General features: G+C 40.6%; 1 protein-coding gene across 2 annotated transcripts; it reads left to right on the forward strand.

Moving 5' to 3' along the window:
- Positions 1-818: 818 nt before the first annotated feature.
- Positions 819-54,673, forward strand: LOC121312983 (KAT8 regulatory NSL complex subunit 1-like). Of its 2 annotated transcripts, none has more exons than XM_041245043.1 (14): positions 819-3,028; positions 38,174-38,315; positions 38,638-38,772; positions 39,177-39,277; positions 41,224-41,401; positions 42,152-42,314; positions 42,748-43,014; positions 43,593-43,739; positions 45,149-45,303; positions 48,903-49,024; positions 49,588-49,669; positions 52,874-52,986; positions 53,281-53,500; positions 53,891-54,673. In XM_041245043.1, exons 1-14 carry the CDS (start codon positions 990-992, stop codon positions 54,431-54,433), a joined length of 4,407 nt encoding a protein of 1,468 aa, XP_041100977.1. In that variant the 5' UTR covers positions 819-989; the 3' UTR covers positions 54,434-54,673. The 2 variants fall into 2 exon arrangements, with proteins under 2 accessions (XP_041100977.1, XP_041100978.1); XM_041245044.1 differs by having other exon boundaries at positions 48,906-49,024.
- Positions 54,674-72,089: the final 17,416 nt, after the last annotated feature.

Raw genomic sequence — 72,089 nt, forward strand, 5'->3', positions numbered from 1 at the left:
AAACCCCACCCTGAACTTTGAGAAGTGGTCACGTGTTCTGGGAGGGAGGGTTCTTATCGTCTGTCCTGCCATGTGAGGAGATGCCACGGATGAGAACTAAAGTTTGTACTGAGGCATTCCGACCTACATTCACACGAAATGCATTTACAGTAAAGAATGGAAATAAAACTCCTATTATTATTATTATTATTATTATTATTATTATTATTAATATTATTATTATTATATTCTGTATCAATTGCATAGTAGTTTGATCCTGGTTTTGCTATGAGTAATAAGACACATCGGAGTCATTATCGCCATCCCTGTCATTAGACTTTCTTTTTCTTTCTTTTTTCTTATGATTTTTTTTTTTTGTATACCCCAATATAAACAAATATAAAAAGCGGACAGATATATTAGGTCTGTCATGCATAAGGAAAAGACTGGATTCACCCTTACAAATGAATATTGGAGTATTGTTAACGCGGTAGTATACACTAACACTGCGTTATACTGTTTTATAACTGCAGTAGTGGTATTGCAGTGTTTTATGTGGGGTGCAACGAAGAAAAACAGAATAATTAAGAAATTGCAAATAAAAGCAAGAATATGTCGATGATTTAGAAATATTGTTCTCTGCAAATAATAAATGGTAAAATACCCTTTATTTGTAATAATAACACCCACTTAAAAAAAATTGCAGCATAAAGAAAAATGAGGGCGCCGTTGATCTCTGCAAGTTGTAGCCAAGAAAGAGCGCTTGCCGCAGCGGCGTCTGCGCAGTGCGTGTGGTTGTGTTTGTCGATTGGGAGGAGACAGAAAGAGCGCGGAGGAGGAGAGAGAGAGTGAGAGAAACATTAAGCGCAAAGAGAATTGATGGAGAAACCGGATTTGAGGAGCGGCTGGTGATACAGGATCTGCCTCCCCGGGACACCGAGATATATGCGCCGGAATTCTCTCCACGCGTTCCCCTCATCTCTTGGTCATGCCACCAAGCAGATTGGACTATGTATTTTTATTTCACCTGGCCTAAGATGAATGCCAGTGCAGCGGGCGGAGGTGGATCCGGGGTCCTGCCAAGCAGCAGCTGTTGCAACAAACGGGGGAGCAGCGCTCCAGTGGTGAATGGGAGCAGAGCCTCTGCTGCTCTTGCGGCGGCCACTGCTATTACTCCAGGCCAGGGCTCTGCAGATTCTACTGACAGCGTTAGGCCTCAAATCTGCGAGTCTGATAATGATATTACTATCGGCAACAACAAAGGCAATAAAATTACTGCTCTAGAGGAGTGCAGTATTGGGGCTGGTGGGACCAGCAGTGCTCATGTGCCTGTAGAAGTGAATTGCTACTCGGCTGTAAATGGGGAAGAAATGAAGGCGGCAGACAGTTATATGAATGATCATACAAATAATAACTACGGTGATCGTAAAAGTGGGGACGGACAATATATTTTTGTGACAACGCCAGCTGTCAGGACGACAGGGACTTCTCTGGCTGCTAGCACAAGCTGCACAAGCAGTAACGGGGACCCGGACTCCTCCCTTGTTCTTCCCAGCTGTGCTGGAGACGGAACTGGGCAGAGCGAAGCAGCGACAGCCACTTGGGATCGTACACTAAATAAGGCTTGTTTCTTAGCCAGGCACAATCGCCAGGGCAGCTGGTTGGAGGTGAAACGGCCGTGTTTTCCAAGCAGCAACAGCAGCAGGGCAACACACTGCAGCAAAGCCCACATAAGGTCCGAGGAATCGGATTTTAAAGAGCCGACAGCCCCAGCCGCGGTTCACAGCAGTGTCTTCTCCTTTCCCGGTCTCGTCAACGGCAGTAAAGATCCCCAGACAACGTTTGGCAAGATCGACAGGATCGTTGGTGTTTCATATTGCGGGAAAGAAGATCACTCAGATAGGATTGCTATGCCTCTGTATCATAATGCTGACGAAAACAGCAGTGTAAGTAGTCGTTCAAGGCGGGAGCCAAAATCTGCCAAAGGGCGGGTAAGGTTGTACAAGGTGCGCACTTTTGTTGCCTCTTCTGCAGCAGCTAATAATGGCAGTAATAATAACAGCACTAGTAGCGGTAGTATTAATGGTTTTAGTGGTGATTTGACACACAAACGCCTCAGCAGTGATGATGGTGATAGTATTAAACTAGACGAAGGCAGCACAACGTCATTTACCATTGGTAACAGTAGCACTACTGCTGGCACCCAGGTCTCTGCAGCTAAGGAGTGCAGAAGGCTTGACTCTCAAGTAAATCAGCAAGGGGACCTGCTGATGTCACATCCAGGTCCTAAAGCCAGATGGGCTGATGGCAAAACTTGCTTTGTGAAAAAAAAAGAGGGATACTTGACAAATAGAAATTACAGTAATAGTAACCTTCTCCAAAAGGACCCCCTGGGGTCGAAGGGAAACACTACCATCAACAACAGTGTCAGCGTGGAGCTGATGAAGAGCACTAATGGCTTCAGGACGGCACTAGATTTGACCCTCTGTGGTGCTGGGGCTGACTGTGTGGATGGTGTTGAGGGGGCTTGTATTTCAGAGGTGCCCAGCCAGGGGGAGCTAGAGGCTGGGGCCAGGGAGGCAGTGAGGAGGCAGGCGGAGATGGAGGCGCGAGCCCTGAGGATCTGCAAGAGGCTGCAGGTAGTCCAGGCCAAGCAGGTAGAGAGGCACGCAGTGCAGCAACTGAAGGGGCTGGTGGAGAGCGTGCTGAGAGGAGACCGCACACTGCCAGGAGGGGTAGCTAGTGTGCAGTCCCAGGACACGCTATACAGAACCAGTCCTCTCCTGTGCAATGCCTTACAAGCTGGACCCAGTCACTTTGGGAAGCATCCCTTCCTGCCCCGCACCCCCTCCCCACTCTCCCTGCCACTCCTCCCTGCCCAGCTGGGCTCTGGGGAGATGTCTCGGCTGGGGTGCAGCTTGGCGGCTGCCCTCAGGAGCACAGAGACGGCCCTTGATTCGGACGCCACGGCCAGTAGCTCCGGAGGGGAGAGTGACGTGGAGGAGAGAGAGCTAGGCGCTGCTCGGCCTGCACACAGACACCGACCGCTGTGAGTAACCAACTAGCTGGGGGCCTAAACACTCTGCTGGTGTGGGTGGGTGGAAGGAAATGTGTAATTGCATAACAGTTTACACTGGTTAGAACATGTGTAGTGTAGATGAGATGAAAAACAACCCCTTTTTCTTACTTGCAGTCAATGGACCCACTTAAAGCAAGTTTATAATGTATATTTCAAATAAAATAACTAAATTAAATATCCCGACTCCAAATTGGATGATTTACTCTGCACAATTCTTTGGAAATGAGGCACCAGATATTTTAGGACATAGAAAAGGCCATTAGCCACACAGCTCAGCCAGCTGCCCTCATTGTCCCAACTTCCACTCATGCCCCCTTTTAAATAAACCCTCTTTTGTGTGCAAATCAGGAAGTCTTGAGTTGGTAGCCTTCAAGTTTCCATCAGTTTCTAGCAGTAATGTTTTACACACTGTAGCCCAGTATGAACAGTTAGCCTGCACCAACATTATATCCCAAGTGACCTGAAGTGTGTATAATGCACAATTGCCCTAAACCTCATTAAACTTAATGCTGATGTCCAGGAAGTGGAGCACTCCACTTACTGTCTGTTTCCATCATACCCCCATACCAGGTGTGGCTACTGACAGAAGATGTGTTAATCCAGTTAGTGTAATTAGCCTGTCCTGTGTTAAGAAAACAATGTAGGACACAGCTTCCTGACTGGATGCATATAACATTCCACCTTCCTATTGTGAAAACACTTGTGATTAACAGTGTCTACCTCATTGTGTCATACTTGCTGGGGTCACCTTTACATAATGACTCCTTGTTTTTACTTTTATCAAATTGTAATGAACATTATTATATGCATTTGTTACCACAAAGTTTTCACAGAATCTCTGCACATTTGTAGCAAGAAGTTACTGAATCTACCATGCAGATTACACTACAGTACTCATTTGAATGTGCTATTTGTCCTTCGGTCTGGTTACTGTGACTGTATTTATTGTTTTTTAAGTACTCTATACAAATAAGCAGTGTGTTCTTTTCAGGGGTGCCGTTGCTCCCTAACGCTGGATAGAACGAATCAAAACGACATGCTGAACAATCATTAGAAGAAAACAATAAAAAATGGTTTTCTACAAAAAATATGGAAAGTAACAGCTACAGTGTTCACATGTGTAATTGTTTTTTAGTCTTAGCTTTTAAGTTCTCGATTGCTAGCTCCATGTATCCTTGTATATATTAATAGTCCATAATGACCCAACATAGTTTGTACTTAAGTTAAACAGTTATTTGGATTTCAACAGACACAGCAAATATGAAAGCTGAGGTGCTGATCAAGCTGTTTTATGTGCAAAATAATTATTGCACAATCTTGCAGGTCTTGTAACTAGGATTTGATTAATTACAGACTACAATCTATTCAAATACCATGCTAAGAGTAAGACTTTGGTGTTCTTGTAGACTCATCATTGACCAGCCAGGCTGTGTGGCAAAGCAAAAGCCAAACAGAATGCATGGTTTTATGTTGCAGTCAAAATCTAGCTTGGGAAAGTTAACCTGAGTCACTTTTTGAAGCTCAGCAGCAGACGCCAGGACTTCATCTAGTCGTCTCTTAAAGAATGACGCAGGAGTAACAACTTGGCTTGGTAACCCATTCAATACACTCACCACTCTCCTGTATATCCTACCCTCTGCCCTAAAAACACATTTAGAAACTGATAGCCCTTTTACACTGACACACCCAAGCCTGTGACCCTCACCGGTCGGGTGCTTTTACCCTGGCAATATACCTGACCTGAGCTGACCCCGTACTGTGAAACTCCGGCCCAATAACATATCTGAACCTGGCTCGGGGCTGAAGCAGGCTGTGGGCGGGGTTATTGATTTTCAACATGATGCTGGTGCATCGTGACTGTTACATCTGTAACCTTATTGCTTTTGCCTTTATATTATACGTTTAAGTTTCTTTCTTCAGTGTATACTGTCGTTTTGAAGTTGCCTTTTCACAGATTAACAACAGTAAAACTAAAGTAGTATGGATTTGTACAGGTTTTTTTTTGTCGATTTCATTAAATGTGAATCTCCATACATTAACAGTTTGTAATTATTGAAAAAAAATTACCTTTTTTGCCATATGCCTCCTATTCTCTGTGACTCGGCACGTTTATTACGTGTGACATCATTTGGTCTGGTTGGCTCAGCTCAGCTCTTCAGTGTAAAAGTAACTCAAGGTACCTGAGCCATAATAGGCTGGCTGGGCTCGGCACATGCTCGACTCGTGTAAAAGGGGCATGAGTGAGAAAGACTTGTAACAATAGGGAGGGGACACTTCTTTACACAGACAGCTGTGAGAGTATTGGATGGGTTACTAATACAAGTTGTTACGAGGTATTAAACCTAATCCTTTAATAGGTGATGAGAGGAAGAGCATTGGTAGGCCAAATAGCCTCTTATGGCTGGTAACTTTTCTTATGCTCTTACAATATGAATCACTTCCAAACCTGGTTCAACCCGGCGGCACACAGACCTGAGCCTGGTTTGCAATGGAAACAATCAGGGTTTAAATCAAGTGGAGATTTGGTCCAGAGGGAAGAATGCCCCCCTACTGACCCCCCAACACTACTCGGTACACTGCAGCATTGCATATTTGTTGCAGATGCTTCAGTTTAGTTTACTGCTAAATGTTTAAAGTCAGACATATCATCTACATGGGGGGGGGGGGGTTGTTTTTGTGATTATGGTGATGGTTATTGTGGTTGTGATTGTTGTTATGGTTATTGTGATGATGGTGGTGGTGGTGGTGGTGGTTGTTGTAATGGTTGTGATGATGGTGGTGGTGGTTGTGATGGCGGCTGTTGTGGTGGTGGTTGTGATGGTTGTTGTGATGGTGGTGGTGGTTGTTGTAATGGTTGTTGTGTTTGTGATGGTGGTGGTGGTGGTTATCGTGCTGGTGGTCGTGGTGGTTGTTGTAATGGTTGTTGTGGTGGTTGTGATGGTGGTGGTGGTGTGGTGGTGTTATCGTTGTGTGGTCGTGGTGGTTGTTGTAATGGTTGTTGTGATGGTGGTGGTGGTTGTTGTAGTGGTTGTTGTGGTGGTGGTGGTGGTGGTGGTTGTGTTGTTGTGATGGTGGTGGTTGTTGTTGTGGTTGTGATGGTGGTGGTGGTTGTTGTAATGGTTGTTGTGGTGGTGGTGGTGGTTGTTGTAATGGTTGTGGTGGTGGTGGTGGTTGTTGTAATGGTTGTGGTGGTGGTTTGTTGTAATGGTTGTTGTGATGGTCGTGGTGGTTGTTGTAATGGTTGTTGTGATGGTCGTGGTGGTTGTTGTAATGGTTGTTGTGATGGTGGTGGTGGTTGTTGTGGTGGTGGTGGTTGTGTATGGTCGTGGTGGTTGTTGTGGTGGTTGTTGTGATGGTCGTGGTGGTTGTTGTAATGGTTGTTGTGATGGTCGTGTGGTTGTTGTAATGGTTGTTGTGGTTGTTGTAATGGTGGTCGTGTGGTGTTGTGATGGTCGTGGTGGTTGTTGTGATGGTGGTGGTGGTTGTGGTGGTTGTTGTGATGGTGGTGGTGGTTGTTGTATGGTGGTTGTTGTGGTGGTGGTGGTGAATGGTTGTGGTGGTGATGGTGGTTGTTGTGTCATGGTGGTTGTTGTAATGGTCGTGGTGGTTGTTGTAATGGTCGTGATGGTCGTGGTGGTTGTTGTAATGGTTGTGGTGGTTGTTGTAATGGTTGTGGTGGTGGTGGTTATTGTGATGGTTGTGGTTGTGATGGTGGTCATTGTGATCATGGTGGTTGTTGTAATGGTCGTGGTGGTTGTTGTGATGGTCGTGGTGGTTGTTGTAATGGTGTGATGGTCGTGGTGGTTGTTGTAATGGTTGTTGTGATGGTCGTGGTGGTTGTTGTGATGGTCATGGTGGTTGTGGTGGTTGTTGTGATGGTGGTGGTGGTTGTAATGGTCGTGATGGTCGTGGTGGTTGTTGTAATGGTTGTTGTGGTGGTTGTTGTGATGGTCGTGGTGGTTGTTGTAATGGTTGTTGTGGTGGTTGTTGTGATGGTCGTGGTGGTTGTTGTAATGGTCGTGGTGGTTGTTGTAATGGTTGTTGTGGTGGTTGTGATGGTCGTGGTGGTTGTTGTAATGGTCGTGGTGGTTGTTGTAATGGTTATTGTGGTGGTGGTTATTGTGATGGTTGTGGTTGTGATGGTGGTCATTGTGATGATGGTGGCTGTTGTGATGGTTGTTGTTACTGTTTTAGCAGCAGTTTAACTACACAATTTCAGAATGTTTGTTTTACTTTTCGATTGAGTGAGTTGGTCTCTAAATTTCGTTTTAGAATTGTTTAATAAGTGTCTAACTGTAAATGGTACACTACTTGTAACCTTAGCCCTATTGGGAAACATCCCACCCAAGTTACCTCACCCTGCTGTCCTTTAATAGCTTGATCAAATAATCCAAGCTGGTACAACCAAGCAGACATAAACTAGGTGTCAGCTTTTAACTGGGGTTTGGCTTCAGAGGATGGTCAAAGGAGTAGCCTTCTCTGCCTGGTACCACTCAATCAGTGCCAGTCTGTGCAGCAGCCGTGTCTACACAAGGCCTGCCTTGTCAGCAGGAGCTACAGTTTGTTCCGACATACAGTGCAGTAATGAAAAGGAAAATTAAATGCCATGACTGGGACGACAAGGGAGGTGCTGTCTGTGTGGCTAACACACCAGACTGGTTTTCAGTAGGATAATATGGTACTTCCCACTCTGCAAAGGGGGGGGGGGGGGGGGGGGTTCCTCAAGGTGTAAAACCTGTTTGTTTCCAGCACAGCTCATCACTGTATGACCCTGTGTGCGTAGGACCTCTGTAATTATCTATGTAGGCACCGTATTGTTAAGAGTATGTGTATAGTATGTATGCAAGAATGTTGTTGATTTTTATGTAGCAGGGGAGCATGATTAAAATATTGGGGGTTCTGAACATTGAAGACAGCTTCTGTGTGCATTTTTTCCTAGCTTATGAAAATAGTACTATAAGTACCCAAGTGTTTTTCCCCCACTCCCGACTTATCTGTTCCTGTTACGTATACATTTCGTTTTATGTTACCAGGAGATAACTCTGTGGTGTTTTATCTACCATGTAACTCTGATAGTGCAGCAAGTGTATCTTTTTCATGTTACGGGTGCAGTTAGACAAAACATGGCACTTGTGTAAGCTACAGTGGATCAAGCTTCTATATACAGTGGAACTTAAAACATCTACAGTATTAATTTAAAGAGGGTCTTAATTTGGGGTCATCCCCAAATCAGTACATTTTATCTCTCATTTGTATCACATTTGAAGTTAACTTTTTAACTTTTTCACATTAGTAGCATTCTCTTGGAAATTTAAAAGCGACTTTGACAGGTTTAATATAAAGCCCTCTTGGTCACTGACAGGATACCACTCCTGCGAATCAAAAGATTAGCAGTGAAAAATTCCAACTTTACTGGAAACCATTCTCATTTTTTAAAATGTTTTTTTTTAATTGCTTTCATATGTTGTCATTGATACCAGGCCTTGGTTTTGCTTTGGGGGTGCAAAGGTCATATCCATAACCGGCCACAGTGCCTGTCAAAATATATGTCTATTCTCAGCAATCCTCAGTGCCCAGCAAGGCCTGTACACACCAAATTAGGAAATGTTTGGATCCAAACTAAAACATGGTTACATGATTTGCGTGGTTAAGTAGCACCAGCGGGGAAAAAAATTACACCACAAACACTACGCTTTCAAGCACATGGATTTCTACTAGGGGTGCTAGATTCTGTTTAATGTAATAAACGTTTAAACTTTTAAAAATATATAGTTTAAACGCTGTGTAAGGGGGGGCATGGGGCGGGGGTAATATTTTCTTGGTGCGTGCGTTCGGTTTTGCTTGCAGTGTCATGATGGCTGGTGTTGTTGACGAGCCTGTCACTAAAAAGCAAGTAATGAATGCAAGTCATCTAGTTAGGATTAGAATTATAATTTAGGATTTCACTGACATTTTGCGGTCCTGTGTAAACATCTATAAAAGCCTAAAAATAGTAGTATTTGCTGCTTTACTAAAACAGTGTTGTCATTTGTCAAAAGGCAAACATCCCCCAACAGTTGCTGCTGACATCTCTGTCTGGTGTGGATTTGCTCATACATTGAGATTGCATGTCTGCATCCACTGAATTGGTTGGAAGTGTAAGGCAAAGCTTTGCCAAGTTATATAGTTGTGGACATTAATTAACTACTGAAACAGTCCCTAAACTCGGTTACCCAAAGGTATCTGGCATTCTTTAAGAGTCAATATATGCAGCATGTTCATTGTCATGTTATTTGTCCCATCCTGGAATTTATTTTATCAGTACCAAGTCAAGACAAGGAAAACGTGCCTATTTGGGTCTAAAATTCTAACTGCGTTTAAAAGGTAAAGCAGGTTGTTTGAACCAAGGTATCTGTGCTTGATTGTACCTGTAGTGCTGATTTAACTTGGGTGCAACCGACACGGGAATACTTTGTCTGCTCTGACTTTCCAGTATTTTTTCTGAAAGCTGTTTACGTTCTGTTGAGCAGCCTCTAGTAGCCTTTTGTTTAATGTGTGATTCTTAAGTTTTATAACGATTGATTGTATTTTCTTTGTCACAAGATGTGGAAAACAATTAACTGCATCTGCATGTACAGTTTTTTGGGAAATGTCTCATCATGATCCTCAGCCGAAATATATTTTGCTTGTTTAGCTTTGTCTTCCATTTTTGTCATTTTACGTCAAATGCTGAAAATTAGATTTCAGCAACCTAAATCAAAACAATGCAGCACTGACTTTGTCCCGCCTGCTAGTGCACAGTACAGGTCGCAGAAAAGCCAGTACAGACCCAGGCTGCTTAAAACATCGTTGGCATTTGAACAGTAAACTACACAGTTAACTGCTTTGGAGTATTTTGTTTTTGCCCAAGTGCAATGCCCACATGAAGGCGAAGGAATAAAACAAGCCTATTTATAGAAGAAAGAAACGTAGTTTGCGTTGCTTGCGTTGTCCAGTAGTTCACAATGTTTCTTTCCACCCCTCACCAACTGAGTGTCGCGATTTTTCACTCTTGTAATGTGGTCACCCTAATTGTAGCAGCCCATACAATTGATACCTTTTAATCCATTTGTGTATCTCAATCACAACTTATAAATGCGTTCATTGTAAAATTGGTTTAATTTACGTTTTTTTTTCTTCTATTAAACAACAGGCTTTTAAATCGTGAGTCTTACGTTCATTTAAATGCTGAAGTGGCTCATCTTTATTAATTTAAATAGTTACTCGTCATAACGACTGTGATAGTGTGTCCAGCAAAACGCTTTATTTTTCATTATAGCTTTAATAAAGATTAGTTGCTTATTAACATGTTGCAGTCTCTTTTGTACGTGAAAAATGAAGGCTTGACCAATTGCTCATTAACTTGTTTGACAGAAAAAAATAACTAAGTTAAATATATTACTAAATTAAGCTGTATATATAAATAAATTTATAAAACAGTGAAGCAATATGACAAAAATAATAGCATTGGCGGTACAATGATGGTCTGTTTTGATTACAGGCCAGGGCGAGCATTAATTGCATTATTACAGAAATGTTATGCAGTCTAATTAACTGCATTAGAGTGACACAGGAATGAAACTTCAGTCCTGTCCCATCCTGCCCTGTTCTATCCCATCACATGTAAGAGTCATCATTTCCAATCCTGTCCCATCCTGTAATGTCCAATTTTTTCTTCGTCCTGTCCTGTAACTTTTTTTTTTTTTTTTTTTTTTAATTCCTGTCCCATCCTGTCCTGACCCATCCTGTGATGTACAGAGATCAACTATTATTTGGAGGTACAGATATTTTTGGATTCATGTATAAAATGAGTGTTTATAGGGTTTTGCATTAAACACTACCGGTATACTACTAGTAATTTGTTTTTAGTTTTAGTTTTTTCAGAAAAAAATACAGTGCAAGCACAGGGTCTTTATAAACACAATATGTGGTATAGTGATGTAATATAAAAACAACTGTTTAGAGTTTTGTGCTGCAGTTTCAGTTTCTAAACCGGTTACTAAGCAACCCAGCACAGAGATTTTAGTATGTCAGTGAAATACAGTATTACGAATCATTAATTCATAAAAAAATAAACAAAAAACAACAACAAATAAAAAACATGGCCTTGAAATAATATTTCATAAATTTTCAGGGAGTATCCATCATTGATTTATTAAAAATCGTAGTACTATACCCTTCAAGGTAGCACCATAACAGAACCTCCAAAACAGTAGCTGCTACAGCCAAATCGTAGCCGTTGGCATCTCTGCATTATGATTTGGGGTAATACTCATAAAAAACGAAAATGCACCTCCTTAATATACTGTACATATGTATATATAGAGAGATATGTTAAATACATGCCAGTAGCAATCCACAACGTTCAGTTATTCTGTATGTATCAGTATTGTTAACTAAATATTTAAAGTATCAACCTATGTTAAACAAGGATTTTTTTTATTAACCATTCCATGTTACCAGGCTTCTGTATTTACATATATTCGTAGTGTCTGATTTTTTCAAATATTGGTCATTTTATGTTCAATAACTTTGTAGTAATAAAACTTTTGAACTTAAAAAATAATAATAATAATAATAATAATAATAATAATAATAATAATAATAATAATAATTTACGTAAACAATATGACTGACTTGTGCGAAACAGACCATTCATTTTAAATTAAAATGCAAGTGGAAAGCAAATGCATACTTTGGAAAATGATAAACATAAGTACATTTAATCAGTTTTGAAAGTTAAGCCCTTCCAGTAAACCTCTCATTCCACATGCAGATGAGCCCTGTTTCTAAAGCCCAGGCACAGGAAGGCTTATTTCTAGGTCATTGACTCATCATCAGCACTGCTGGGTATGACCAGGGGGCTTTTTTGACAGTGAGAGATGCCAGCCCCTTCCTGCATTGACTGTGTTTGGTACTAATGCACTGCTGTATTTAGCATGCAGTTTTTCCTCTGTTTCATTACCAGTGCTGGGTCCGTAATTTTCATCTCCTTAAAGTTTTTAACTTGGCAATAGATTCCCTCACTTAGCTACAGGTATAAGTGTCTTGCATTTCAGAGTGTGAAAATGTAATTTATTTTGGGTCTAAATTTGGGAGTGGTGTTAGATAAACATATGGAATATATAGAACTATAGAGAATATTTAGGTTGTTTCCTCCTGTTGATTTTTCTCCAATGTATTTTCTGAAGTACTAGTACCTTCGTATTCATTTGCTGGTATTTTAAAATAACATGTGAGCTTTGGTGTTTTGTTTAACATATCTTCCTAATTACATTGTAGTTGTTGTGCTTTCTGCTTTTTAGCGCCGCTGTCATACTTTCTAGGTGCTGCTCTGTCAGACATTTTTAGTGGTTGTGATCTGCGTCATGTTCGCACCATGGCACAACTGATAAAAGTGGTATGTAACTGGTTAGCAGGTGAAGTCATGTGATCAGGCAGTTATTGGTCCTTCAATGCCATAGCGCTTGGTAAACCAGCCCTGTTGTTCCGATCCATACATTCACATGCTGCTTATGTATTTTAGATGTTTTATTCTAAATTATATATATTTTTGGGGGCTGCTCAAAATTTGAGAGCCTGGGCTGCAGCCCCTAAAGTCCCTGCGTAAAACTGGCCCTGTTCATACCAAGTATAAAACACTTATTCTTCATTCAACTAACTATTTGGTGAGATACAGCTACTGTGGCTCTCAAAAGTATTCACCCCCTTGGACTTTTCCACATTTTATTGTGTTACAACATGGAATCAAAATGGATTTAATTAGGAGTTTTTGCCACTGATCAACACAAAAAAAGTCCATGATGTCAAAGTGAAAAATAAAATCTACAAATTGTTCTAAATTAATTACAAAACAGGAAATAATTGTATTTGTATAAGTATTCACCCCCTTGAGTCGATCTTTGGTAGAGGCACTTTTGGCAGCAATTATAGCCATGAGTCTATTTGGATACGTCTCTACCAGCTTTGCACATCTGGACACTGCAATTTTTGCCCATTCTTCTTTGCAAAATTGCTCAAGCTCCGTCAAGTTGGATGGGGACCTTTGGTGAACAGCAATTTTCAGCTCTTTCCACATATTCTCAATTGGATTGAGGTTCGGGCTTTGTCTTTTTATTTTTAAGCCACTCCAGTGTGGCTTTGGCTGTATGTTTGAGGTCATTGTCTTGCTGGAAGATGAATCTTCTCTCAAGTCTCTTGCAGATTTCAGCAGGTTTTCCTCCAGGATTTCTCTACACCTTGCTGCATCCATTTTCCCCTCTATCTTCACAAGCTTTCCAGGCCCTGACACAGAGAAGCATCCCCTTAGCATGATGCTGCCACTACCATGCTTCACGGTAGGGATGGTGTTCTCAGGATGAAATGCGGTGTTAGGCTTGTGCCAAACATGGCGCTTAGCTTTGAGGCCTAAAAGCTCTATTTTGGTCTCATCAGACCATAGAATCTTCTTCCACTTGGTCTCAGAGTCTCTGGAAAACTCTTGATTTGATGTTTTTTCAACAATGGCTTTCATTTTGTCACTCTCCCATGAAGGCCTGTTTTGTGAAGCACCCGGGCTGTTGTTGCAGTATGCACAGTGTCTCCCAGCTCAGCCGTGGAAGACTGTAACTCATTTAGAGTTGCCATAGGCCTCTTGGTGGCCTCCCTGACTAGTGCCCTTCTCGCCCGGATACTCGGTTTTTGAGGACGGCCTGTTCCAAACAGATTTGTCATATTCTCTCCATTTCTTAATAGTGGACTTTACTGTGCTCCGGGGGATATTCAATGCCTTGGAAATGTTCTTATATCCTACCCCTTATTGGTGCTTTTGAAGAACCTTATTCCAGATTTGCTTTGAATGTTCCTTCGTCTTCATGATGTAGTTTTTGTTAGGAAATGTACTAACCAATTGTGGGACCTCCCAGAGACAAGTGTATTTAACCTGAAATCATGTGAAACACCTTAATTGCAGACAGGTGGACTCCATTCAACTAATTATGTGACTTCTAAAGACAATTAGTTGCACAAGAGCTTATTTAGGTGTGTCATAGCAAAGGGGGTGAATACTTATGCAATCAATTATTTTCTGTTTTATATTTGTAACTAATTAAGAACAATTTATAGATTTTATTTTTCACTTTGACATTATGGACTTTTTTTGTGTTGATCAATGGCAAAAACTCCTAATTAAATCCATTTTGATTCCATGTTGTAACACAGTAAAATGTGGAAAAGTCCAAGGGGGTGAATAAATTTGAGAGCAACTGTATATGTATGTGGTGCTTTTGTTTTTGTATTTTATCTATCTATCTATCTATCTATCTATCTATCTATATATATTGTAAACGATCCTCGCACTCACGGAGTTCGTTGCCCCTTTAAGATAGACCCAGGACACAAAAAATTGATCTTTTACGGCGCTGACGCGCACTTTTTAATAAACACAGAAATGAAAACAAAACAAATGCCTAGCTCCCTCTTGGAGCTCTGACTAAACATAGACTGGTTCCTCACTAAACCACAGGACGGCTAAGCCGTTTACCTGACAAACACCAAAACGGGCTTCTCTCAGCACTCTCTTCAATACGACTGGACACACACGCAGTCGGGCTCTTCACTCAGCAGCCCCGATCAGTCTGGCTGCCTCTTTTAAATACCCTGCACCTGTCTCTAATTTATAATTACGATCAGGTGCCGAGGATTAACTAAATCATTAAAACAATTACAATTAAACCCCATAACACCCAAATGTGCATTCTCACAAGGTTTTTTAACAGGGAAGGATTTTAACCCCCTCCCTGCTACCTTACAATATATATATATATATATATATATATATATATATATATATATATATATATATATATATATATATATATATATATATATATATATATATACACACACACATACACACACACACACACACACACACACACACACACACACACACCTCTATACCGATATGATATACCATGTAAAGAAAATAGCACAATTCATTGATACACCCCTAATATTAAATGAGTTGATTCTATTCTGTAACCTGATGTAACTTGCTGTTTTGAATGATGTTTCCTCCGAAGATTTAAGATCCAGAATCTGCGAGTTGAATTTTGGCAGAGCACAAAAAAAAAACGTGAGAAACATGACTGCAGGCTTGTGCAGAGAAGGTGCAAGTGTACTATAAACACAGGTATCACATGGGATATTTTTTCCTGGAGTGTACAGCAAGAATGACTTGAAACAGCTGGGCAAAGCCAGCTGGAATCGGACTCTGTAAAAAAAAAAAAAAAAAAAAAAAAAAAAAGTGCAGCACAGTGTCTTATCTTGTAATAATAACAAAAGCAAAATGTGTCAAAATAAACACAGGAACAGGAAACCTCTTTTGTGACAGCCTCAATAATATACCTCTTTTTCTCAGCCCATTTTAATTTAGTGCCTGAAGATCTCCCTATGTAAACACCATTTTAACTGAGTTTCTTTGGTCGTAACTGAGAGGGATTCCGAGTTTATGTAACAGTTTAGTTTGTGAGTTTCTGCAATAATGGCTTACCATTTGTCATTCTTATAATTTGTGGTTTACCACTATTGTTTCTCGCTGATTGTGTAAACTGGTTTAACTCTTTGAAGCCTGGATATGATGGTAGAATCTGATGATTCAGAGTGTTTGTCAGCAGGACAGAATATAAGGTTATATTTCACTGCAGGGCTTTGATTCACAATTCTCAAGAGCCAGGAATGGGTCACTTCAAACAAAACCTTCCGGTAATTCAGGAAGTGGTATTTCAAAGATGATGTCCTCCTGCACAGAGGGTGTGTCAGTGAGGTTTTGATTACATTAAAATTATGGCACCTGTAGTACGACAGCGACCATAAATATTGATTTAATTTAGGCTTTTGTGATGCAGTTATAACAAGGGTTTAGCGTTGGTAGCTACTGTTGCCCATACCAAAAGACCCAGAGGTCAGTAATTAGAATACGGCAGCTTTGTTTCTGCAGTTTTTAATACATGTCATAATTAGTCATTAACCACATCCATTTTTTGGGCCAGACCTGGTTGGGGCATGGTCAGTGCCTGTTCTGGGCAGTCCAAAATCCTCCTGTTGTAAAGTTCACAGAACAGGATTGAGATAATCAGCACTTTCTCTTCCCTGTTCACACATACAATACATCTTAAATGCAGTTCAGTACGTTAAAAACAAACATGTATAACACTTGCATTTGCCAACAATGGCAGTGATTTTAGAATCTCTAGAAGCATGTTTCAGTAGTATGGGATGAGATAGGAAACAAAGTGCTGGCCTCATTTTAGGCACAACAACCCTTACGAATCTCCAGAATGAAGTGCATACCCTGAATATCATTGGTAAAAGTACATTTATGGATAAGAAAATCTACACTTTGAGACTGTCACTTGAGGGGAAGCTCCCACACTCCATACCCGCTCCACATTGTACTGTTGCCCCTCATGTTTCCCATACTTAGCAGGTAACTTCAGTGAAGTAATCAAATGAACTCTCTCAACATTGACACATTTTCCTGAAGACACAGTTATTGTTAAACAGGTCTTGCTCAGTACTGTTCTGACTCATTACCTTATTGTATTTGGGGGTAATGTCTCCTTCTCTTTCTCAAAAGGTTGACATTTCTATTTTGTCAAGCGGTCATAACAGGTTTCTGATGCTGTGAAGAGTGGAGCACAATTTTTGTTCTGGTTTCTGTTAAATTATAAAAACAGAGAAGAGGCTCAAGTTGATCCACAAGACAGTGCCAGGTGTGTTGTAGTTTTAAACTGATGACTGATGATGTAGATTGAAGAGACGAACATGTATCATCTCTACAATAGTGTATTAAAGCTGTCAAGAGCTCTAATTAATTAATGGGCAGGCTGTATTCCAGATCACATTGTTGTGAACGGTTGTAGACTAGTGATTGTTTTTGCTACTCTCATGCCAACCCCCTCCCATTAAATCCTTATTTTGGTAAAATAATATTAAAATAAAATGGTCTGTCTGTTAAATCAAACTCTAGCAGTGCTTTGTGAAGGACCTGTTCAGAAGAAATGATATGCTGGTTTCATTTTGAGATAAATATGTTTTTCAATATGATCTATTCACACTGTCAACAAGAGAGAAGTAGAGTCTAATTGCTGTTATCTGACAGATTGATAGATTGATTTATTTATTTTTTTGGTTGGTTGGGGGGTTGTGTACAACACGTGCCCCCAGCGCTCTGAAAATAAGATGATGCTGTTTCAGCAGCTTATATTATCATGATAAAAATAAGGACCAAATACGTTAAAATTCTTGTGTACTGGCATTGAATCTGTTTAGCTATAGTTTTCAAGTTAGTCTTTCTGAAGTATCGTTTATGTAGAGGACATATGGGGCTCTCTGCATGAGATCCTAACAGCCCTCCACCACACTGTTATCACCATTTCCTCCCACACATGACGCTAACATTGTGTAGATGCCTGTATGAAGTCACAGATCTTCACTGGGGATTCCGAAGGGAGCATGTCATTGGCTCTGCGCTCCTGTGGGTTAGAGGAGTAAAAACAGAAGGGACTGTTTCTCCTCATCATGCTACAGCGAACCCTGCTGGACAGGCGCCCAGTCAAGCTCCAGAGGCTGGTGACTCGCTGACATCTGCTCTCGAATTCATGGGCGCAAAAGAAGCTGGTCTGGGATCGGAGGACACCAACTGAACCTTCGGTTCTCCTGAGTGTGGGGGAATTTCTGTGGTGAGAGGAAAAAATAATTGGACATTCCAAATTTGGGAGAAAAAAGGGTATAAAATAATTGAGCACACTAAATTTATTATTTTTTTAATAAATATAATGCACATTTTGAAACATTTGGAGTCGAAATCTGCACAAAGATAGCTGTTAAAGGCTGATGCTTGAAAATAATTTTAAATCGCAGCTACTCAATCGAATCAGCTACCTTAACCTATGCACTTGGCTGTCATTGGACATTCTGCATGACTAATTCAGGAAAACGGTAATGATCAGACAGGTGACCGGTAGTCCTTACTTGAGTAGAAATTATTTCACATTAGTTTTTTTTTGGAGAATGTACAAGGGTTTTTGGACAAGAAGACTTCCTCAAACCATGCTTTTGAGGGGACACAGTAAAAAAAAAGTTTGAATATATATGAACTAATTACTATATGTATAATAATGCTTATTGTTAGATGGTGTTTTTGGATAAAAAAAAGAATTTAAGTGATCATCGTTTTTGTTTTTGCTTTTGCTTTGCTGTCAACCTGTTTTTCTGTTATGTGGACTGTAATAAGTGAGCACTAAATTGTGAGTGTTTTGTTTTTTTGTTTTTTTTTAATTATTATTCTACAAAAGCATCTGTTCCACATTTTTTTGTGAACAGTGTAAGGGTAGCTTAGCCAGAGGTAGATGTGTAACTCAGGCAGGAAGAAAGCAGCAGCATTGTTTGGATAAAGAATGTGTAAGTGAAGCCAGATTAATACCCTTTAAAAACCTTAAAAAATTTATCTGAAACGATATCCTTCACTTTGACCTTCAGTCACATTACACCATCCTTACTAGGTAGTGACTCAATATTTTCCAGATGATAAAGACCTAAAACATTGAAATATTGGCTTTATGTTTCAGTACACAATTGAAAATAAGCTCTAGGATGAGGTCAGTTTCAAGTATGTGTAAAAAGAAAATGTGGCAGTGACATCATGAGGTTTCTGCACCACACTGAGATCATGAGGTTTCTACACCACATTTTGAGATATTGGCTCCAAATTCATGACACAGCTGTGTTCTTTGATTATCTCTGTGTAGTGTAGTTGTCATCCAGTCCCCCCCCCCCCTTCCCACGCTGACACACACATTAAAACATTTAGAATTTAACTTTCCAGATTAAATGTGAATCATGTATTGTTCCTAGATTTAACCACAAAAAAGGGGATGGTGAGGGGGCTGACTCAGCAAAATGTGTGTGAAGAAAAGGGGGCGGTATATAAGACGTTTGTGCACCACTGCTCTCAAGCAGCTCTCTCTAGCTGTGAGGTCGAGGGTTCTTTCCCTTCTCACAGTTTCAGGCAATTCCAGCCTGTTTTTTCCACAATACAATGAAGAGATTACATGTTGAAGCCTCACTAATGAAGCAGGTATTAATGTCTTTGTTATTCAGTCAAGAGATTAAGAGATTTAATTGGATTACTTTTTCAGCTCTCTTTGAAATGAATCGGGATAGAAGGATCATTGTGCACTGTTTGAAACCACCCTGCCCACCATCACTTTTCAGACTAGCCAAAAGCTATATTCATGATTTTTTATGGAATTTATCTCTGACATTATCAATGCAGTAATAGAAATGAATACAGTATCTTAAACAAACATTACATTTGTTCAATGTCTGAGTAACTTGATGTGTACAAGCTACTGTACAAAATGGAGTCTTGCAGTAAAGTATTTGCTCTTTAATATTGGCTGATTGCAACGTTTACATCGGAGTAGTCTTGTAGTTTAGCAGATGGCCATACTGTAAGTCAGGTCTTATGTTCAAGCCCCAGCATAACCCTGGAGTGAACAGGTCACATGCTGTGCCTTACTCCCTCCCCATTTGTACAGCCTGGTTCAGTCCATGTTCCAGGAAACAAAACTTCGGAATTAGGCGATCCTACAGGCAAATCATGTCTCTAAAAAAAAAAAAAGTCTCTTTTCTCTCTGACGGGTGAAGCAGACATGGGATTAATGTGCAGTGTGTCATTAGTGTTGGGGTTGAGATAAGCAAGCAGGCCTTTTTTTGTAAATGATCTGCAGTTGAATTTGTCTGTAGCGGGGTGCAAGCAATTAGACAGCCTTTTAATAAAACACATTAGGAAAAAGATAAAGCCATATGCATTATGTTCCAATGATATGTGTAGGGGTGTATGTATTGGTGCACAGAGTGTGGGTTATCACAGGTGGTTTAAAATTTTATATTTTTATTTAGGCAAAGGGATTGCACAATCACGTCACGTGCAGATAAAGTGTGAATTAGGATGTGGGCACAGGGATTGCTCAAATTAGTTCATGAGCTGGGATTCAAGTGAATGATTAATTAGTAATTGAATCCCAGCACAGCTGAATATATAGATGCACGAATCACTCACTTGGGTTATTGTGTTCAGGGCGGAACGAGAAGTAGCAATTGTACAATATTTGTTTGTTCCGTGTCTGTTTGTTTTGTTTGTCTGTTTTGGCCAATGTGCCATTTTGTTTTTGTAAAATTTTTGTATTTATAATTAATTCTGCGCAGCAGCGCGTTACTCAGCACTGTGTTCTGGATTTCCTTCCTGGTCTGACGTCCCCACAAAGCCAGCCTGTTCACATATATGTATTTAGAAATAGTTTCAGGATGCAATTTGTGCACTGGTGTGCATGTGTGAACTATTAGCCTTTGCACAGTCCTTGGGATTTTCCTTAGCAGCCTGTGCCCCTAGATACTGGATGTTGTAACTGAAGCGGAGGTCTTAAAGGTCATTTGTCACACCTGCACAGATACTTTCCCTAGCTGGGTGGGGTCATCCTCTTTTATCATGGCATTTTAGATCTGTTATTGCAAGAATACAGGGAACCAGAAGCAGGTAAGTGAAGCAGGTGAGGTGACCGGGGCGGAGTGTGGGCTATATCACTGAACCTTCCCAGGAGAGGGTGTGTATCTGGTCGCTTTGATTCACTGAAGCGCTGCCAATCCTGTGTGGCTGTACTGTCAGGTAGGGGCCCATCTTTCCAACAATCTCAACCCATTGTTTTAAGTGAGTCACAGGCTGCAGGATGACTGCCCTCCCACTGCATAGAACACTGCAGAATTGTATACTCTGTACTGAGAGAACACAGAAAAAAAAGGATGAAATTTTGGATCATCTGCTTAATCACTTGTGCCTGAGTGGGGTTTGAAAACTGGGTGGCTTGAACTGGCAGATGGTGTCTGGCTTCCCTAGTGTGTTGTAGGGAACACTGGGCCCGGAATTCATGCACTCAAGGTTTCTTTTTTTTTCTGTCTTCATACAGTCCACATCTATGCATTTTTTTAGACTTGCTGGGTTTGTGGTACTTGGGGGCAACATGTGTTGCCCCCCCCCCCCCCCCCCCCCCCCCCCCCCCCCCCCCCCCCCCCCCCCCCCCCCTTCTTTCCTGCTATTGGTGCTCAGAAGCCAAGGACTGTATGACCTACTGCTATAAGCAGCAGTACCAATAGCCCTGCTAAAGTCGGGTGCTCATACAACATGCAGTACTTTGTTTGGGGCTTTGGTCTTACCAGTGAAACTACAGATATTGTTAACTTGTGTGTGTGAGTAACAAGTAGGTAAAATGTGAGATCTTGGTACCCCAGCTTTTTCAAGAACCATTAGAGGTGTGTGTGTGTGTGTGTGCGTGTGTTTCTCAGTAGCAGCTATACTCAAGGTCACTGCCCTGCCTTTCCCTCCCCACCCCAGCTGGGGAGTGTTGCTCATTCTGCAGAAGGGTTCATTTTTCTCTCACATCTGGTCTCTCTGCCGCTACGCTCTTTTGTAATGCTGTTTTCAATTCAGAATGGGCTAGTGCGTAGTGATAAGGACAGATGGTGCATTCACCTGTCAGTGTATAGAGGAGAGTGCAAAGGTGATGCTTTGAGGCTTCACTCTATGCAGGGTAGTGATAATAGAATACAGAACCAATATGGTGTAGTTGCGCTAACAATATATTTAAAACCAACAACATCAAACAAACAAATAAAAAAAAATATTGCTGTTATTATATTATAATCTGTGCATGTAAAAAAGCCTAGATACTAACCTTAAAAAGTGGAGCTGCACATTTTAATATACAAAATCCGTTATGTTTTTTTCCCCTACGACAGCATAGTTAAAATGTTTTGATTAAATTCAACTAGTGTTTAACATACTGCAAAACCAGTTTTTCAGTGTAACCTTTTCACATTCATGAATGAATCCACTAAATGCTGTGTTTTGTACAATTTGTAACCAGCAGTAAACACTGATAAATAAATCAATAGGGCTTACTGCTGGTTTGGCATTTTGGAAATGAGTATTGATTTCCTGAAAGGAGAACGCAAGGAGCCTTTAGTTTATTGACTAACAGGGTCAATAAGGAATTGGAAATTAATTGGCTTTTTGATTGCAGCAGCTCTGATCTGGGCAGTGGCAGATCCCCACACTAATGTATTTAGATGTTCCCTGCATTAACCAGAATGCAATTATCTTGTATCCCAGTGTAACTGCTGTACAGAATGTTATTTGTCACCATGCTGGGATGCGGGTCAGTCTTAGTGGGCCCTGTCAATCCGTGTTCATTATTGTGAATCCCTATTTGTTGGTTTAGGATACAGTACTCTGCAGGTGTGTGTGTAAGTGAGCACCCTCTGTGCTCGGATGTAAGTGATCTCTGTGTGCACTGAAAGATGACACTGTTATGCTTTGCGGGAAGTGGAGCTGTACTGTAGTTTCCCATGACGACAGCTGCAGATACCGACCTGTATGCATGTCCCACCTCGCTGTCATGGTAACACTGTGTGCTCGTGTCTGTCAGTGTTTTTCTAGGAAGCAAAGGTGTCGTGTGATTTGATTTTTAAACTAGCAATCATTTAAAGGAAAGGGACGGGGGACGTTTTTACATGATGTGTCAAAGCTAGCACTTTCTTTTAGATGGTTCTGAGTGAGGCTCCAGGCTTTTCTGGCCAATGTTTTTGCTTACATCCCACACAGAGCCTATACTGTAGGTCTCCTGTGGTGATATTAAGACTGTATAATTTAAACAGTCTCCTCACCCTACCTACATTACTGCACCATGAATAAGGAGATTTTGTAAGCACCTATAAACTGTAAAATTTTCCCTCTGTTTACTGCACAGTTGCTTGTCTGTGCAGTGAAAGCCCTGAGGGATTGCAGTGCGATGCAAGATTGCCCTGTGGTGTGGTGTGAGGCCCTGTCAACTCACTAGTTGTACCTGTGGCATGTGCAATGAAAGCCCTGCACCAGAAACTCTGCTGCTGCCTCTCTACTATTCATGTATCAGATGCCTCTGTCCAGCTGGACTTTATTCTGCAGCCAGCATTGGGGAAGTGTTCCCTTTTACTTTTTAAACCTTTCAGTTCTCCCAACCTAGAAGTGTGGTTCATCCCTGAAATGTGGAAACTTACTGAATACAGTGGAATACTGTACCTACTATAACAAGCTAGAATTAAGCAAGCTGAAATGTGTGTCTCAACTTAGTTTATTATATTGTTACCTTAGAATGTTGATAGAACAAGGAAGTTGAAGTTATGGAGGACTGACCTCTACCACCTATCCACTGGCTATGGTGTTTTTTATTCCGTTATTGGTACTGGCATTTTCATAGTACCGATACCTGGAAGTATTTATATCCGCTGTTGTAAATCCCACTTGAATGGCGTGCCCAATTGGTTTGCAAGCATCCATTACCCCAAATAAAGAAAACTGATTTCCAGGCAATGTTCACATCTTACACAGACTTGCTTGAGAGACAACTTCTAAAGGCGTCCTACAAGCCTGTGTTCAAATGTAAATATTATGGTATCGTATGAGTTGGCAATGTGAACTAATGATCATTTGAGTTTATTAACTAATTACAGCTTTTACTGTCTGTGTGGTGATGACAACATGAATGCTCTAAATACAACTGTAATGTTTATGACATCAGTGGAAATTGTCAATTGATTCAATTTTAAACTTAACACTTCTAAAAAATACATTCAGGAATGGCAATAGGACTCCTAATGCATAGCAGTTTTACCCATTCCAGGTATTACTAGGAGGTTGATTAGATATGGTGTATAGGTAACAAGCTCAGGTGTGTGTTAGGCTGCATTCACACTGGGTCCGTTTCAAACAACTCGGTCTGGTTCGTTTAGTTTGCAACAGTGTATCAATGTGCTTGCTGTTCACACTTATCTGCGAGCAAAGGGACTGAGTTCGTTTGGATGAGAACAAAAGTTTGTTTTTTTTGGTCCTTTTCCATTTTTTTCAGGATCAAGACTTTTTGTTCACAGTGCAGTTTTCAAGTGAACTCAGTGTGAACCAGACTTGGTGCATTTGCCAAACGGACTGAGACCACCTCTTTAGGTGGACTCGGTATGGTTCGTTTCCCAAGCGGACTTTGTTGTTCACATCTCACACCAAACATATCGAAAGATGTTGAGTGTGGACCAAACCCTCTAAATGGACCCAGTGTGAACACGCCCTTATTAAACTCATAGTAAAACCAAGAATTGACTGAACTGCTATGCAGTGGGATCCTTATTTCCATCCCTGTACTTGTGACTTTACAAAATGCTCATTTAGATATTCTATTGTTATGGTGTTGTGGCCATGGGTTTATTGTTGTAGTTGGCTGGTCTTGAGATTATAATTGACGACTCCTGTATATTGCAACATGTATGTGAGTGATCATGTCCAGCAGGAATAATTCTTCAAATCAGGATTTTAATAATCGGCAAAATCCAAGAACACAGCAGTATACAATCTGCTGAATATGGGTGGTGGGTGGTTGTGTGTATGTGGTGCTGGAATATTGCAGGGTAGTGAAGTACAGTGTCTCTCTTCATTCACACACAGTGGAATAGTAGAATTAAATGAGATGCTGTATAATTAACATTCTTGGAAAACACATCTCTTACCCAGATTGGGATTGTTCAACACAGACATGCTGTTGTCATGCGAAATTTGGTCTATGAAATATGGTCCTCCCCCGACCCCCAGACTATTCTTCACAGACTGTTTTTAATAGATTTTCATTTGAAATATAGCCATCACCACCCCCACTGCCATGGAAATTATTCTGTCAGTTATTACGCTGATTAATTATGTATGAAACTGTATTAGGTCTTAGCAAATAATACTGTAGATAACTAAAAGAAATGGTTATGATAGTGAATGTTTCCACATTCGTCATCTTGTAACACTGAAGACTTGAAACATGTTGAAAAATGTGTTACCATTTCATATCATTTGTGTCCGAAGCAGTAAATAACTGTAGAACTTGAAAAATAGCTAGCCTTTAGGTAGGTGTGACAGGGTACTCCCTGACCCTGTGCGTGCTTTATGTTTTGTGTTATTTTGGATTTGTTGTATTATTATTTAAATGTGCTGTTTTTTGTTTATTTAAAAACACACAGTTTTATTGTTATTGTTGTTTGACTGCCTGGATGGGGTTAAAAGGCCCCATCCAGATAAAATCGTGAGAATGAGTGGTCAATTGACAAACTGACTGTTGACCACGTGTATGAAAAAACCTGTTCCAAATGTGGTCGAGGGGTAAACTAGGTAATTGATAGGCAGTGGATCCCTCTGCCACAATATTAAAGACCTGCAGCTTTGGCTGAACGGAGAGTGTGTTCAGAGTGGAGAGTGGGAAAGACGTGATTGAAACAGAAACTAAAGATAAAACAAATGCCACTCATGCTGGATTTGGACCAGCACGATACTTGTTTGTTTTGGCCGCCTTGCCTTTTTGTTTTGGAAAGTGTTTTCGTTTGTTCAAACCTTTTTGTTTATTTATTAATAAACGTGCGCATCAGTGCTTTCATTTACCCCAGTACTGTCCTGAGTATCAATGACTGATGTCACCACACAAGCCATCGTGTCACAGTAGGCTGTTAAAGACGAACAAATACTTTGCTTAATATTCTTTTATCAATACATTATCAATGTAAATGCAGTGCACTGTCATTTTCTTTTTTGTTTGTTTTACAAAACAAACATTTTTATTTGTTTTGAAGTCATTTAAACGATGTTTGTGGGATAAGACTTGCTACCCAACATTCAGTTAACAAGCTCATTGTTACAGTAATCCATCACATATCTGACTGCGGTGGGACCAGAGTAAGGGAGGATATGTAAAAAGTCGGATGAATGAATCCTGTTTTAAGTACCATTATACACAGCTGTAACAATTACTGTATTCACACAATTATTGCTTTGAGATTCAGCTTTTATTAGGAAGCTCCCCTAAATCCATTGTTTAGAATGATACAGGCTATTAATGCTTGTGACAGAGTAGCCGTCTGCCTTGTGGGCGTGTGCACTCGCTCCTGAGTGACAGGCAGGAGATCAAGACGGAGGTTGAAGTTGATACGCCCTGCAGGCGAACAGGATTTATTTACATATCAACACACTGTACAGCTCACCTGACACTACCAGCAATGACAGCACACGGAGCACATACAACACAGTGTACAAAAACTTTGGTGGGATCTACAATATCTGAACTAATCTTTTCTGTTCAATAATATACTAAGGTTGCTGAAGAGATTGATCATGGCAGGTAAACGGTTAGGGCAGATATGTGACATTATTATAATTATTATTATTATTATTATTATTTGTAGTAGTAGTATTGCTGCTGTTCACGTTAAACTTTAAATAACTAGTAGACTATAAATAACCTTCTTCAATATTTGACGTGGTTGTTATATTGCATTCATTTATCCATAGAAATGCTTCATGAAAATTATTATTTTTTTGTTTGTTTTTTCTTTGTTAAACTAAATTGTTAGTTTTGTCCATGATAGTAATGTTATCAATTGTATGATTGGCGGAAAAACGCTTTTGGCAACGAGACAAAGGTGTGACTATTTTTGTTTTGTAAGCAGCCATTAACTGATTTCCATTAAGTGACTCATGCTGATTTGATCTCGGCTCTCGCCAAGATAAGCACCAACTAAGACATAGCTTTACAGTAAACTAATGTGATCCATCTGCATCTCCATACATTTGTGTTTCTTTCCATCTGATGATGTAGATATCATTTTGCCTGGTATTGATGGCTCCAGGGATCAGCTTATTTTTCCTCCCCAGCGCATCAGCACACACAACAGCTGCGATGTTGGCTCCGGGGATCAACCACAGTACGGTCTCCCCAGCGCATCATTATGACAACCGGGTCTTCAAGTGGGCACCTTCCGTCCTCTGTGTTTAGTTGACTAGCCCACAACACCTCAAGAGGGTTCGACAGTGATTCTGGCGTCCCAGCATCACCACCCTCCGTTCCCCACTCAACTCAGCCCAGCTTACTTGCCTGTATATCAGCGTTGCATTTTTCCTACTGTGCTTGAGATCCCCAGCCAGAATCATTCCGTCTCAACCACAGCCAGTTGCTTTTCCTTTCTGCTGCTACAGATAAGTTCTTCACTGTGCGATCCAATGCTTGGCCACTGAACCCGACATCTCTGAGAAACCGGGTTGTAGTGTGTGCCACAAATCCTCGACAACCCACCTCCACTGTGTAAACCCAGACTCCATCCTCGCTGTTCCACTTCAGCAGCTTGTTGAGCACACCAAAGTTTCTTCTTCTCATACGTCTCATCCACAACATCCCATGTCACTGTTAACTCTACCAGATGAACAAGGTGTTCTGATCCAGACCACAAGACAATGTCTAGTCAAAGGTTAGTGGTGGCAATCTCAGGTGGAAAAAAAAGCCGTTGACCAACATCTGTCAGTATTTTCCAGTCTCTAGCAGCTTCCAGTTGTCCTAGGCAAGGCTTGGTTTTAAATCTTTTCTTGGTGGTTGCTCTCCTAGATGGAGGAATATTATAATTTGTGTGTAATGCTTTGATGGAACAAGTGGCAACTTATTGGTCATGTTGCGCTTGTCTTCCAATGATAAGGCCAAGTAAACCATTCTTGGCTAAGAACACAAAGCACATGATGGATCCTCTCCCACCCAGAGGTTTAGGGTCTGTGGTGATGGGAGGACATCATATCTTGCTCTTTGATGAGGAAACTGATCCTGCTTTGTTCCATTGTCCATAGGTCTTGCCAGCTGATCTTGCATTGTTCCACACTCTCCCATCTATCTCATCCATTTTCCCTGTAGAGGAAATGACCTTTACACACCTCATCCTCTCCTCCTGCTTTTGCACCTCGTTGTCTACCAGCTTCCTCCATTGAGCTGGGGTTGCCTTATGCCATGTAGGAGGACCTGAACTTGCCCCATAATATCACCAATTCGAAGGGCAGCCTTTACGTGTTCCACGGCTTTCTTTGCCGTCAACTTTCTTCCAGTTTTCAACACAGGTGCTGTCTCCCTTACACATTTGTCGTGTGAATCTACTAATGTCATTTCCAGTCAGACCTTGGCGCACTTAACCCTTAGCAGTCCATTTATTCAGTGCTTGTCAGGCTCGTCAGGTCCAATTTATTTTCACACACGCTGTTTATTTTATACAAGCTGTTCTAAATATATATATTTTATATATTTTATTTTTTATTTTTTAAAACAGGTTTAAAAGGCACTGCCTAGCAAAAAGACATAAGTACTACATCTCCAGCGAAGCCCCACCCTTTTTTCGCTGTATTTTTCATATACCTCTTCATAGTTGTGCATACTGAAATCCTCTCCTGATCACTCGTTTTATCATTAAGGTCCTCAATAATGCGATCCAAGTCATTTTCATTACTATAACATCTCAAAAATTGCAAATGTCTGTGATATTCTTTGAGCGCTGGATGCGGAAGCAGCTATCTTCTTTGCTTGTGTCCATGTTAACTCTGTGGTGCAAGGGCTATGTGTATTGCTCAGATATGCCCCTTGAAAGGTTTTCTCTGCTTTTTCTAGAGAAAAAATGACTAGAGACCTGTGCTTGATGACTTTTTGCTGATGTCAGACAGGGTCCGACATCGGACTGGAAAGGGAAAATTGTAATGTCAGACCTGGTCCGACATAGGACTGCAAAGGGTTAAACTCCTCGCTTAGAGCAGAGACTGGTAGCTGTAGTAGTCCTTTACCATAAAGTCCTTGTTGTTTAACTTCTCCCACACAAACTATGTTCTTTAGATAGGTCGAAACTGTCTGATGCATGTAGAATTTTTTTCTTTTCCTATAAAGACTCCACCTGCTCGGCGCCATGCTCTTGGTACAACCTGTTTTATCCATGCCCCTTTCACCAATTTCCACAGGATTCGTGTAACTACTGAAGCACTCTTGTAAGCTCTGTACGGAACTCCATTAGGCCCAGGAGATGATGAAGCCCTTGCTTTTTTCACAGATTGCTCTACTTTTTTCCACTTATGCAGAGTCCTCCATTTGGTATTCTGGTGGATTGATAGGTGGGATGTTTGAAGGAATTGACATAGGCTCTTGCCTTTTTGAATCTGTATGTGTTTCCTCCAAATATGTCTTCAGCTCAAACTTAGATGATTTTAGTGTGCCATTTTTCTCACTGGTGAATAACTTCTTTAAAAATTTGAATGGATCTTTATAAATTAGCTGGTGTGCTCTTTCTTTTTGTAGCATTTCTGTAGGCGCTCAGCCCTGCGCAATGTTGCAAGCTTATCTTTTATGAGCCTTTGTAAAAGATTGAGTCCCCCCTCCTGACTTTGTTCTGCACTTCTGCATTGCTTCCTCAGCTGCCTCCTTTTGCCTCATGTTCAGTCTCCTGCTGCCATCTAGACTTTCCAGGAATAGTTTGTACTTTTTCCTTCCTTTTTTCAATTCCAAACCTCTCGCTTCCATATGTGTAGATGATGTCCCCAAATATATCCAGCTTTTTTCAACTGTTCCATTTAACCTTTCCAAAGTAAAACAGAGATCTGTATTTACTGTGTCCCATGCAGTTTTCTCACAAGCTCTTGGCCATTTAACTCCAGGCTTGTGCCCACTGAGGTTCTTTTCTGTCTTATGCTGGTTCGTCTGACCGGGTTCACAAGGATCATTAGGTTCATCTCTAGTTGTATCCATGCAAGTTCACCTCACGTCTATGACAGGGGTGAACTTTATGCAAATACAAGCTCTCATGCATTTTGTGATAATTTTCTATTACAAAATGCATCAAGTAGCCTGTTGCATTTTACGTTGATATGTCAATACCTGTTACACCACCTTGCTGTTTCAAGTTTTTAACCCAAGTTTTTAATGTACTTTTACATTTTTATTTATTTATTTTTTTCACAATAGGCGTGTTTAAAATGTAACTCGTCCTGCGACTGCTTTCCCTGGTCCGGGCTCTGGAGTAAAAGGAAAATTCATAATCATTTGCTGTTACCGAAACACTTTTCCTTTTCATGTGTATCTCATTTTCTGTTGATGCTGTCGATGCAAAAATACTAATATCTCTTGGTTTAGAAGCAGGTATAACTTCAGTTGCAGAATGTTTTACCAATAACACAACTGAAGTTAGCTGTAACTACAAGTGAAAACTATATCAGAGCTACAAATATGGCTCAATGTTTACTGTAGGATTTTTTGATTTAGCTTATTTTATTTCCTAAAAAGAACTGTTACCTATTAAAATGATGACAGCATAGTAAGATGAACTATATGCAACTGCAATGACGTTCTTCAAATTCTGCTTGAGTTCAGTAGATGTTTTTGGGGTAGTCACAAGAGGTTTGTTTAGCCCAGTGGTTTTCAAAATCTTTAGGCGCCGTACCCCCTTCCAAATAATCTAGTCAACCGCATACCCCCATCTGATTTAGGATAATAATTTGTGGTCTCGCGGAAAACGGGAAATTGATGGGTCTTTTAGGGGCCAGTGCATACCGAACTAGTACAGAGAGAAAAAGAAAAGAAACTTAATTTAAATGAACTGCTGCACACAAGCTGGTATTTCAGTGAGCATGGATGTTCTATACTGCCCCTGAGGTGGGCATGGTATGCAACCTTACTTTTGCACTTACACCATGGAGGAGCTGGCACACCTGTAAACATAGAGAGCTAGCTCCTCCCTTAAGAGAAGAAGGCTCAATGTGTCCTTGGCAACATGTTCAGTTCATTTCAGTTCTTCTTTGTTGTGGCAATGTGCTCCTCTTTTGACCCAGAGACCCAACCCTTTAATGAAAGGTCTCCTCCAGTATCAACAGTACAGGGGAGTGGATGTATTTATTATTGATGTCTTTCAGATTGCTTTTCACCAAGGTGCTGGGTTCAGTGTGTGCTAGTGAGGCCTGAAGTAGGGCAAGGTTAGAAATACTTCATTTTTAAAAGCTGTTCTCTTTGCTGTGCTTTATCACTGCTGTTTCTCTGGGTAGACAAATACACAAATAAACATTGTTGACTACAGTATGTGCCCATTATCTTTGTGACTCTAAATGCTCCTAGTTTTTTTCTATCTAAATATGGAGTACACGATGTGCATTTGTTAGAGCTCTGTTTTTTGTGGGGTTTTGTTTCTCCTTGCTATAACCCCGATATTAGAAACAAAATACTGCTGTATATATTTATTGCTTTGAAAGCTTATGGAGAACAATGTGTGTGTGTACTTTATTGGTTGGTTGATCTTAGGCTTGGATCATCTTTGAAATGTACACCCACCCAGAGCAGTGAGAGCTGCAGGCTTGTGTGCCGTGGCAGAGGGGTTTAACTAGCTGGTAATTATTCTGTTAGCCCTCGGCCACAATCTGCACGAGTTTGTTAATTGTGTGACTGCCGGCTAGTTTAACAACACACTAGCCGACAGCCACACATTACCACAAGGTTTTAAAAAAAAAAAAAAAAACACACGGCTCTTGCCGTACTATTTACATGCATAAATCATAACACGGCTATGTCGTCAAAACAATAACAAATACAATAAATAAATCGTAAAACAAATACAACACAACACGGGTGGAGGGGGAGACCCAGTTCTAAAAATAAATACTGTACACCGCTGCTCGCCCTGTTACACCTGGAAACTGGCAACAGACAAAGATGCAACTTGCAGTACAAATAGTAAAACTGATTGGAACTATTGTTGAATGAACTGTAAAAAAAATATTCCAGAAACAGTAAAAATACTGTTGGAAGTTCCTGGAAGCGCGTAGCATTCCCAATGTTGGAAATATCTCTGTCAGACTGGGCAGCACTGAGCTAAATTGAGGGATTTAGCAGAATTTAAATATTCAGGGCAGACAAATAACCAGCACTGCCTTGAGAGAAAGATTGCTAATATTGCAGCCCATAGTAGTTGCGTTCATGTCTGCGAAGGCACTATGAGCTTTTTTTCAGTTCTTGTGTAAAAACTAACTTGCAAACATTTTGTGCACTGTTTTAATAAATCCAAACGGCAAATGGATTAAATACCATACAAAAGTGCAAATGTCTACTATGTGCGCTTCGAGATTGTGTAAAATCTACGTCGTGGCTGCACAGGTGATGAATTATAATAAAATAAAATAAAACTATTTGAAGAATGAAATCCATTAAAGCTGTATTGCAGTTACACAATTGACGAACATGACTGCTATCTGGAGTGATGCAATCCAGTTTCATTAATGCTGTAACATGCTCTTAAAAATCCATGTCTTATCCCCCAAAGTCAAGTAGAAAACCTGAAGTACAATCTTTATTGACAAATCAGTACACAGATGAAGGCACTAGCTGAAACGCTTGTCTGTTACAGTAAATTGTGAGGCCTCAGGATGGGTAACACTGGCAGATGTGTGTATAAATGCCAGAGCCCAGCACCACGCCACTTCCAGTAAGCACAGACAATGCAGGACTGAATGTTCCTGTTCTTCTCTATGTTCGTTCGCTCATTTGAAACTGGAGTGCTCAGTGTTCCACGATGTTCCAGGAACAAAAGAGCAGAAGAAAGAGGAGAGAAGATGACCACTTGGCCCATCGGGGCTTGTCCAGTTTCTAGTTGCCGATACAAAAAATGATGTAAAAGAATGCCAATGATTCAACATCAACAACATGACTAGGTAACCCATTCTGAGCGCTCACCACTGTAAAGAAGTGTCTCCTACCTGCTGAGACAGACTGCATTTTTTTCCATGTGCATGATGGCGATCTCCCTTTAACAAACCTGAATGACAGGAATATAAAGCGTGAACAAATAGCCTGACTTCAGACAATCAGGGAGAGGGATAACTAAACTGGTAGTCTGTCTGCAATAACCATTACCACTGGCCTCTTAGATTCATTAAATAGTACACTTGTCTGTTTTCAAAAGCATTATGCTCAGCACAAGATTAAACCCCATGTGGTGAATAGTGTTGACTCAGATCTGCAAAATTACTTAACATAAGAACATCAGAACATAAGAAAGTTTACAAACGAGAGGCGGCCATTCGGCCCATCTTGCTCGTTTGGTTGTTAGTAGCTTATTGATCCCAAAATCTCATCAAGCAGCTTCTTGAAGGATCCCAGGGTGTCAGCTTCAACAACATTACTGGGGAGTTGATTCCAGACCCCCACAATTCTCTGTGTAAAAAAGTGTCTCCTATTTTCTGTTCTGAATGCCCCTTTTTCTAAACTCCATTTGTGACCCCTGGTCCTTGTTTCTTTTTTCAGGCTGAAAAAGTCCCTTGGGTCGACACTGTCAATACCTTTTAGAATTTTGAATGCTTGAATTAGGTCGCCACGTAGTCTTCTTTGTTCAAGACTGAACAGATTCAATTCTTTTAGCCTGTCTGCATATGACATGCCTTTTAAGCCCGGAATAATTCTGGTCGCTCTTCTTTGCACTCTTTCTAGAGCAGTAATATCTTTTTTATAGCGAGGTGACCAGAACTGCACACAATATTCAAGATGAGGTCTTACTAGTGCATTGTACAGTTTTAACATTACTTCCCTTGATTTAAATTCAACACTTTTCACAATGTATCCGAGCATCTTGTTAGCCTTTTTTATAGCTTCCCCACATTGTCTAGATGAAGACATTTCTGAGTCAACAAAAACTCCTAGGTCTTTTTCATAGATTCCTTCTCCAATTTCAATATCTCCCATATGATATTTATAATGTACATTTTTATTTCCTGCGTGCAGTACCTTACACTTTTCTCTATTAAATGTCATTTGCCATGTGTCTGCCCAGTTCTGAATCTTGTCTAGATCATTTTGAATGACCTTTGCTGCTGCAACAGTGTTTGCCACTCCTCCTACTTTTGTGTCGTCTGCAAATTTAACAAGTTTGCTTACTATACCAGAATCTAAATCATTAATGTAGATTAGGAATAGCAGAGGACCTAATACTGATCCCTGTGGTACACCGCTGGTTACCACACTCCATTCTGAGGTTTTTCCTCTAATCAGTACTTTCTGTTTTCTACATGTTAACCACTCCCTAATCCATGTACATGTGTTTCCTTGAATCCCAACTGCGTTCAGTTTGAGAATTAATCTTTTGTGCTGGACTTTGTCAAAAGCTTTCTGGAAATCTAAATAAACCATGTCATATGCTTTGCAATTATCCATTATGGATGTTGCATCCTCAAAAAAATCAAGCAAGTTAGTTAGGCACGATCTCCCTTTCCTAAAACCATGTTGACTGTCTCCCAGTACCCTGTTACCATATAGGTAATTTTCCATTTTGGATCTTATTATAGTTTCCATAAGTTTGCATATAATAGAAGTCAGGCTTACTGGTCTGTAGTTACCTGGTTCAGTTTTGTTTCCCTTTTTGTGGATCGGTATTACGTTTGCAATTTTCCAGTCTGTCGGTACCACCCCTGTGTCAAGAGACTGCTGCATGATCTTGGTTAGCGGTTTGTAAATTACTTCTTTCATTTCTTTGAGTACTACTGGGAGGATCTCATCCGGCCCAGGGGATTTGTTTATTTTAAGAGCTCCTAGTCCCTTTAACACTTCTGCCTCAGTTATGCTAAAGTTATTTAAAACTGGATAGGAACTGGATGACATGTGGGGCATGTTGTCAGTATCTTCCTTTGTAAAAACTTGTGAAAAGTAATCATTTAACATATTTGCTATTTTTTTTTCTTCCTCTACGATTTTGCCATTTGTATCTCTTAAACATTTAATCTCCTCTTTGAATGTTCTCTTGCTGTTGTAATATTGGAAAAACATTTTGGAATTGGTTTTAGCTCCCTTAGCAATGTTCATTTCTATTTCTCTCTTGGCCTTTCTAACTTCCTTTTTGACTTGCGTTTGCAGTTCTGTGTACTCTTTCTGCGTACTTTCTTTTTGGTCCTTTTTTAATGCTCTGTAAAGTGCCTTTTTTCGCTGAATATTTTTTTTTAATTGATCTATTAAACCATTTTGGCAATTTAGTTTTACATTTAGATTTGTCTACTTTAGGGATATAATTGTTTTGTGCCTCTAGTACTACATTTTTGAAGAACAACCATCCTTCTTCTGTGGGTGTTTTCTCTATTTTACTCCAATCTACTTCTGTTAGTCTCTGTTTCATACCTTCATAGTTTGCTTTTCTAAAATTGTAAACCTTAGCTTTAGTCATTACTTTTGGGGTTTTAAAAAGCACTTCAAATGAGACCATGTTGTGGTCTGAGTTTGCCAGTGGTTCTCTGACCTCTGTTTTAGTTATTCTATCTTCGTTATTTGAAAAGACTAAATCAAGGCATGCCTCCCCTCTAGTCGGTGCCTTCACAAATTGTGTTAGGAAGCAGTCATTTGTCATTTCCACCATTTCTATTTCATCCTTCGTGCTACCCACCGGGTTTTCCCATTTTATTTGGGGGAAGTTGAAATCCCCCATTAGTATGGCTTCTCCTTTGCTACACACATTTCTAATGTCATTGTATAACAGATTATTTTGCTCACCGTCTGAATCTGGCGGTCTATAGCATGCTCCTATTATTATGCCTTTTGAATTTTTGTCCGTTATTCTGACCCATATTGATTCGGCTTTATTTTCTTTGTCCAGGTTTAACACCTGGGCTTCAAGACTGTTTCTTATGTATAGCGCTACCCCTCCTCCTCTTCTGTCCTGCCTGTCTTTCCTATACAGTGTATACCCACAAATATTATATTCGTCCCCATCACTCTCAGACAACCAAGTTTCTGTAACACCTATCACATCATAGTTACCTGTTAGTGCAGTAGCTTCAAGTTCTAGAATTTTGTTTCTGATACTTCTAGCATTTAGATAAATACATTTAATGGTTGTCTTACCTGAGTTGTTGTTCTTGTTTTGATGCAGTCTCCCTTCTGTTTTTTTGTTGATTTCTCCCCCCTTCCTTTCTAGTTTAAATGCTTCCGAACCTGCTCGAGGATCTTTTCTCCGAGTAGACTAGTTCCCTTGTTATTTAAATGCAGTCCATCCCGTCTATACAGATAGTCCTCGTTGTAGAATGTGGTCCAATGATCAAGATAGGTGAAGCCTTCCCGTGTGCACCACGTCTTCAGCCATGCGTTTTGATTAATTATTTCCAGCTGTCCATATGGTCCTTTGCAAGGTGCCGGTAGTATACCAGAAAATACCACAGTTTTGGTTTTCTCTTTTAATTTCCTTCCTAGCTCTCTGAATTTGTTTTGCAGGGATTTTGGTCTGTCTCTTCCAATGTTGTTTGTACCAATGTGGACGACTACTACCGGGTCGTCTCCTGTTCGTTCTAGGAGCCTGTCCACGTTCTCAGTGATGTGCTTGACCGAGGCTCCCGGAAGGCAGCACACTGTTGTAGTAAGGGGGTCCAAACTGCGAATTGAACTTGCTGTGTTTCTCAATATGGAGTCCCCAACAATCATGACCTCCCTTCTTTTTGCTGTCTGGTCACCACTGTCAATAGGGTCCTGGATGTTGTTCCTTTCATTCTCTTGTTGTTGGTTCTGCTCATCAAAATTCTGAAGTGACTCAAATCTGTTGGTTGTTTTGATTTCTGGTGGTTGTGTTTGACGAAGTTTCTTTTTTTCCCTGCTTCTGCCTACCTGAACCCAGCTGTTCTGACCTTCTATCTCCCTGGTGGCTTTCAGTCTGTTAGGGGTGATGCAGACTTCCATGAATTGTGGGCGTGCCAGTTCCTCAAGATCCTGTTGCTGTCTCACTTCTTCCAGCTCCATTTCTAGCATACTTACTAGTTTATGCAAATCCTGGATCGCGCGGCACTTTACGCACACTTGGTTTAGCTCCGCTGGGTTTTCTCGGATTTCCCACATCAAGCAGGTGTCACAGATTACTGGCTTGAAGACCATGTTGAGGTTTTTTTTTTTTTAAGTTTAGTTTCTTCTGCAGCCGTCAACCTGCTTTCAAACTGCTTCGAAACTGCTCTGTACTTTTCCACGCCTGTACTTCTCCCACTCGCTGTCGCTTCCACTCGCTGTCGCTGGGAAGACTGCCTCGTTTAACTGCGTTGTTCTGCTGTGCTGTTGGCTCCTCCCCTCGCCCGTGTCTCAAAACGGCGCTGAATTTGAATCAGCTGCTCCGAGTTTCAGCTTGTTTGTTATCAGAAAAACACACGCGGCTGTTTGACTTTGAGCTGCTGCTGTGTTTCCCCAATGTCCTCTGTTTTCTGATTAAAGCAATTCAAGATGCAATTTCTCCTTTCTGCTTCGAAACTGCTCTGTACTTTTCGACGCCTGTACTTCTCCCACTCGCTGTCGCTGGGAAGTTGGACTTGGAGTTGTTTTGTTTTGTTTTTCCTTGTCATCCAGTGGGATATAGTAATTGCCACAGCATGTATGTCACGCTTACATTTTGAGATATACAGACTAATAGATGCGCTTCAGTGTGTTACAGGAACATAATTTCATCTAGGGTTTCTGTGACGTCATAAATTACGAGACAGAAGGTCGAGTAATTTATAAACTGTCACAGAAACCCGAGATGGAATTGTTTTCCTGTAACACTGAAGAGGCCCATCTATTATTTTTTATAATACATGAACACCCTTGTGATGCTAACATTAAAGACGAAGAGTTTCAGCAGTACAGTTGGGCTTTTTTAAACTTAGTGTTTCAGTGCTGTATAGACGTTCTGTGTCATTCTCTGTCCAGTTTCCCTGAGATACGAATGTACCAGCTTTACATCTTTTTAAATTTTTTTTAATGTATTCTCATTTTGTTGATCATTAATGAACATTTCTGTACTGTGGATGCTGTTGAGTGTTTTGAATTGAAAGTGATGATCGCGAGGAGTTGAATGGGTCAGAGTTCAAGTATATTTTCCTCTAGAGGAATTATCACTTTTTGACATCACTACTGTGGAATTATTTATTTATTTATTTATTTATTTTTAGAATGACTCAGGATGTAAATATAGCCATCATCCATGTATTATAATATGGTATCCACAGCAACCCAATGACATGGGTTGGTCATTATTATTTATGAGAGTCTCCCTCCAAGTGAGTGTTTGAAGCATCTTGTAGTACTGCATACAACCCTGAGTGGAGTCTCAGTGATGAGGTCTAACACTCTCTCTCTCTCTCTCTCTCTCTCTCCCTCCCTCCCTCCTTCTCTCCAGGAGGAGCCGGGTGGAATGGCAGTGGGTGGAGCAGAGAGCCACGGTGGGCAGTCGGTGGGCGTGGCTACAGGCACAGGTGTCCGATCTGGAGTACCGTATCCGGCAGCAAACTGAGCTTTACCGGCACATCCGTACCAACAAGGTACTGCGCTGCTGCACTGTCTGTGTCTGCTTGCTTTTCTGCACTTGTGAGGTTGTGTGTTGTTTTTTTTTATTTGAAGACTCAAGTAATACCCAGTTCACTGGAAAGGGGTTCGTTTTGAACAACATTGCATTATAATTTCATGAGTTGGGACAGGAGAGACCAGAAATTAGTGACACTAACTGAATTTCTTATTGACCTGTTCTGTGATTGCAACACTAAAGTTATTAGACAGGGAATTCTGGTATAAATTACATTAGGCTGGATCTGTCTGCAGCTAATTATTGTCCTTCTCTTCTCCCCCTCTGTCTCTGCGGTATAGGTGCCGGTGGTCCTGTGTGAAGCCCCGTCTCCGGAGTCCCTCCTGAGAGAACCCTCTCGCTTTGGGCCAGGGCAGACCCCTGTCTCTTCCTCCCTGCGCAGCCCTGCGCAGCTCTTACACAACCTCAACCACCAGGTCAGTGTGAAAATCTAATTAAGTTCCACCTACAGGGCTTTAGTGTGTATTATCAGTGTTACTAACACAACTCCCCATGCTGTTGTAAATGAGTGCAGGTTTAAAAATGTCTTGCATTTTTAATCAACCATGTGAGCCCTTGTATACGGACACAGGTGCATGGGTATATGACTGAAACCAAAGAAGTAGCAAATGCATTTCCACACAAAACAGCGTATATAAGCTCATGTCTCTATTTGCATGATTACACAGTGTGTGTGTGTATAAATACATACATACATACATACATACATACATACATACACACACAAGTGCACAACATCAGTGAGACCACACACAAATAGACAGACAGTGTCTCCCTCTGCTGGTGGGAGTGTGTAGTAACAGTTTTGTTTGTTCCGCAGAGCTCTTATGTGGCCCAGTCTCTGGGCAGTGTGCTGTCTTCTTCCAGCTCCTCAGGGTCCTCTTTCAACTCCCCGAGAGTGCTCAATGGCTCCCTCCACAGGTCAGTCTACTGCAAATCTCACAGACACAGACGGCCGCTATCCTACACTATCCACAGGGGATGTGCCATGGCAAGCTGCACAGGACACTAGGGTGGCCCCTCTTTAGAAGTCTTGGGAAAGACTTTGGTACTGTTGAGTTGTCTTCTTTATGGCTCTTTGAAAGTGTAAAATCTCATTAGATTTTGTAGCAAAACTGAGCATTTATTCTGTTTATGTTTATTTCAGTGTTGGCACACAAGACAGGTTTTGAGTTCAGAGCTGCAGTCCCAAGGCAGTACCAGTTAGCCTTTGTGTGTGTGTGTGTGTGTGTGTGTGTGTGTATATATATATATATATATATATATATATATATATATATATATATATATATATATATATATATATATATATATAGTGTATTGCTGGATGTGTGTATAGCTAGGGATAGCTCATGCAGCTTTTCAAAGTGACAAAAAGGTTTTAGGAATTTGTTTTGGGCTAAATGTTTATATATGTATGCTACTATTTGAAAATCAAAGGCATTTTATATAAATCACTAATATTTTCTATAAATTCAACAGTACAACTTTATTTTGGTTTATAAACTGTACCACAACAAAAGTATGAAAAACATCTCCAAAATGTTTTGAAAAAAGACTGAGACAGAAAACAGAGTCCTCTTGTGGCAGTAATCTGCTGCGCAGCTTCAATGAACTTCTGAAATCATTCAGCTGTCAGCCTCTACAGACTGTTCCAGGTTGTGCTGTGCTGCACCATGTATCTGCAGGAGGGACCTCAGAAATAATCAGCAATAGCATCTTATGACATGAGCATAAGTCTGTCATGTAACATTTAGATTTCACATGTTATGTAACCAGAGAGTACTCTTTTAGATATGTTGGTTGGTTGGTTGGTTCTGCCAGAGTTATGCACACAATATACCAGGGGTGGGCAGCCCCTGTCCTGGAGGCCCATTCTTTTCCTGGTTTAATGATTCAACAGAATCAACTTTTCGATTCAAACAATTCTATTGGAATGAAGCCCGGCACTAGAAGGGCCAGCTTTGCCCACCCCCGTAGGATGCAGTTTAGCTGTGTCAGTGACAGCTCAATACAGCGCATTGTGGTTATAGAAAGCTGTGTGGTTTTTAAGAGGCAGTGAGCACTATCGACAGGCAAAGCTTTGAGACAGATGGCCTTTAGTACAAGGATGGTCATATATAGTGGTTGTGGCAGGCCTGCCCCTAGAAAATATCACCAATGTTTATTTAATTTGTGTTAGGAAGGTTCCTGGTGGGGACCTCCCTGTATAGCGGGAATAGTGCACGATCCAAGCTTGGCCACCTTTGTTTCTTAGTAGTTTTTGTAGTGTTTTGTTTTTGCCTTTTGTAAATATTAATGTACGCTTGTCCTCCCACACTAGGTATACCATTGTTTGGTACCCTAGTGGCAGCCACTGCAACTGCAACAACTGCCTGTTTGTTTAATAAAACCTGGACACTTGTGCAGTGTTTCAACATCAAACCGTCTGTGTCTCTCGTCTCTCAGCAGATACTCACTCACAGTAACAAAAAGCCCCAGTTACAGTGGTTAATAGAAATAAATAGCAAATGTTAAATAAAATAAGTGACTTCTATACAGTAAAACCTTGGTTATATGCCTCACTATAACCTGTGTTGTTGTACACTGCTGTTCTGACCTGCGGTCCTAGAAGCTCTATTCAGCCCGCAATTTCTGGTATTTACAGAGCTAGTACTGTTTGTTGTAAATTTAAAGGTAAAGGGGTTGAATTCTAACTTTATATTGAGAAAGTCGTATAAACAACTGCAATTTGATTATCTGAACACCTCTGGTCCCAACCAGTTTGGATAGTGGAGGTTTTACTGTATGAAGAGAAATCTTTATTTCCAGTTCCCTGACAATGATTCAAAGGCGTGTTCTCCTCTGACTGTCTGTGTGGCCCTCAGCTCTGAGGTCGGTGACAGCTCTCCGGAGGTTCTCTGGAAGAGGCAGCTGGTAGACGGCCTGACCGCCCTGCCCTCCCTACCGGACAGCAGCTGTGTAGCAGCCCGGGTTCGACCGCTGCAGCGCCACCCGAGACGCAGGCTGGTACGCATCGGTGGGACACCCTACGTGCGCGCCAAGGTATGCCTCACTGCACACTGTCCGACTGTCTGTCAAACACAGTCTAGTCATCATCGCAATGTGTACAATATATTAGAAACCTTCTGTTATGGCAGCCACAAAGACTGCCCTATGAGCTAGACAGAGAACTTTGTTCTACTAGAGAAACGGAAAGGGATACACTGTGGTTCCATTGCTGATCTGCTCTTTTATATCCCAATTTAAATAACTGAAATAAGTCTCTATCTTGGAAGTTTACTGTACAATTATTGGCTCCTGATAATGTAATTGAATAGATTAAGATGTGAAGGTGCATGGGCTGTGATAGCTTTGTTTGTATGGCAAGTACATTACTGGGCCAAACCAGTTCCTCCATTTTCCAGTGACAGCTCTGTTCACCTTTCTGTATAAATGGGGTATCAATTGTATTCCTACATGCCAAAGAGAGTGCCAACTCTCATGTCCTGATTTCAGCGGAAACTGTTGAATTTGCATTTGTCCTTGGGTTTCAAATTATTTTATGAGTGGGCAGTTGATTTAAAACATCAATAATAGAATAATGACATGCAATGACATGGTGCACTTATAAGGCAGATAAACATAGAAGTAGACAAACGTTTTGGCTCATGCTTGCATCATCATGGTGCATTTGGCATTAGAAAAGATAAGCAGCGTATTGAGAAACCCCAGCTGTGGCTCAGACTTTAGAAGCTGCATTTTTGACTGGGTGTACCTGGAATCTGAACTGTTTCCTCCCCCCTCTCTCCCAAGCCTCTGATGCTGCGCTGTAGCTGTGAGCTGCCCTCCTCCTGTATCCTGTGTGGTGGCCGCAGCCGCCTCCCCATTCAGACCCCCGATCACAGCAGCTGCACTGTGGAGGAGCGTGGGGCTGCACTGGAGCCCTCCTTCCACCCCATCCTCTCCTTCTCACACGGTGAGACTTGTAATGGCCACGACCAGTACTTTGTAAGAAGAGGGCTATTGCAGGAAGCGCTTTAATATCCATTATTATGTAGCATTTAAATAGTTTTTTATTTTTTCTGCTCTTCTGCATTGCTAAAAATACTTTATGGGGGTTGAATAGTTTAAAAAAAAAAAAGTGCAACTCAAGGAGATCTAGCAAGTGTTAGAGTAAACTTTTCGTAATATGCAGACCCTGTTGGTACGAGGTGGTGCAGCAGACTAATATAGTAACCTTTTCGGCCACCGAGGCCTGAGTACGTCTTTGGTCACAAGTTAAATTTTGTGGTAAAGGCATTTTAACAGAAAAAAAATGGAAAACAAAACTAGCATAGAATTGAATGCAACAACAGTACCACCCCATTTCATTATTGTGTCTTTGTGTGTGTTGGTGCTACTCTCTTCAGATCTTCCTCTTCACCTGCTCCTGGAAGGCAAGCTGCAGGATGCAGGTCAGTCTCTGAGCCCTCACTGGCTGAAGGGGGGCAGGGCCTCCCCAGGACTACACAGGCACCCACAGGGGGAGTTGGGCCCCACACTGCATAGGACGAAGGAGGAAACACATGGGCCTCACAGGGTCAAAGCTCTGCGGCTCTCTCAGATCAAGAGAAAGCGCACAGACCCCTCCAAGAACGCTTGCCACAAGCTGGCCTCTTCACTGCTCTCCTCTGCCAGTGAGTACCCCCGACCTGGCCTCACAGTGTGGAGTTAGAACATTCACAGTTGAGGTTGCAGCATGAGGCAACTGTGTGCCATACGGTGTAGAATTTAGAGATCATGACATCTTCATAATTATCAGCTAAAAACGATCTAATTAACTCCCATTAATTGTGAATTTTGACCTAGTTATTTTTTTTATGATTTACTCCACAATGAAGGATAGACTGAAATAATTGATTTTTTTCATTTGTTCTGTTTCCCAGTTTAATTACCCACCCCTTTCTGGACAAAAGTGAGAGGGACATCTTGGTAGCAGTGGCATTGCTCGATATAGCTTTAGATGGCTGTCAGAATGACTGTTGTCAACAGTAATGCATTTATTAAAAATCAGTTGTTTGAACTGGAGTACAGTATGCCTAGAAAATAAAGTTGCAGACAAATACAGGTTATCCATAATCTATATACCTTTTAATAATGTTATTAAGGCCCCAGCGATTCTTTGTAAGATATTTACAATGTCTTTCTTGGCTGACTGCTGTAAAACTGCATGCTAAACAAACAGCTTCTAACTAGCTCCCTCCCTCTGTTTCAGAATATGGTCACAGTAAAAGCAGTTCCGAGCGGTTGCTCAAGCATCGCTTAGAGAGCTGGCAGACAGCTCCCAACTTCCAGACTATTCCCACATTGGAGAAGAACCGATCCCAAATGGGGAAACCTAATTCCACCCTCTACCCTCCCGGTGAGTACCAGCGAAAAATGTGCATAACTACTAATTAGATTTTATGTACAGTATGTGTATATCTAATATATTTGCAAATACTTGTTGCCATACTATCAAAGCAAAAATATATACGATGATGAATAAACCTTTAAAGTAAAGAACCCCATTATGTTGCTGCATCCAGCATATGCTGCTCTATTATAGCTGATCAGCAATGGACATTGTTGCCAGACTCTGAATTCTCTGAATAATATATACATTAATAAAGGGGCAGGCACCCCGTCACACAAGCTTTAATTGAAGTAGGGTTAACATGACTTTGTATTCAAGAGAAGGTGCTTGATCTATTCTATAAAGACAAGTGGACCAGTGAAACTAGACTGGAACTGACTAAACGATCTCTGCCTTTTGTGTTTCATCGCCTCTGCCCCATCTTAAAGCAACTGTGGATTTGTGTTCAAACCACGAACCTGCAACCTTGAATATAATAACAATCTCAGATTGCTGCTGGTGATTGCAGTTGGAAAAAGTGAAGATACAGACATTCTCAGTAACTCCTCTCTTAATCAACCTTTATCTTAATCAGCGCCGCTATCCAGCTTCCATTCAGCACAGTTCATGCTGCTTGCATTCTGATTACACACTGCTTGTTTCTGTTAGCTTCTATCCGCCAGCATTAACGTTAGTGTAATTGCTGAAAACTTTAGTTATAAGTGTAACCGGTTGTCATGAACTTAACAATGAAAAGAAAAATTACAGGTACATTATTTAAACAGTTGTATCGTATAACACTATATGTTTCAGAACCCCACTACTTACTCTTTCAATTTGAACTGTGAGTTAAGATCCAGTACTTTTAGTTGAGTCCAGTACCCAGAGCTGAGAGGGGCTCTCGTATTTTCTAAATGAGAAACGCTTTGGTTTTATTATAGAAATAAGTGAAAAACTTTAAAAGTGAATGTCTGTTTTAATTATGTGATATACTTAGTATTTCTTGGAACAAATTGCAGCACTCTTTAAGGACACCAAATAAATGTGTTTGAGAGCCACTGCTCTCAGACATTAAACTGATTGGTTGTTTGATTTAATCCTTTGATATTGTTTGACCAATTTAATACCATTCTGTAGCTTTGTGAACTGAATAACAGAATCACTTCTTTACTCATTTAGCTATTCTGTTTTCTATAAACTGCTTTACTTTACCAGAGTACTTATGTATTGTTATTGATACATCTTTGTTGTATATTTGAACTTTTGACATATAGGGGTTAGAATTCCCAGGTAATCTCACACTACCATACACCTTTCGTCAAATTTGGGGGGGTGATGGTCTTAAATAACTTTTCACCCTGAATCTTAATCACAATGCTCATTGAGACAGATTTGTCTCTTCACGATGGTGCTGTAACTGTCTTTTCCATGGCCAGGATGTGTGAGTCGAGCTGAGAAGCTGCAGAGGGGCGCAGGCAGCCCCAGTCTCTACATTCCCAAACCCTGTCCCGAGGCCCTGTCCCAGACCACAGCAATCCCTGCCAGTGACCCCACACTGACTGGCTCCCTCACTGCCACCACCACCCCACAGGTGAGAGACCAAAGATAAACACTGAGTCACAGGGTTTGTTTCTGTGTGATGGTGAAAGAGGGCGCTTCTGTGGTATTCTTGTGGGTAAATATAATGCCAGTCACCATGGATTCCATTTGTGAAATTAAACCATTGTTTTTACTGTTTCACTGCATTCAGAAATACTGAAAGAAATGTAATACATTCAATATCAAATGTTTGGACTAAACGTCTTTATTAATGTCTTGAAGACTTCTAGTAGGAACGTTAGTCATTTTAAATGTAATAAGTTTCTGTATTCAATCTATTAAAAAGTTTACCACTATTATGTACATTTTATGATGACTCATGGTGGAATTTATATGTAAAATTCCAATAATTAGCTAGTGCTTTCTGGAGCAGTTTTTAAACAGCAAGCCTCTGGGACAAATGACTACAACTCCATCTCACAAGACAGTGTGCAAAAGTAGCATTCCCACTTAGCTTTTTTTTTTTGGTAAATTGGTAAAAGAGGAAGCTTGTGTCCTTTCTATTAACCTGCATACTGTTTGTAAACCTGGTGGACTGTCAGAATTTTCTGATTAAAAAAAAAAAAAAAAAAAAAAAAGAAAGCAAAGCAAATCAATCGAATCAATGGAATGTGGGTTTTCACGAAACATACCAATGACTTTACAGTAGATCACCGGCCTTATAAAGAAGCCACCCAATCACTTGTGTTTACTGCACCATGTATCTGTGTATATGTACTGTACCAAGACTGTGTAAACACAAAGGCTAACATGTATGTTATGCCTGAATATTTTTGTCAAAGGTTAAATGTTTAGGCAAAAATAAACTCAATCAATCAATCTTTATTTTACATAGCGCCTTTCATAGTGGACCACCATCACAAAGCACTGTAACAAGAAAATTCATAATACTTTAATACAGAGACATGCATAATACATGACGTAGAGTAAAAAAATAAACAAAACAAAATACATTAAATATAGTGAAAAGTGCATAATGCATGATAGTAGCATAGTACATGAAATAGTACATTAAATACAGTGGAAAGTGCAGTAGCATAATAATGCAGAGAAAAGGTTTATCCTTGGGATTTTCACATATTTCAAACCTAAAATGTTATTAGATCTTAATCTAAGTCCTAATAATAGATAGAGATAACCTGATTAAACAAATTACACACAAATATGATACTTTTTGAACATTTATTTATCAACAAATGATTCAACATTCAATATCCATGTGTGAAAAAGTATGTGAACCTTTACATTCAGTAACTGGTGTCACCCCCTTGAGCAGCAATGACTTCAACTAAGCTTTTCCTGTAACTTAGTGAGTCTCTCACATCGTCTTTGAGGAATTTTGGCCCATTCCTCCTTACAGAACTGTTTCAACTCTGTGAAATTTGAGGCAGCTTATGGACAGATGGCCTGACATTCTCCTCTAGAATCTTCTGATACAATGCAGAATTAATGGTCGTGTCAATGATGGCAAGCTGTCCAGGTCCTGAGGCAGCAAAGCAGCCCCAAACCATCACACTCCCACCGTCATGCTTGACGGTTGGGATGAGGTTCTTCTGTACGAATAACGTGTTTGGTTTTCGCCAAACCTAACGTTTCTCATTGAGGCCAAAAAGTTCTACCTTTGACTCGTCTGTCCAGAGAACATTGTTCCAGAAGTCTTGTGGATCATCTGTGTGCTCTTTGGTGAACTTCAGACAGGCAGCAATGTTCTTTTTAGAGCAGTGGTTTCCTCCTGTCTATCCTTCCATGAACACCATTCTTGTTCATTCTTTTTCTGATAGTTAAGTCATGAACACTCATATTAGCCAAGGCAAGAGTGGCCTGCAGATCCTTGGATGTTACTCTGGGGTTCTTTGTGACTTCCTTGATGATTTTCTTGTTTGTTCTTGGAGAGGTTTTGGTAGGACGACCGCTCCTGGGTAATGAATGTGGTCTTGAACCATTTGTAGACATCTGTCTGACAGTGGATTGGTGGAGCCCCAAATCCTTAGAAAAGGTTTTGTAACCCTTTCTAGACTGATGAACATCAATAATTGTTTTTCTGAGGTCCTTAGATATTTATTTTGTGGCATGATGTGTTTCCAAACACCTGTATGGTGAAGACCAAACTCACAAAGTTTCTGATCTTTATATAGGGTGGGGCTCCCAAACTCACCCCTGAAGAGCTACCTAATTATTTGAACACCTCATTCTAATTATTCCCTTAATTGAGCTGATAAAACCAGGGGTTCACTTACTTTTTCACATACCCTGAATCATAATTACTTAGTTTGTCTAATTCATAAATCATTTTATTTCAAAAGACATGGAATTGGTTAATATGAACCCTATTGGATATTTAAGAAAGGACTGGTTTTGATTCAAGAAGGCTATCATGATAAACTATGGAATTTCCATAATTACTGGAAATGTACATGGCATAGTACATTAAATACAGTGGAAAGTGCATTATACATGATAGTAGCATAATAGATAAAATAGTACATTAAATACAGTGGAATGTGCATAATACACGGTCGTAACATAATACGTGAAATAGTAGCAGCAATACAGCAGCTAATAGCAAATGTCAGGCTTAAAGAGCATGGAAAGCATAACCCTAATCTGTCTACACCGCTGGTAGAAGTGTCAGTGTTTTCAAAATAAGCTGGCGACCGGCACAATTAATTGCCTACTACTATATTTGCACCAGCTACTTTATTAAAAAATATTACATTTATTTTCAGGTATTATCATTGTCCATTTTTTGTCGTATTATGGTACTGTAAGGCGATATTATAGTACATAATAACTATACATATGCACCAAAAGTAATTTATTTTGTTGATGTCCTAAAAAGAGAGGTTCTGTATATTAACACCAACAGAATACAGTAATCCCAGTTGCAACAGTTTTGATGGTGATCAAATGTGTGAGTACTGGTGTGTAAAAAAGAAATGCTTAAAATGAACAGTTGCATTCAAGAAATTTAGAACAAGAACAGTGAAAAATAAAAATACATTTGGTTGTTATTATTTAGGAAAGCCATATTGAGCTGCACTCAGCTCATTTGCAAATGGGTCCTAGTCAGTAAAAAAATAAATAAATACAACAATACTGGAGATTACTAACAATAAACCAACATTCCCTTTCAAGAACAAAATGTAACCATTACTGGTAATTACCTCCTAAAGACCCTGAAACCTGAATAAGATATATCAGAGCTGCTCGTAGATCCTGTGGTGCAATCATGGCTGGCCCCCGAGGGCATAAAAGTACTGCACTCACCAACCTCTGCGATATCTTTCTTCTCAAGAATGACTTGATGGACAAGCATTGTTCATATAAGTACTTGTTACCTCTATTCACCATTTGAATCCCTTTTTTCAAAAATTTCCTAGTAGAAGGGGGGGTGGGGGTGGGGGACGCGCCCCTCCCACTCTTTCCCCATTGGCCCAACACACCACAATGAGATCGGTGCCCCCAACTACCTTTGAAGTGCCACGTACCTTAAAAGTAATTGAAAACCCTGAGTGTGTGTTGGGGTTAGTGCGAGTACCTGTGCCTGTCCCTTTACATTCTGCTCTTAATCTAGTCTGATCTCTCCTCCAGCAGCCAAGCCGTCGGCGGAGAGATAAGTGCTCGTTCGACATCAATAACATCGTCATCCCCACGTCCATGGCAGTAGGAGCCAGAGTGGAGAAGCTGCAGTACAAGGAGATCCTCACGCCCAGGTCAGTCCCCTCAAGGGTAGCATAACTAGGAAGAGAGAGGCTGCTTACTGTTTGCTCTGGAAATCCAATCTTGTAGTCTGGGTGCAGTACACACTCTTGTACTGGGCCACAGTGGACGTGCATTTTGTGTCCAAGATTACAGGTTGTGTGATGCAATGGAAATTTTGAACTCTAAACCGACGGCATATGAACTGCAAGGTACTACTGTTTTTCATTTAAATAGCTATGAACTGTTTAAAGATTAAACTCCCAAAAGAAAAGAACATCTACTCCGTGTGAGGAAATTATACAAAATAGAATGCAGAACTCCAAATGCATTTTCTAAGCAGTTTTCTAGTATATAATGAAATAAATTAAAACTGTAAGTGGTACTCAAACACTGACTAGTTGTAGTTCTGTACTGTATTGAAGCTAAATTTACTACTGTTAATTATCTTATGAGAGATGCATGTAGAAACTCAGTGTAACTCTTTCAGGCAAATAAGGATCTGCCTTTTCTTAGAGCAAAACTCCCTGTGAATCTGTGTATATTCCCTTCCTGACTGCATAATCTCCTCTTGCAGCTGGCGTCACCTAGACCCGGAGGTGTTCCAGCCTGTCGAGTTAACGAGCTCCGAGCAAGAACGAGAGGAAGAGGAAGAGGAGGTCAGAATTCTCTCCTGCACTCACACTGCCTTTAATTAGATAGTGCTTATTACACATCAGACTTTGCATGATTAAACTGGCTAAAATAACAGTGCATAATCCCCCAATAACCTCTGTGAGACACATTTTCACCAGAAGACAGAAGCAATATCTTACAAACCACAATGAAATAACATATTTGTAAGGAAATAATAGAAGAATACTAAACCTAAAATGTATGAAAAATAAAAAAAATAGAAACAAAAATGCAAAATACCTTATCAGACCTGCTAACACATTTTGCGTATCTGGTACGCCTTTTGCGTTAGTAATACGCGGGTACGCTTTTATTAGATGATACACAATAATACGTAATCCATGTTTCGCTCACCGTCTATGATGTTGCCTGTAGTTAGAGAAAGTGTTGCGTCTAACGTCAGGGCCAGCGTTAGGGCAAGGCAAGCAAGATAGATAGATTAACTCAGGTTTTGAGTTTAGTTACATGATTGAATAACCAATCAGCTTTTGAGTTTAGTTGACGATCCAACCTCAGTTTTAAAAAAATTTAAAGTGATCTTGGGTTGACTGACAGAAATTCCTACCACCCAGTTTCTTTGTATAATCATTGACATTCTACTGTAGTCTATCAGGCTTTGTTGAGCTGACTTGCTTGTGTTTCAACTGTCAGTTTCGGACTCTTTGGAGGGAGTGTGAAGTATTGTGACTTGTGAGGAAATTATTTATTTCAAACTGTCTGTGGTACCTTTTGTTTTTTTTAATTAATGCATTAGTTATGCATTTATTTTTGCCTGGGGAAAAACGTGCTCGGTTTAGATAACTGCATCACATGAAAAGAAAAATCCTGAAGAGGATTTTACAAGAATGGTGAGGGAGTAAGTTCAAATATTTATTATAATAATATAGTACAATATTTAAGCTTAATGTTCTGTTTTTGGCTCGTTGTCCTGTTTTTCTCAATCACCTGTTACTGTACAGGGTAAAATTCGATTTTATATTTTCAGGAATCTCTTATAAGTTTTACAGCAGCAGGAGAAGTAGGCTCTTGTATATTCCCCTTTTTAGTTTAAGGAATATTTAAAATCTCTGCCCTTCTAAATATCATTGGCTGAAGCAGTTTTAAGTGAGGCTGGATTTTCATTGATTAAAATATTCGTGTGTGCTCCCATTGGCTAGAAAGGTTGCAGTGTTTTCGGCACAGTGCGAGATTGAAAGTTGGAAGTTTGTCTGATTGTTGGGAAGTTTGTCAGGTTGATTGGAAATTTGCAGGTCCGTACAGCCTTTCGTATTAATCAATTGACAGATTAATTCATTATTAGATGAATTAGCAAATACGTTTACGAACCACTGTATGAATTGACAAATTGCTGGACAAATTGACCAGTTGACAAATTCATGAATTAACAAACGAATTGACAAACTAATGGCTGGGTAGTTTTGGCACAAATGGCACTCCATACTGAGAAGTCACCCAAGGCCTCGTCATCCTCCAGCACCTAAACCTACAACTTCAAAAACTGGGACAGGGTTTGACTTGAGTGCGTTCCTCTTCAAACAAGGTGAAGTGGCCAAGCAAAAGAAAACAGCCAAGGAAAAAAAGCTCAAAGTGTGTCAGGAGAAGAAACCCTCTGGGAGTTCACTATCCAAGCCTGAGAATGTGCACAAGTTTCTGTCAGACCCTGTGTCTAAGGTATAAGCACTATTTTTGAAGAGGGCTATACTAATTTTTGACAGAGGAAACCAAGCTTTGCAGAAAGAAGAACCCTGCATCCACACTCTGCTGTCAACTTTGAAGAAACAACTGCAACAAATATTGCTATGCTTCTGCAAGCCAGAACAAGTTATTGCCATAATGAAACATGTGGGAAGGGGGTTGAAGCCCACGGACCATAACAGGGAAAACCAGTGAGGAACTTGGAGTGGGTTATGAAACAAAATGCTTCATCAAAATCCAGATGAGCCTACACCTGAGGCCGCTTTACAAGGATGCAAGGCAGTTCTTCTCATCAGCTGCTGACTACATGATCCGGAGATTTCCTTTTGGAGATGAGGTGTTGGTGCATGTAGCTGTGGCAGACATCCACAAAAGCCAGTCAAGTCAGCTCCTGCTCTCTCATTTTCTTTGTCAGTTGCTTTGCCTGTCTGCTGCCTGAGGGGGTCACAGTAGACCAACTGGAGGATGAGTTCCACCTGTATCAGATAAATGATTTTGAAGACCGCATCCTGACCATGCAAATTGACAAAGCCTGGAGAGAGATTGCTTTGATCAAGGTTGCTGACAAGGAAGTCTTTACAAGTCTTTCTGCAGTAATGCTAGGCATTTTGGTCGTCTTCCACAGTAATGCTGACTGTGAAAGAGTCAGCTTAGTGACAAAAACAAAACCCAGCACAGAGCCTGCCTGACCAGACATGCTAGGTTCACTGGTAACGCCCAAAGTCTTGATGTCATCGAAGCAGCAAGTGTGTCACACAAACCTTTAGTGACACCTTGCTCAGGAAAGCCAAGTCAGCCACCTATGAAGCTAAACATTCAAGATCTGAAAGTGCAGTTTGACCTGTTTGATTCCTTTCTGTTCCAAACAACTCATTTTGTGGATAGCTATTACATTTGGTGCTGACTATTTACAAGTTTTTATTTTTCCTTTTTTGAAAGTGCTGTTTCTCTGTTTTAGAAGCTTATACATTTCAATTTGTTATGTTTTGACAGTAAATAAAATAAACATACTACAAAAATGGCTATTTTCTGTACTTGAAATAATTTTCATTTAGTATAAGTTAAAAAAAGGTTTAATCTATACAAAGGTAAACAAAATTAACTTTAAACTGAAACAATCATAGCTAATCTCTATTTTTTTTTATGAAAAATTCATACTAAAAACTCACCAGAGTGTAGTATTTAGCCGTTTTATACCCTAAAACAATTCTAGAGGGAAGCCCCCCGGGACCCCCCCCCCCTCGAGAAAGAGTGCTACTCAAAATAAAATGTCAAGGTTGGCAGGTCTGCATAAGACATGTAATCACAATAATTCCCCACAATGGGAATTGGTTACAGATTAGACTGCTTTTTCCTTTTGATTTAGCTAGTCTCTTGCAGTTCCCTCTAGGTCTTATTGCCTATATCCCATATCACTTTCCAGCATTAACCATGGTCTCTATCTCTCTATAGCACTGAGCTGTCTCTCATTCTGCCTGGTTTGTGTGTTTCAGATCGAGGACACTTCGGACGAGACCTACCTGAGCCGACACTCTCAGTGGGAGGAGAGGGAGAGGTCTCGCTGGGGCAGCTGGGCCCCGAGCTCCACACAGCGCAGAGTGGGCCGGTGAGTCACAATATAGGCAAAACACACAAACTGAAAACTAGCACAGATGAATTGAGTCAGCATGAGACTTTATAATCACGTGGGCCACACCGCCTCCTTCCCAGTTCCTCAGCTCTAACCGCTAGATCACACATCCACCCTTACAGACCCTCAGCTCTACCAAAACGAGACCACACTGCCTCCCTCCCAGTCCTTTAGCTTTAACAGCTAGACCAAACTTTTCCCCCCACAAACACATACTGTAGTTTAAGTTTAATTTGTAATAAACAATGTTAACCCTTCCTTTGGTTTCAGGCCATCTAACAAAGGAGATGGCAGACTGACGCCCCAGCCTCCTCTGCAGTCGAAGCTGGGTCTCTGCCAGCCTGCCTCCCCCCCGGAGGTGTGCCTCCCCCTTCTCAGTGAGCTACCTTACCTGTCGACACATAGCCCCCCCGAGCTGTGGGACCAGCGCGGGCGAGTGCCCTCCTTCAGTGAGGACACCACCTCCTCCTTGCCCGACGATGAGCTGCTGGTGAGTGTGCTTGAGAAATGCAGTGCATAGTCCATGTGGAGTAAGGCACCGGGAGATACGCTACTCCACTGTAGTATTCTACAGAGTTGTCTACACAGCGTCAACTTTATAACCGCTTGAGCCACACAACCTTTGGAGTCCTTCAGTTCTAATCAGAAGTCCATATGAAGTATCTACACAATAAAACCAGAGAACGTAGACCACTTTGCCCTGACCTTCAGGTGCAGTAGAGAATATGATGCACAGTACGTGATACATACAATTCCAATAATGCCAGAAACCAATACTTTTTTTGTTTTGTTTTTTTGCCAGAGAATATAAAGATTCATTTTTTAAGGTTTTATTGAAAAATAGTCTGACAGTGAAACCTTGTCTCCATTGCTGTTCCAGACAGTGCAGCCCTGGGAGCTGCGCTGCTTTCCCCTGTCGGACAGTGATCTGCAGCTGCTGCAGCAGAGCCCTGAGGACGAGGAGAAGGCCCAGCAGATCCGCTGGCCCCCAGGGACAGGCCGGAACAGCTCAGGAGCAACAGGGAGCCCCAACATGCAGGGCATTCCGACTGAGAGCACTGACTCTGGGATATTCCTGGGCAGCACAGAGCTCACTCCCACCTCCCTGAATCCCCAGGTCCCTCACTGCAGCCTGGACCCAGACGCCTTCCCTCTCCCCTCGCACAGACTGGCACCCATCTCCTTGCACCCGCACCTCCCAGCGCCTCACTGCAGCCTGGAAATGGACACACTCACTCACCCCTCTCACAGACTCACCCCCATTTTTTTGCAGCCCTCTCTGTCACACAGCAAGCACGGCAATCCCTTACTTACCTCTGAACATCCCCTCTTCAGCTCCGTGCTCCCCCATCTCACACACTACAGTCCCCCTGACACAGATGACAGCAGGACGTCTGAAACCGCAGCCAGTAACAGTTTATGAGACTCGATCTGCTAGTCAGATATAACCAAGGGATTGTTCCTGTATTTAAACAAAAGAAACAAAACATGCTGTTCCAGTTGCTTTTTACGTTTGATATTCAAACATCTATAGTTCTGATGAAAAAACACCTGAAAGTACACATGAAACTATCTGTCTCTTAACCGTTAGCGGTCCATTTATTCAGCGCTCGTCAAGGCACATCAGGTCCAATTTATTTTAACATGCAGTTTTAATTATTATTATTATTTTTTTTTTTCAGAGTAAAACAGGTTCAAAAGGCATTGAATTGCAAAAAAACACTCAGTACTGTATCTACAGCCAAGCCCCACCCCTTGTTCGCTGTATTTTTCACATACCTCTTTATAGACTGCATACTGATAACACTGTAACAAAACTTTTTTTTTTTTTTTTTTGTTCCTGGGTAGTAAGTGTTATTTCCTAATTGCTTATGCCTCAAAAGTATAGAACATGGCTATTATTCCCCACAAACTTTGCTTTTGTGACCAGGACAGTGATATTTCAAAATATCACTATTTCCAATGGGAAAATGGGCAAATGTGTGTCTTTTCGTTCACATAAAGTCAGAAAAAAACAACATATGAATCCAAATTAACATGTATTTATACTAAAGTAATGCAAAGATGACTACAAAAGATTTAGAAGTGAGTAGTTTTTTGAGATTTACAATTATGCTGTATTTACAGTATAATTGTAAATCTCGAAAAACTACTCACTTCTAAATCTTTTGTAGTCATCTTTGCATTACTTTAGTATAAATACATGTTAATTTGGATTCATATGTTGTTTTTTTCTGACTTTATGTGAACGAAAAGACACACATTTGCCCATTTTCCCATTGGAAATAGTGATATTTTGAAATATCACTGTCCTGGTCACAAAAGCAAAGTTTGTGGGGAATAATAGCCATGTTCTATACCTTTGAGGCATAAGCAATTAGGAAATAACACTTACTACCCAGGAACAAAAATTGTGTTACATAGTGTAATTCCTCTCCTGATCACTCGTTTTATCACCAAACTCCTCAATAATGCGATCCAAGTCATTATTTTATTCCTATAACATCTCAAAAAGCTCTGCAAATGTCTGTGATATTTTTTGAATCCTGGATGCAGAAGCAGCTACCTCCTTTATATCCGTGTTATTTCTGTAATGCATGGGGCTATGAGAAACACCCTTTTTTCAGTTTCATTCGGCTCCTATCGGTCTCACTCGGCCACTGAAAGGTTTACTCGGCTTTTTCCAGAGAAAAAACTTCTAGAGACCTGTGCTTTACGTCTTTTTGATGATGTCGGACAGGGTCCGACAATAGACCGGAAAGGGAAAATTGTAATGTCGGACCTGGTCCGACATAGGACCGCAAAGGATTAATCTATCTAATCTCCCCACACACCCCACCCCAACACAATAGCTTCTGTCTGTTTTTTCTTTTCTTTCTTTATTGGATTTCATTTCACGTGGTACAAGAGTCTGTCAAACAAAGTGGCTCTCAAACAGCACTAATGAAGATTTTAAGGTTTCATCCAGGTAGACAAAAAGTTTAGCAACTTGTGTGACACAAGATTATCTCTGGGAACGTGTTTGTGTGCCACCACTAGTGTGGTGTGCCACACACCACACTGATCTTCCTCTTCTACTGCAGTAACAGCTTATAATCTCATGTATGCACCTCCTACTAGAAGAGAGTGCCACACAACCATTGAATCTGAGCAAACCTGAAGCAAGTGCTGTAGGGGAGTCCAACTGGTTTATCTGAAGTGTTGGGAGTCTGGATTTTCTATTTATATTCTGTTACAGTACTATTGTACAACTGGTACATTACAATTGTCTGCAGAAATAAAACTGCAATGTGGAAGCCAGTCAAACCATCCTTCAGTGGAAAACTTACGACAAGCTGCTGAAAGGAAAATGATCTCTTGTAAAGAGAAGTAGGGAGCAGGAGTGTGTGTTGAAGATTTCCTCTCTGTAACATTTCTTTATTACAGTAAGTGTTATTTCTGTTATTTTTTTTTTTTATTAACATAGACTAGTTAACCATGAATCTTATTCAAACAGCATTACTGTCTGCTCCCTCTATAGTAATCAGTGCAGGCTGTTCACTACTTATTCTTTTTGATTTGCATAGTATTTTCCAACCCACCGGAATTAAGCTTTCTCCACACTCTCTGCAACAAAGCAGAAAATACATTTTATGTTTGTTTTGTGGTTTAAATGATTAAATTGCAGAACTGATCTGCTTTCCTAATTTACCCTTGCAATGATTCATTAGATTTTCTTTTTTTTTTTTTTTTTTTTTTTTTTTTTTTTTTTTTTTTTAAGGGATGGGGTTTGCTGCAGGTAAATTAAATACCTTGTAAGTAATTCTTACAATCACCACCCTCCCACTGTGTAATCCTATAACTTCTGAGTCTTACTGTGGCACCCAGTTAGGTCAGGTTGTCCAGTTGTGAAGGAGATACTGTCTGCATTCCTTTATAACTACCCAGAGTACCTTTGACTTGTTTAATGTGGAAATGTGTTTAAAAAAATACAAATAAACAAGCTTTAAAACATCTGTTCCATAGCACACTTCAGTTTGCGGGAGATGCTGTCTGTATCAGTTCAGACTGGTCCTGGAGTTTGGAATGTAGCTGCTCTGCTGTCCTAAACAGTGGGGATGGATTATCTTTGTAAATTGTATTTATAAAATATACCACAAAACCTAAAAAAAAAAAGAAAAAAGTTTCGTGATATAACTAGAGAGTGCACAGTGCTTGACAAAAAGAGTTATAAGAATAATAAAAAAAGAAAACACTTTAAACATGTTGTGTTTGGTCTCCATTTATATACAGTGCCTTGCAAAAGTATTCAGACCCCTGACCAATTCTCTCATATTAACGAATTACTAATGGTACATAGCAATTTCGTTCTGTTTGATATTTTATTTTTAAACACTGAAACTCAGAATCAATTATTGTAAGGTGACATTGGTTTTATGTTGGGGAATTTTTTTAAGAAAAATAAAAAACTGAAATATCTTGCTTGCATAAGTATTCAACCCCCATACATTAATATTTGGTAGACACCTTTTGCTGCAATAACAGCTTTAAGTCTTTTGGGGTAAGTAGCTTTGCACACAGTGTCGGAGTGATTTTGGCCCATTCTTCTCTGCAGATTTGCTCCAGGTTGTTCAGGTTGGTTGGACAATGTTTGTGGACCGCAATTTTCAAATAGTGCCAGATTCTCAATGGGATTGAGATCAGGACTTTGACTGGGCCACTGCAGGACATTCATTTTTGTTCTTGAGCTACTCCAATGTTGCTTTGGCCTTGTGCTTGGGATGATTGTCCTGCCTAAAGGTGAATTTCCTCCCAGACTTCAGTTTTTTAGCAGACTGAAGCAGATTATCTTGCAGTATTTTCCTATATTTTGCTCCATCCATTCTTCCTTCAATTGTAACAAGATGCCCAGTCCCTGCTGATGGGAAGCATCCCCACAGCATGATGCTGCCACCACCATACTTCACTGTAGGGATGGTGTGTCTTGAGGCATGGGCAGTGTTAGGGTTGCGCCACACATAGCGCTTTGAGTTTTGGTCAAAAAGCTCTATCTTGATCTCATCTGACTACAAAACCTCTTCACACATAGCAGCTGGGTCACTCTCATGCTTTCTGCCAAACTCCAGACGTGCTTTCAGATGGTACTTTTTGAGTAACTGCTTCTTTCTTACCACCCTCCCATACAGGCCAGTGTTATGCAGAGCTCTTGATATGGTTGACTGGTGCACCATTACTCCACTCCCAGCCACTGAACTCTGTAGCTCCTTCAAAGTGATTGTTGGCCTCTCTGTGGCTTCTCTCACAAGTCTCCTTCTTGTGCTGAGTTTTGAGGGACGGCCTTTTCTTGGCAGTGCCTGGGTGGTGTGATGCAGCTTGCACTTCCTGATTACTGATCCAACTGTGCTCACTGGGATATCCAGACACTTGGATATTATTTTGTACCCTTTCCCTAATCTAAGCATTTGTATTACTTTATCTCTAACTTCTGTAGAATGCTCTTTGGTCTTCATTTTCCTTCAGATTCACAGCCTTAGCAATGATCCTTCAACAGTGGGGTTTTTATCCAGAAAATGTGACAGCAACTTTAATGGTTCACAGGTGGAGGCCAATTGTGTCCTCGTTAGGTGCAAACTGGGAGCTTCCACAGCACAGGGGTTGAATACTTATGCAAGCAAGATATTTCAGTTTTTTATTTTTCTTAAAAATATTTCCCAACATAAAACCAACGTCACCTTACAATAATTGATTTTGAGTTTCAGTGTTTTAAAATAAAATATCAAACAGAACAAAATTTCAATGTACCATTTATAATTCAGTAATGTGAGAGAATTGTTCAGGGGTCTGAATACTTTTGCAAGGCACTGTATCAGATTGTTCATCTATATGGTAGCGAAAGCTTCAGAATATTGTTTTTTCTAAACATATAGCTCATTTCAGCTTGGGTTTGTTTAACAGCAATAGAACAGTGTTACTCACATGTGACTCCAGTGCAGGGCCTTATCTCAACCAGATCCTCAGAACTTATTTACCTGCAGTAATTGGAAACCTAGGTTCAACTGAACAATTACGATGTGTTTGGAACAATGCACTGGGCGGCTTGTTTCAGTAATTAAGGACATGGTTTAAACAAGGTCCTGGACTGGGATGGGTTGAAAGAGCCTCAACTAGCACTGCAATAGAGCCCAGTGGCTGTCTGGCCTTTGGTTGTCACTGTTCCTTCTGCTACCGGATTTCTGCGGCAGCAGAATATTAACACCTTTATGGGAAACTTTTCAGCACACCCCTGTTATATAACTGAAAGATCAGGTAGGTGATAAGCAAATAAATAAGAGTAGTGCACAATTGTGATGAACTGGACAGTGCACCTCCACTCAAGGGGAGTCCACAGCAGCTCGGAGTGGAGGCTTCACCCTGAGGTGGTGAGCGTCATTTGGGAGAGGTTCAGGAGAGCAGAGATAGACCTCTGCCTCCCTGGAATCAACCCACTGCCCGCTCTGGTTCTCCATAATAGGAGGTGGGGAATAGGTGCCTTGGCACATCAGTGGCTGTGGCATCTGTTATATGCCTTTCCACCACTCTCCCTGCTCCCACTGTGTCTGGAGAAAATCAGGCAGGACCGGTTCAAGGTGCTCCTAGTAGCCCCATTTTGGCCCAGGAGACTGGTTTTCAACACTGTTGCAGCTCCTGAGTGGCCAGTCGCGGAGACTGCCGATGCGCCGCAACCTGTTCAGTCAGGCACTGGGCACCTTATAGCATCCCGACCCATCGAACCTGCAGCTCTCGGTCTGGTCCCTGAATGGCTGCATTAGAACCATCTGGGTCTGTCCAACAGGGTTAACAAAAAATGCCATAGCAGCATCCACACGTTCCCAGTATGGGTAGAATTGTGGTGTCTGCCTCGTGGGTACGCAGTAATACTGCAATTTTTGCAGGACCTATTTGATGAGGGGAACCCCCCCCCCCCCCCCCCCCACATTATAGGTATATCTGGCAGCTTGCCATGTTAAGATTTACTTGCTCTCCCCAGGAGCTCATTTCTTGGCAGGGCAATTTTTGAAAGGGGCTTGGTGGCTTTGGCTGCCTATGAAGGACATTGTTTCTCACTGGAGGCTAAACGTGGTGCTTAATGCACTCATAAAGCCTCCATTTGAGCCCCTGCATTCATCCGAGCTGAAATTGTTATAATTTAAAGCGGCTTTCTTGCTCGCTATCACCTCTGCAAAGGGGGTCAGTGAAATGCAGGCATTCTGTATAACGAAAGCCTGATTCATTTTTACAGAGGCCAGGACAAAAAGTCACGGTCCGTATCAATCCTGCCTTTTTTGCCAAAGACTATCTCAGCATTCCCTGTCAAGCAGTCTAGAATTGGAAGCTTTCCATCCGCCTCATTTCAAGTCTGATAAAGCGACAGCTCCCTACGCTATGCCCAGATCAGGCCCTGGCGTACTGCGTTGACAGGACAAAAAGTTGGAGGCAGTCCAAACTATTTTTTTTCTGCTATGGGGCTAAGTCCCATGGTCAAGCTCTGTCTAAGCAGTGGTTGTCCAAGTGGATTGATAGGAACGGTAGTTTCTCATGCCAAGTTATCAGCAAAACGCGAGAACTGCCAGACTATAGACCAAGGATAGTTTACGTGTTTTCAGTGTACTGGCACAGCAAAACTAAATCAGCCAAAAGCATCATTTCACTTTTAATTTATAGTTCCCAACACTCTTAGGTGAACTGTAGAAAGAAAAGTCAATACATGTCATACAGTAAGAGAAATAAACTGCCAAAGTAAGGTAACAATGTCTCCAGGCACTTTTATCCATGCATATGTATATTGCAGGACAGCCGAGTTTTTAATGACAGTTCACTTTTTTTGTCAACATGAAAATGTACTAGGGAACGCACTTATTGTGACTATCATTTATATTAAATTATTTATTTCTGTTTTAAAATAGAACATTTGCCTGCAAAAAATATCTTTATATAAATATAAAAAAAGTCTGTTATATGTGGGATTTGAAACCTATAGTCTTCAGTTTGTAAGTGTGTTGTGTTACTGTCAGTGCTACACGACTGGCTGAGAAAACTAGCAGCATTTTAAAATATTAAGTCAGCCATCTGAGATTCTCGAGACATTTTGAAGATTTTTTCAAGTATTCGTTCTGATCTTGATCTCTGAAAACTGTTGGCTTCCTGTCAGTGTAACACTCATTGTGGTCCCTAGTGAAGCAAGGAAGTACGGTTTTCCTCTCGATACTGGTTGATGAGAGTAATGCTATTTGTGGTCCCCACTGGACAAAAAGGAACGTTAATTTCTGCGAATTAACTAATGTTGATATATTTGTAAAAGTAAAACATAAATAAATACATAAATATTGAAATAAATTAATACATAAATCAATATATAGACAGTTCTTTATCTATCTTGACATTTATTAATTTATCACTATTAGATATAAACACTGCCATTTAATACTGTATGAAATGAAAATAAATTTTCATTGTATACTAGTGAAGATTTTTGTACATAAAGGTTGTCATGTTTTCATATATTTTTACTTTCAAATTAAAATATATTGGAACGACCCGGTCAATTGCTTTGCTGCAGGACTTGTCTGTTCAGTTTGTCAGGAATTCTCTGTAGTTTCAAATAAAACACATATTTTGAGAATTCAACACTCTCCCTGAGTATTACTTCCTAAACATGAAAACATTAGGTTATTTACCATAACCCAGGTTCCCTGAATGAGACGACCATTACTACTTTAGGTATGGGATATTCCTGCTCTTCAGGTAGGTATTGCTGAACTCTCTATACCAGAGCGAGTACAGGTGTTATTGACATGTTGTGGTGCTAAGCACCGAGACATGGAGCATCTAAACACCGAGGGTGCCGAAGCACTGAGGGGCCCCCAGCCTTAACCGCGTGAAGTCAACACAACCCGGGGTAGCGCACAGCAAATACCGGGGTGGATACACAGGCTCAAGTGGCTGCGGTAGGCAATCAGGAGAGCAGTACAGGGGAGCGCACGGTGCTGCGCCATGGCGCAGAGCGGCAATAACCTGGTTCTGGACCGTGTGCAGTCACAGAACGTGGCAGCGCATAGCGTATGCCAGAGTGGAGCACAGTCTCAAGGAGCTGTGGCATGTTAGGCAGGAATAACAGTGTACTGCTTTTTTTTTTTTTTTTTTTTTTTTTTTTAACTGCAAAGGCAGTACCAGGAAAAATTACGGGCTTATAGACACAGCTATTCAACTATGGGAGAAACACACTCACCATGCCAGGCAGGTGACTAAGCACCCCGAGTAGGCGGGCTAAAACAAGCCTGCTGATTCAACTCAACAGCGGGACATGGCAGAGCTGGGTCCCGGTGGAGGAATAACAGGGTAAAAATAACAGTTACCAAGGCAACACGGGTAACTGATTTTGTTTTGTTTTTACCAACTCACCGAGTTGTCGGGCTGAAACAAGCCGGCCTAAGCAACTCAACATCGCACTTGTATTATTTTTTATTTCTAAACTGCAAGGCAGTGAAATAAAACCACAAATACATGCACACAATTGCAAGCTGCCAGGATAATACAACAGACACCATGGCAACCACACCGCTGTAAGGTTTTAAGCAGACTGCAATCACAAAGCGATGTAGGCTGTTACACAGAAAAAGAGTAAACACAGCGTAGTAACTGGACAGGGGTAGTATAGCTTGGACTACATTCAGTTATACCACCGGGGCAGCGTGTAGCCTACAGCTGAGTGGAGCACCGTCTACAGGCAGTGGGCAATGAGGCACCTCGTGCACCGAGCACCTGAGGATGCTGTGCGCACTGATGTTCTAGACACCTGCCTACCAAGCACTGTGCGCACAGAGTACCATAAACACTATGTGCACCATATAGTGCAACACCATGCACTCTTGCACTAGCTCTGTAGCAGTGGGTTCCACCATGTCCACAGGGTACCGTGCATTGCAAGCCCCATGTGCACAGAGAACCCTGCAGCACCGTGAGCTATTGCGCTAGGTCTGAGGCAGTGGCCAAGCGATCCAAGCGCCATGCACAGTACCGTGCACTATGTGCAACGCGTACGGTGCAGCACTGTGCGTTCCCATACTAGTGTTGCATGCGCACAGAGTACCATGCACTATGTGCAACGCATACCATGCAGCACCATGCTCTAGTAGTAGTGGTGTCAAGCATCGTGTGCACTATAGGCACCATGCGTACCGAGCACCACACGCACGAGTACCGTACAGCGCTGATTGTGCACTACCGCTGAGGCGCTGGACACTGTGTGCCACTTATACTAAGCACCAAGATAAAAATATCACGGGCTATGCGTGCGCCGCAGTACCGCAGCACCAAGGAGGCCGCTATGCAGCTATGCTGGGGTGAGCGGGCCTGTGTGGCCGGCAGGGTCTACTCGACAGTTGGGATGCGGCAAGGCCTAGCACCGTGGAGGAGAGCGTGGCTGGAAGGGTCACTCGACAGAGGGGGTACAGCAAAGCTTAGCTCCGAGGAGGACATGTGTACTCTCAGGAAGAATAGACAATCATTTGCGGACGACTGCACAGGCAGTCACTCACATAGGACAGACAGATATAAAGAGCGGCCTACCACGCAAGCGGGGAGGCTGCTGAAAGATAGACAAGCATAAAAGGACTAGTCTTTTTTACGTCTTTAATTCCAGGAAGGTGGCAAGCTGGCTTTCAACACGAATGCAAGGGAAATACAACCGACTCGAGAAGCTATTTTCTATCAACACGCTCAGCTCAACACAGAGGTCTTACCTTACCATCTTGAGAGGGAAAAAGAGGAGGAACTTCCTGTGAGTGACGGTTTTATTCCCTCGGTGAGCAGGACCGAGTGCGTCATCCTAGGAAGGAGCCTGTCAGCAGCTCTGGTATAGACAGCTCTGCAATACCTACCCGAAGGGCAGGTATATCCCATATCTAATGTAGTGGTGGTCGTCTTCGAATTGAAAGGGAACGTTAGGTTACTTACAATAACCCTGGTTCCCTGAAAGAGAAGGTGACCACCACCCGCGAGGTCGCTTTGGTCGCCCTCAAGGGTTCGATCGAAAAAGAGGAGGATCTTCCTGTGAGTGAGGGTTTTATTCCCTCGGTGGGCGGGACCGAGTGCATCATCCTAGGAAGGAGCCTGTCGGCAGCTCTGGTATAGAGAGCTCAGCAATACCTACCTGAAGGGCAGGTATATCCCATATCTAATGTAGTGGTGGCCGTCTTCTCTTTCAGGGAACCAGGGTTACGGTAAGTAACCTAACATTCTACAGATTTGGGGCTGAACTAAATCAAACTCTGCTCGCTCTTGTGAAAGAGTGTTTATGCGATAGTATCGCTAGTTTCCATATCGCATCTTCTTTATCCCGAAACCAAAACTAGCCATTTCCTATCCGCGAAAACAGCGGAGAGATGTTTTGCAGGAGTAGGAGGGACCACTGAAAGCAACTTGAAAACAGCTGTTGACCAATCCCCAGCAGGTATTTGGAACATTTTAAAGGGGGGAACATGCAAAAAGGCATAAGAAGATAGCCAGGGCAGAAAAAATAAAAATAAAAAATCTGTGTTGTACTACTGTTTCGTTTGAATATCAATGAATGCTATTACATACAACTACTACTTGTAGTAATAATAATAATAATAATAATAAAGAAGAAGAAGAAGAAGAAGAAGAAGAAGAAGAAGAAGAAGAAGAAGAAGAAGAAGAAGAATCTGCTTTTATTTTTATTGTGTAAAATATTGGAAAATACGGTCGCGAGTTTGAAAGAAAACGCACACACACATACACTCACACACCTGGCAATTACCTCGTTTCCACAATGTCTACAGCATCGTGCTGCATTGCTTTGTCACTGTAATGAAAGCGTGCCACATTGTTTTCATGATTTTTGTAAAAATCCATACAGAGCCGTGTTGTCCACAAGGCTGTATAATAGAATATAACTGCACAAGAACGAAGATTTTAAAAAAAAAGTCGGTTAAAACAAAGAAACTCAAACAAACTCACTAAATTATAAAATTGAAATGCTCATAAAAATAAACAAATAAATAAATAAATAAATAATAAAACTTGGGGTGAATAGAAAATCCAAAAACTAATTTAACACTGTCGCCAGGATCAGTACCTGTACATATTATACAGTAAGAAGTCGAATTAAATGCTATCCAGCACCATGAAAAAAAAAAAAGAAAAAGTTGATTGCAGATTTTTAGTTGTGGGTAGTAGTTAATAATAATAATAATAATAATAATAATAATAATAATAATAATAATTATTATTATTATTATTATTATTATTATTATTATTATTATTATTATTATTTCTTCTATCGAAAACCCAAAGCAAATTTAAAAACTTCACCTTGATGCTTTTGAGATGACAGTTAGGCTACCATTATAGGTATTACGTAATTATGTTATCTGCAGGTATTTATATGTTTCGATGGGAGCACTCTGTGTGTGCACCCTACTGGAAAGATAGGCATGTTCTTATATGCCGAGAATTTGGGCTTCATGTAATGTTTCTGTGTAGGCCAACATGTTGAAGTACTTTACAAGAGTAACCAAATGTTAAAAACTAAAAGTTAATACCTTTAAATGGTTAACACTTTCATACGTTCTTTATTAGTATTCTAGTTTGTTTACATTTGTTAGCCTTGAGTTTGATCGAAGTTCAATGTAAAGGAGCACTGTGCCTTTAAGAAATGAATAATTTGAAACGAAATAGGTGACATCACAGATGACGTGCGAGTATGTCCATGGACTTAAATAAAAAGGGCCGAAGTCGTAGCTTACTACAAAGAAATAAAAGAAAACATATCTAAAAAGCTTTACCATCACTGAAAGAGACAGTGCTCCACACAAAGCTCTCCGTGAGTAGAAAGGAGTTTATTGTTTGTACGTATTCAAGAAATAATACGTATTGCTTTATTAAACATTTAACTGAAACTGTGGCAAACAAACAAACAAACAAAATAATAGTAGGCTAAGGAAGAAAACGGTCTTGTGCGTGTTTCGTTTAAGGTGCAACAAACACAACATATATTATGATAATAATAGGAATAATACCTATACAAATATTTGATACTGTAAGTTATTAAGTTTCAGTAAATTATTAATTCAGTGTTGTGTGCAAAGGTTTGAGGTCAGTGGAGCGTCTTGAGACATGTACTGTTTTTTATTTATTTATTTTTTAAATATCAGCATGTTTAGTGTTCTGTTTGCTTAATACGCCATAGCTTTAGACAATTTTGAAGTTGACTATAATATCCAGTCCTGCGAAAGTCTTGCGATGTGATTGGTTCTCATTCTGAGAAAACTTAAGATCTTGTAGGGTTTATCAATGTGGGGATAGCAATTTAAAATGTATTTAATTTATTTTTATTTTTTTACATTCCCAGTATTAGTTCTCCTGAGAGTGTTAATGCTGAGCAAAGCAACTGTCAGACTGTTGCCTTTTTTTGAATAGTTTTTACATTTACAGTTGCCAGGTAAACTACTGATTAATGACCTCCACGTTCATCTTTTTAATAGTTTGGGAGTAGTAAAACAATACGGTTGAGGCTTAGAGCAAGGAGCCTGGAACTAAATATTATTTGGGAAATTAATCTCTACCTGTAAAATAGCTGTCTCGAAATATCTGTTTTATAAATAATGATGCATGATTCTCAGAATTGCATGTGGAATGACATCTCTACTAGACTCCAGCCTTGCCTTAGCCTTGGCAAGGTGGTGCTGCACTGAAGAATAAAGAGTGTAGTCTCTCTCCCTCTCAGAGTGTATCGGAAACTGGCTCACTCCATGCTGGTTGCTCCATGTGCAAAAGGAGTGCCTGGACAGTACGCTTGGTAGCCTTTGTAACAGATTGCATGCTGTGGACACACAGGCCTTCTCACTGTCCTTTCCCCAAATCAGCTACACCTTTACCACCGTCCAACAGTGACACACACACACACACACACATAGACACACAGACACAGCTTTGCTAGGGGTGTGTTGCTGCTTGGATGGGTAATTTCATTAGATAATTAGGTAATTTATCAACCATAATGGAGGATCATCATAAAATCTGAGTTCTTGTTAAATTAATTGGGAGTGGGTGAAAGCCAAAATCAAGACAAAACTTCCCGGATGGAGCATTATAATATGAAGAAACATCTTAAACCTATGCCACACACTTACTTCTTTTCTATAGCCTCCAAATTAAAAATAATTATCATTTTACAATTTTTCATATTGTTTAATCCAGTGGGTCCCGAACTTTTGATTGTTGCATACCACCTTCCAGACCTGTCAGCATATCCTTAGCATACAGGTTTATATTTTAATGTTATTTTTAATATATGCTTTCATAATACACATTTATACACATAAACAATATAATACATACAAAATATAAATGACTATAATAATATAATTAGGGCGTCTGATTCTCGTGTTTAACTGATAAAACACGTGATACAAAAATAAATAAAAAAATGTAATCCTTGTCTAGTCAATAAACACCGGAAAAACACTGGAAATCATTACTCAATTCACATTAACTTCACCACTTTCCCAGTAAAAAAACAAAAACAAAACAACTACTACTACAAAAAAAATTAGGGCAGTGTTCCTCCTTTCTGACTCGTGTCTATCATTGATTTGCTCTGAATACTTTAAATCCACCCCAACTTTTGAGTGACAGCAAATTAAGAACATAAGAACATAAGAAAGTTTACAAACGAGAGGAGGCCATTCGGCCCATCTTGCTCGTTTGGTTGTTAGTAGCTTATTGATCCCAAAATCTCATCAAGCAGCTTCTTGAAGGATCCCAGGGTGTCAGCTTCAACAACATTACTGGGGAGTTGATTACCCTAACCCTCACAATTCTCTGTTTAAAAAAGTGTCTCCTATTTTCTGTTCGGAATGCCCCTTTTTCTAAACTCCATTTGTGACCCCTGGTCCTTGTTTCTTTTTTCAGGCTGAAAAAGTCCCTTGGGTCGACACTGTCAATACCTTTTAGAATTTTGAATGCTTGAATTAGGTCGCCACGTAGTCTTCTTTGTTCAAGACTGAACAGATTCAATTCTTTTAGTCTGTCTGCATATGACCTGCCTTTTAAGCCCGGAATAATTCTGGTCGCTCTTCTTGGCACTCTTTCTAGAGCAGCAATATCTTTTTTATAGCGAGGTGACCAGAACTGCACACAGTATTCAAGATGAGGTCTTACTAGTGCATTGTACAGTTTTAACATTACTTCCCTTGATTTAAATTCAACACTTTTCACAATGTATCCGAGCATCTTGTTAGCCTTTTTTATAGCTTCCCACATTGTCTGGATGAAGACATTTCTGAGTCAACAAAAACTCCTAGGTCTTTTTCATAGATTCCTTCTCTAATTTCAATATCTCCCATATGATATTTATAATGTACATTTTTATTTCCTGCGTGCAGTACCTTACACTTTTCTCTATTAAATGTCATTTGCCATGTGTCTGCCCAGTTCTGAATCTTGTCTAGATCATTTTGAATGACCTTTGCTGCTGCAACAGTGTTTGCCACTCCTCCTACTTTTGTGTCGTCTGCAAATTTAACAAGTTTGCTTACTATACCAGAATCTAAATCATTAATGTAGATTAGGAATAGCAGAGGACCTAATACTGATCCCTGTCGTACACCGCTGGTTACCACACTCCATTCTGAGGTTTTTCCTCTAATCAGTACTTTCTGTTTTCTACATGTTAACCACTCCCTAATCCATGTACATGTGTTTCCTTGAATCCCAACTGCGTTCAGTTTGAGAATTAATCTTTTGTGCGGGAAATTCCTACATTGCTATTGGAGGCTCCGCTTGCTAAATTTAAAACATGATAATAATTACGAATGAAGGCTTATTCGCGGAATATAAAACTGTATTACAGTGAAAATATGGAGGATTTAAAACAGAATTGCACATTTTGGCAAAATTTTAAAAAATGCCTACGCACAAAAACCGCACAAGAATTTACCCGTTTCGCTGTGGAAGACAACAAAGGAAAGAAGGTACAATTTAACTGTGCAAGTACTGTTGAGTTACTATACATATTTTGACAAAAAAAAACACCCAAGCATTTTGGAAAGTAACCGAAAACAATAATTTCATACAGTATATAAAAAGTGATTTCCATAACTTGAAATTAGCTTAAAAAAAAAAAAGAGCCGAAAAATGAAATTTCATAAAAAAAAGAAAAACAAAAGTTCTAAATAGAGTACTAAATAATTCACATTGATTGGTGGTGAGGGCTCTGTACGTCGTTGCCTCTGTGTATCTTTGTTCTCATTGGTACTTTTTGGGGGTTTGCAAATAAATGTGCACACCAGCTATGTGATTGTCTTGCACCGCACAGCCTTTCTTTTTGTTATTGAAACTAGCTAGCGCCAAGTGCCATTTCACTGCAGGAATTAAAAGGAATTCCCAATGTGTTTTACAGCTTTGTCTGAGAATGGCAAGTCTTATGAAAATACAAAAAAAAAAAAACCCAAAAAACAACCACATGTTTACCATTACACAATTTGCCCCGCGTACCCCATCGACATTTTGGGAACCCTTGTTTTAATCAATTAAAATCTTGGAGTGGGTAAAAGCCAGACCAAGACAGAAGTGCCCGGACAGGGCAAAATGGGTCTTGTCTTAAACCTACACCAAATTGGTACTTCTTCCCTACAGTCTACATACGAAAAAGATGTAATTACAGCAGTTTTGCTTTTTTTTTTAAATACATTTGAATACTTCTGGATCAAGGTCGTACTAATTATCACTTTCCCAGCTGATGTTGAAAGAACATCTCGTAATAGTATCAAGAAAATCTGAACTAAAATAGACTAGGCTGGCAGATATGAAATTAAGAAATGCAGATATTGTAATATAATAAAGCTTTCCTGTCCGTCATGTAATTTTAGTATTAGTAGAATAATAATAATAATAATAATAATAATAATAATAATAATAATAATAATAATAAAGGTGGTGGAAGAATGTACAGTGGTATTGGCGTATGCCTTAGTGCGAGAGGTCCCGTGTTAGCGCCCACCCCCCGCCTTTGTGTGGATTGCCTCGCCCTGTGTGATGCACCTGCTTGCTTTAACCGAGATTACAGCTACAGTGGTGTGAGCAGTGAGATTACGTCACCTACCAGCCCTGCTGCTGTCTTCCCACATGCACGCTACAATGTTATTTATTATTATTATTATTATTATTATTATTACAACGATTTACTTAAATTGCACGTGAGGGTCGAATAGACAGGAAAGCTTCCTTGCCTTACATTACTTGAATTGTTTCCTAATTTTGTTTCTACCAGCCCAGTCTATTTTAGTTAGGATTTTCTAGATAGTATTACGGAATGCTTTTCTTTCAGCACTAGCAAACAGCTTGGGAAAGTAATGATTAGTATTATAACAACAAGCTTGGGCAGAGCTGTGTGCCTGTGGGTGGATTGTTGTTCGAGACTGTTTATGCATGACAGACCATGCTCTGCAAGCCGGAGCTCGGACCCATGCAACTCACAGGCACTTAGTTGAGACTGTTTGGCGCTAGTAATTAATTGCTGGCACATGGGACTTACGCGTGAGGGCAATGCACAGGACTCTGCAAAAGAGCTTGCCCTACCTAAACTAATGGATGCAACCTGGCACCAGTGGTGACCGCTTGCCAGTGTGGGAATAGTGGACAAGAGTCTGAGGGGTGCACCTGTCAGAGGGAAGGGGGAGGTAACCGGGCTGGGCTTCTGATTGGGTACAGCATTTACAATATTTCAACTGTTTATGTCTCTGGGGTTATTTAAGCAGAGCCTGTGAGCTACTCAGGGTGGTGTAAGGAGTGTTGCTGAGGGCATTGCTGACAATCGTATGGACCTTGCTGTCTACTGCAAATAAAGACCCTGCTGTTTGCTGCATACCTGTGTCCTGATTTGTTTTTCTACTCCATGTTACAGTATTGTTTGGTCCAGAAGCATCAAAATGTATTCTAAAAAAAAATAGGAAAACTGCTATAATGATAATTCTTTTTGATATGTGGGCTATGGTCGGGGAATAATAATTTGATGTAGGTTTTAAGACGTTCAGACCACTTTTAATGCCCAGTCTATGCACTTTTGTCTTAGTCCGGAAGCATTTTTTCGAATAAAATAAAATATGGGAAGGAGATCATTTGATTTAGGTTTAAGATGATCAGAATTCTTTTAATGCCCCGTCTGGGCAGTTTTGTCTTTGTCCAGCTTTTATCCACTCCCAGATTAATTTATTACCTACTAGTGTTCCTGCAATACTTTGGCAGCTGGATGCCAAGAAGGGTGTTCTTATAATAATATATTAATAATTATATAATATATATATATATCTATATATATATATATATATATATCTATATATATATCGAAATTTAGGCCCCCTTTTGTATCTAGAATGTATACATATGTCTATACGTAAAGTAAGATATGTGGTCACCGTCGCACCGGGTAAGCGCGCTGGCCCATTGAATGGTAGCAGTTTCACAGATTCTCATTGGACCCAAATAATAATAGTAATCTTTATTTTTATATAGCGCCTTTTCATATAGTGGAACACCATCACAAAGTGCTTTACAAGATACGAGACTAAGGTGTGTGAACTACGCATCAGCTGCAAAGTCACTTACACGAATGTCTCAACCGAAAGACAGAGCACAAGGAGGTTAAATGACTTGCTCAGGGTCACACAGTGAATCAGTGAGTGAGGAGGGATTTGAACTGGGGATCTCCTGGTTACAAGCCGTGTTCTTTAACTACTGAATCGCACAGCCTCCTAAGTGGATAAATGACTGTCACCCATTTGAATTGATGCACAATAGATATTTCACAATTTGTCTAAGATCCTAATTTATTTCCTCTACACTGGTTTACTGCATTTTGTTTCCCATGATCACACTAACTGGTTCCACTTGTTTAGATCATTTAAACTGATTGACTGGGTCTTCTGATTAGACCTCTCAGTTCAGAACTAGTTTGGTTCAGTTCCTGGGTATTGTCTAGGGATCTTAATGTGACTGAAAAATGCAAACTATATTTAGCAGGCATGCTGGGTTCCTGGGACAGG

This window comes from Polyodon spathula, chromosome 3 (genome assembly GCF_017654505.1).
Source record: "Polyodon spathula isolate WHYD16114869_AA chromosome 3, ASM1765450v1, whole genome shotgun sequence".
NCBI classification, from domain to species: domain Eukaryota; kingdom Metazoa; phylum Chordata; class Actinopteri; order Acipenseriformes; family Polyodontidae; genus Polyodon; species Polyodon spathula.

Bases quoted from the DNA above. Each gene is read 5' to 3' on its own strand.
- LOC121312983 (XM_041245043.1), top strand. From the start codon at position 990: ATGTATTTTTATTTCACCTGGCCTAAGATGAATGCCAGTGCAGCGGGC. The intron at 38,773-39,176 runs GTCAGTGTGAAA...TTTGTTCCGCAG, and splicing joins TACACAACCTCAACCACCAG to AGCTCTTATGTGGCCCAGTC. The intron at 42,315-42,747 runs GTGAGACTTGTA...TACTCTCTTCAG, and splicing joins CATCCTCTCCTTCTCACACG to ATCTTCCTCTTCACCTGCTC.